Below are 72,089 nucleotides of genomic sequence, written 5' to 3'. Positions count from 1 at the left end.
AGAGTTCGTGGTAAGCAGCCATGGCGATAGTTCACGTAGGAAGCCTCTGATACACAGTCGTGTAAAAACGTTATCTTGGGATCGCCAAAGGCATTGCAGAATTACACTATCTCTATGTTTATCGGTGGCCTAATTCTTATACAATTATTTAATAGCCATCTTTCGCAAAGCTGTAACGAAATCTACACGTTCGCGTGGTATTGTTAATGGTTAACAGCTTAAAGGAAGCAATGGCTTGTCTGTAATGAATGGTGCTACTCACGTAAGTTGCTGTATTATACGAATAATAGCAATGACTATACAGGCCTGAGACTACAGGAGAACGAAATAAATGGATTTGAGTATTTTTATGGCAAGTGCCGTGTTGGACAATGAAAGCGTTCATGGAATATTACTACAAGCAGTTAACTATGGTTCAAATGGCTCTGAGCACTGTGGAACTTAACAGCTATGGTCTTGAGTCCCCTAGAACTTAGAACTACTTAAACCTAACTAACCTAAGGACATCATACAACACCCAGTCATCACGAGGCAGAGAAAATCCCTGACCCCGCCGGGAATCGAACCCGGGAACCCGGGCGCGGGGAGCGAGGAGCGAGAACGCTACCGCACGACCACGAGCTGCGGACAGTTAACTATGTTCCAATTGAAATAAAAACAGCACTCGGTCACTATTTTTTAACAAATTAACAGCGTTTCAACACTGCTAGGAGTGTCTTCCTCAGAATTTCAATCAAAGAATGGTCTATATTCTATAACATGGTCACAGAATTATGGCTAAAAACGTATGCTAGAGAGTAAGTACGGAATCATCGTGAAAGACTGGCAGTACTTATATGCCATTTATAAAATAATAAATATGCCAAAAGGGCATTAGTCACAAAGATATTTAAGACAAAGAAAACTGTGATGGCGAGCCACTAAGGGCTGCTCGTTACTTGCGTGGTGCAGGCTGCAAAACGGACTGAGGTGCCCGCGTTAACAAATGCGGCCAGGTGAACATGGCACAGCAACGAGCGCGCCATCTAGTAGCCGTAGGTACAATTACGCTACTTCACATTTACATATAGCAGAAATGATTATAAACAAACAGTATTTGGTACATAATGGAAAGCAATGTTTGTTTGATAGTAGCGTACAACAGAACATTTTGTCTAAATCGAAGCTTATAACAGTAAGATAAAACATGAAAACATCATTATGAAAATGTAGATAGGACTGAATGACAACTTGTAGAAAGCAATATTGACGTGAAATGCAGCCAAGAAACATTTGATAATTGAAAATTATAGTACTACCTTAGAAGGAAAAAAACATTTCGGCTACCTGCACAAGGAGACCCGAAGTCAGACATCGAGTAAAGGCTTTATACCGTTGAAAAACTTTTTGTTACGTGGCTGTAGCTGTTCGTTAAGGATGAGGCTATCCTTTCAAACAAAATGCTTGAAAATCTGTAATTCTTCTAGAATATCTAGTCTACACCCTTTCTTTTCGGTGTGCAAAATGTTGCTATCGCAGATGGCTTTCGATAGTGAAAGAAATTTTCTCATGAAGATCATTGAATTTGAAAATGAGGCTCGTCAATTAATTTTCCTTGACTTTACTCTTACTACAGAAACAAATAAAATTTCTTTCAATATTTTTGTAAAGTAACGTAATCCTGCATCTTCTACTCATCCACATTCGCATACAAAAGCCTTCTTTCATTCTGCTGTTCACAGAGCCATTTCTATCCCACTTTCTAAAGAAAACTTCAACGACGAAATCAATTTACTTAAAAGAATAGCAGTTAACAACTAGTATAAACCTAACATAGTAGATGACGTCCTTAAAAAGAAAACTGCTAAAAGAATTACTACGCTAGGCACTTCTGTTATCGAGTCTAACTCAAAAAAATATTTCTATCTTCCTTTCGTGGGGCATATCTCTTATCAGATCCAACGCATTCTTCGAAAGAAATATGATTGCAACGTTGCTTTTTCTACTAATAACAATTTGAAGATAAAAAACTTTATGCATAATGTTCATTCTATGCGTTCCCCTTTAGAACATGCTGGTGTCTACAAAATTGTCTGCGATACTTGCTCCTCTTACTATATAGGACAAACAGGACGTGCCTTCACTACCAAAGAACACTTGCCAATAAAAAATGGCACGAGCCGCCAAAATTCGTCTTTTGCCGACCATCTTCTAATTACAGGTCATTCACCTAAAGCCATCTGCGATAGCAACATTTTGCACACCGAAAAGAAAGGGCGTAGACTAGATATTCTAGAAGAATTACAGATTTTCAAGCATTTTGCTCGAAAGGATAGCCTCATCCTTAACGAACAGCTACAGCTACGTAACAAAAATTTTTTCAACGGTATAAAGCCGTTACTCGATATCTGACTTCGGGTCTCCTTGTGCAGGTAGCCGAAATGTTTTTTTCCTTCTAAGGTAGTCCTATAATTTTCAATTATCAAATGTTTCTTGGCTGCATTTCACGTCAATATTGCTTTCTACAAGTTGTCATTCAGTCCTATCTACATTTTCATAATGATGTTTTCATATTTTATCTTACTGTTATAAGCTTCGATTTAGACAAAATGTTCTGTTGTACGCTACTATCAAACAAACATTGCTTTCCATTATGTACCAAATACTGTTTATTTATAATCATTTCTGCTACATGTAAATGTGAAGTAGCGTAATTGTACCTACGGCTACTAGATGGCGCGCTCGTTGCAGTGCCATGTTCACCTGGCCGCATTTGTTAACGCGGGCACCTCAGTCCGTTTTGCAGCCTGCACCACGCAAGTAACGAGCAGCCCTTAGTGGCTCGCCATCACAGTTTTCTTTGTCTTAAATATCTTTGTGACTAATGCCCTTTTGGCATATTTATTATTTTATAAATGGCATATAAGTACTGCCAGTCTTTCACGATGATTCCGTACTTATTCTCTAGCATACATTTTTAGTCATAATTCTGTGACCATGATATAGAATATAGACCATTCTTTGATTGAAATTCTGAGGAAGACACTCCTAGCAGTGTTGAAACGCGGTTAATTTGTTAAAAATAGTGACCGAGTGCTGTTTTTCTTTCAAATGTAACTATTCACGGTCTCTGAACGTGCAGCCATGTACAAAATTTTGCGTTAACTATGATCGACTGTAAAGCCTCTCTCTCCCTCATATGTTTGATACTGATATCAGTAATCATTTACGTAAAACATGCAAATGTAGTTACGTACTGATAGTTCTCAATCATTGAATGAATCCTACTCCACTCTGTTCTACCTCCTGAAGTCTGTCCGCATTTCATTGTTCTACTTGCTAAGGGTTGTAAAAGATAAACTGCAATATTAAGATTCTGGTAACTGCCTTTGATCAATTACGTCCAAAGCCAGATGAACGATGTGCGACTGAATAATACAACAGCTACTACCATTACACGGAACTATTACCGTTAAGAAATACTCAGAATATGACCTGTTGTACAGCTAAGCACGGTATTCTTATCAATTATGTTTGAAGACGAATCATTTAATGTTCAAAACTTACAATTCAATGAATCATTTTACTTAACTTTTCTATCCTACAATAGCTATCATGAAAGTGCTAAGTAAAATAAACTATTAATGAGTTTATATTTTGCTTATTCTTTTACACTGATAACCAGCCACCACACCGTACACTGTACCTTCTGTACATGGTAAATTATTAACGTCATAGAATAACTTACTGTGTTTCGTCCTGTATAATTCCTGTTTCATGGTACGTGATGGATATGCCGATAATCTGTATGAGTGTATTTTGCAGTAAGCAGCGTTATCAAAAATAGCGTCTCCTTCCTATGGGTTTCCTGCTCCCCCTCCTCCCCCCCCCCCCCCCCCGGGTATCTCGTCTTAGGAGTGAGCTTTTTAATGCAACTAGTGTAGTGTTTTCGTGTTTATCCCCCCCCCCCCCACTCCACCACCCGTCCCCCAATAGTGTCTACATACAGATTTTTCATAAGTCTAGGAGTCTTAATACTCTGTACTAGGATAAGATACGTATTACAAGACGGTATTTCAAGCAACTACTACATACGATCACTATCGTTTCGTCCGATGCCTCGCTGTCGAGTCAAGGTAATTTCTAATTGTTATTGTTGTTGTGGTCTTCAGTCCAGAGACTGGTTTGATGCAGCTCTCCATGATACTCTATCCTGTGCAAGCTTCTTCATCTCCCAGTACCTACTGCAACCTACATCCTTCCGAATCTGTTTCGTGTATTCATCTCTTGGTCTCCCCTGCGATTTTTACCCTCCACGCTGCTCTCCAATACTAAATTGGTGATCCCTTGAAGCCTCAGAATATTTCCTACCAACCGATCCCTTCTTCTAGTCAAGTTGTGCCACAAATTTCTCTTCTCCCCTATTCTATTCAATACCTCCTCATTAGTTATGTGATCTACCCATATAATTTTCAGCATTCTTCTGTAGCACCACATTTCGAAAGCTTCTATTCTCTTCTTGTCTAAAGCATTTATCGTCCACGTTTCACTTCCATACATGGCTACACTCCATACAAATTCTTTCAGAAACGACTTCCTGACACTTAAATCTATACTCGATGTTAACAAATTTCTCTTCTTCAGAAACGCTTTCCTTGCCATTGCCAGTCTACATTTTATATCCTATGTACTTCGACCATCAGTTATTTTGCTCTCCAAATAGCAAAACTCATTTACTACTTTAAGCGTCTCATTTCCTAATCTAATTCCCTCAGCATCACCCAATTTAATTCGAATACATTCCATTGTCCTCGTTTTACTTTTGTTGATGTTCATCTTATATCCTCCTTTCGAGACACTGTCCATTACGTTCAGCTGCTCTTCCAGGTCCTTAGCTGTCTCTGACAGAATTACAATGTCATCAGCAAACCTCAAAGTTTTTATTTCTGCTACGTGGATTTAATTCCTACTCCGAAGTTTTCTTTTGTTTCCTTTACTGCTTGCTCATGATACAGATTGAATAACATCGGGGATAGGCTACAACCCTGTCTCACTCCCTTCCCAACCACTGCTTCCCTTTCACGCCACTCGACTATTATAACTGCCATCTAGTTTCTGTACAAATTGTAAATAGCCTTTCGTTCCCTGTATTTTACCCCTGCCACTTTCAGAATTTGAAAGAGAGTATTGCAGTAAACATTGTCAAAAGATTTCTCTAAGTCTACAAATGCTAATTAGGAACTGGTAATATAAGTGAACCGAAGCGCTGGTATCGCAATACGGGCTTCACGTTCAGCATCACCTAAGGCGGGAGTGCCCTCAGAGAGGGCCCCCACAAGGAAGGAGCGCGCCATCGGAGACGCCGGTAATCATGGGGGATACTTTCGCAATGGTCTCCTCATCTTCTACTATGTCAGCTCACAAGCGTAAGTTCAATGAGTCTCAGCCACAGACAGTCCTTCCATCGTTGCCACAGTTCCTTGTTGTTTCTCGGTCTGACGAAGGTCACGTCTTCTCCACGGTCAACCCTTTCATTATTCAGAAAGGTGTCGACGCAATTGCAGGTCCTGTAAAGCCTTGTTCCAGATTACGAAATGGCACCTTGTTGTTAGAAACAGTCAGTGCCCTCCAGGCACAAAAATTGCTGCGTACTTCACTGCTACACACCTTTCCTGTCCGGGTGGAACCGCACCGTACTTTAAATTCATCACGTGGGGTCGTTTATACACGCTCCCTCGACGGATTATCCGACGAGGAAATTCAACACTATCTGTCTGACCAGGGCGTAACGGCTGTTCATAGAGTCATGAAAAGGGTTGACACGAACATCATTCCAACCCGTACTGTCTTCTTGACATTTGACTAAGTTCAACTCCCATCGAAAATCAAAGCAGGCTATGAGATAATTTCCGTTCGCCCTTACATCCCAAACCCTACGCGTTGCTATCGGTGTCAGCGGTTCAATCACACCAGCCAGTCCTGTTCCAATCCGGCCAAATGTGTTACGTGTGGCAAGGATGCCCATGAGGGTGCTTATCCACCTCCATCCCCTCGTTGCATCAACTGTATGGGTGACCACGCTGCTTCCTCTCGAGATTGCCCCATTTTTAAAGACGAAAAGCTCATTCAGGAAATCAGAGTGAAGGAAAAGGTGTCGACCTTTGCTGCTCGAAAATTATTCGCCAGTCGACAGCCCACCGTGCCTCAGACAGGAAAATACAGCACTGTCCTTGCCTCTCCTCGGCCAACAAAGGAGGCGGCCACGCAGACTTGTGATCTCACCTTTAGTGACACGGTCGTCAGATCGGCCAGCGCAAAGATAGCCCGTTAAACCTCCCCACTTTCGCCTGCCCACTCTATGGCTCACCCTTCATCGGGTTCTGCTAAATCTCGAGCCCAAAAGTCAGACACTAAGACTTCGAAAAAAGAGCATACTCGTGAAGATTTTTTACGTACCCAACTTCACAACCATCGGTTCCTCCTTCATCTAAACATCATGTTTCCAAGAAGGCTAGTAAGAAACCCAGTTCATCTCCTTCTCCACCAAGACGTGTCTCATCTACAGCACCACCTGGCGGAAATCGCCCTCGGCCGTCTTCTGTGTCGCCGAGGCGCACTGCTGGCGGCCGATCAACCGGCCGATCGCTGGTGGCACGAGCTGCTCCTGAACAACCTATGGATCAAGATCTGCCTTCGGCTGAATGCCATTCCATGCTGTCGGTCGCAAGCTCTGAGCAGTCGCTGAGTTGACGGCAACCTTGGTCACATTCCTCCATTTTCTGTTCACCCTATGTCCATTATCCACTGGAATATCCGCGGCCTTCGAGCCAATCGGGATGAATTGTCGATCCTCTTACGATCCTACTCGCCGGTCATCTCCTGTCTTCAGGAAACAAAGCTGCGTCCCCACGACCGCTTTTTTCTCCCCCATTTTCAGTCCATCCGATTTGATCTCCCCTCTGTTGAAGGCACTCCAGCACATGGAGGACTCATGATTCTTCTCCATGATACTCTCCATTGTCACCCAATCCCCTTAAACACTTCCTTCCAAGCTGTCACTGTCCGTCTTTCCCTTTCTGGATATACCTTTTCTCTTTGTACTGTATACATTCCATCGTCCACACCAACACGAGCTGATCTCCTTCATCTTCTTGGTCAGCTTCCACCCCCCTATTTGCTGGTTGGGGACTTCAATGCCCACCACCCGCTTTGGGGATCTCCACATCCTTGTCCGCGTGGCTCACTATTGCTAGACGTCTTCCACCAAGCGGATCTAGTTTGCCTCAACACTGGGGACCCTACATTTTTGTCTGCCTCCACGACAAATTTCTCTCATTTGGACCTTTCGGTCGGTACTGTTCCGCTAGCTCGGCGCTTCGAATGGTTCGCCCTTGATGATACACACTCGAGTGACCACTTTCCATGTGTCCTTAGACTACAGCCTCAACAGCCATATATGCGCCCGCGACGCTGGAAGTTTGGCGAAACCGATTGGACACTTTTTTCGTCTCTAGCGACATTCGATGACCGTCACTTTCCTAGCGTCGACGATGAGCTCACACATATTACAGACGTTATTCTTACAGTTGCGGAACGTTCAGTACCACGCACCTCCGCATTGCCCCGGCGCCCCCCAGTTCCTTGGTGGAACGCGGCATGCCGTGACGCAATACGTGAGCGGCGACGTGCTCTTCGCGTTTTCCGCCACCATCCTACTTTGGACAATTGTATCCGCTATAAGCAGTTCCGAGCGCGATGCCGTCGCGTCATCCACGATAGCAAGAAGGAAAGCTGGAAATTCTTTACTAGCTCATTTAACACCTTCACTCCCTCCTCGGAAGTTTGGAGTCTGATTCGACGGTTCTCAGGCGCGCCTAGTTTCTCCCCGGTCTCTGGGCTCACTGTCGCGCATGATACATTAGTGGACCCCGTCGCAATTTCTAACTCATTGGGTCAACACTTTTCTGAGATTTCGAGCTCTTCAAATTACCCGCCAGCGTTTCTCCCGAAGAAACGTGCAGCGGAAGTGCGACCTCTTGCTTTCTCCTCTCAAAATCGCGAAAGCTACAATACTGTTTTCTCCATGCGGGAACTCCAACATGCACTCTCTTCTTCTCGCTCCTCCGCCACAGGACCGGATGGTATCCACATCCAAATGTTGCTGCATTTATCATACCATAGTCTGCGTTACTTCCTTCGCCTTTATAATCGAATTTGGACCGATAGTACTTTTCCCAGACGATGGCGGGAAGCTATCGTCGTTCCTGTTCCGAAACCGGGAAAGGACAAACATCTCCCCTCTAGCTATCGCCCCATTTCTCTCACGAGTAGTGTATGTAAGGTTTTGGAGCGTATGTGAATTGCCGTTTAGCTTGGTGGCTGGAGTCCCGCAGTCTTTTAACACCTGCCCAATGCGATTTCCGAAAGCATCGTTCTGCAGTTGACCATCTTGTTGCTCTCTCCACTTATATCATGAACAATTTTCTCCGGAAACGCCAAACAGTAGCAATATTTTTTGATCTGGAGAGAGCATACGATACCTGTTGGAGGACAGGCATCCTCCGCACACTGTTCTCTTGGGGCTTTCGAGGTCGGCTGCCCATTTTTCTTCGCGAATTTATGGCAGAGCGCACATTTAGAGTGCGGGTGAACACTACTCTCCTCCGTATTTTCTCCCAAGAAAACGGGGTACCCCAGGGCTCCGTGCTGAGTGTTGTACTGTTTGCCATTGCCATAAATCCGATTATGGATTGTCTCCTTCCTAATGTCTCGGGCTCCCTCTTTGTGGACGATTTTGCGATCTACTACAGCTCTCAACGGACCAGCCTTCTTGAACGACGTCTTCAAGGATGTCTCGATCGCCTCCACTCTTGGAGCATAGAAACCGGCTTCCGTTTTTCTCCCAGTAAGACCGTTTGTGTTAATTTTTGGCGACGTAAGGAGTTTCTTCCACCCTCCTTTCATGTAGGACCTGTCAACCTTCCGTTTCCGGACGTCGCTAAATTCTTGGGTCTTATGTTTGACAGAAAACTGTGCTGGTCCTCTCACGTTTCCTATCTTTCGGCTCGCTGTCTGCGATCCCTAACACCCTCCGTGTGCTGAATGGTACCTCCTGGGGAGCGGACCAAGTGGTCCTTCTCCGCCTCTATCGCACCTTAGTGCGCTCGAAATTGGACTATGGAAGCATGGTTTACTCCTCTGCTCGGCCGTCTATTCTTCGGCGTCTCGACTCTATCCACCACCGTGGATTACGTTTAGTGTCTGGAGCTTTTTACACCAGCCCTGTGGAAAGCCTCTATGCTGAGACTGTGAACCTCCGCTGTCCAATCGGCGAGCTGTCCTTCTGAGTCGTTATGCTAGCCATCTGTCTTCCATGCCCGCTAATCCGGCCCATGACATTTTTTTCGACGCCTCCTTGGATGTAGGGTATGCAGGCCGCCCTTCCTCCCTACTACCACCGGGAGTCCGCTTCCGTCAACTGCTCCATTCTCTTTCCTTCCGCTTTCCTAAAACCTTCTTGACAACTTGGGGCACAGCACCGCCTTGGCTCCGTCCCCGGATCTGCCTGCTCCGTGACCTTTGTCAATTCCCTTCACTTGTTTATCGTCGGGCATTTGCTGCTCTATGTGCACAAATGAAGGAAGCCACATTTATTTACACTGAAAACATCGTTAGGTGTAGGGAGTGCCTATATTGTTGGCGACACACCAAATCGATTTCGGCTTCCCGACCAGTGTTCGGTTTATACTACATCCGCCGCCATCAGCGGATACAGTATGTTATCTGTTCAGATTCTCTCAGCTCTCTCCTCAGTCTCCAAACTCTGTACCCTGTCCACACTCTGGTCCACCGGATTCAGGACTGCCTGCGCTTGCTCCATTTGGGGGGGGGGGGGGGGGGGGGCGTCTCTGTGGCGTTCCTCTGGCTCCCAGGACACGTTGGTATCTGTGGAAATGAGGCGGCTGATATAGCGGCCAAGGCTGCAGTCTCTCTTCTTCGGCCAGCTATTCAATCGATTCCCTTCGCCGATCTACGGAGCGTTTTATGTCGTCCTGTTAATCTTTTATGGCACGCACATTGGTCGACACTTCCCCATAATAAATTGCGGGATGTGATAGCTCTTCCCTGTGCTTGGACCTCTTCCTCCCGAACGCGTCGTCGGAAGGAGGTAATTTTAACTAGACTCCGGATAGGGCACTGTCTTTTTAGCCATCGACATCTTTTACGCGACGATCCTCCCCCACTCTGTCCCCACTGCTCTCAGCTGTGGACGGTAAGACACCTTTTAATTGAGTGCCCCTATTTTACTCCGTTACGCGCCCGTCTACAGCTGTCGCCTGATATATCGTCCATTTTAGCAGATGACACGCGCTCGGCCGATCGCGTTCTCGAGTTCATTAGTGCCAGTGATATGACGTCAGTCATTTGAAGCTCTTTTTGGGGACAACCAACTCCTTTCTGTACTGGATTTTTAAGCTTTCCTTCTGCTTTTAGTTTCTCCAATTTTTTGAGTTTCGTTCCCATTGCTGCTGGTTTCCATTTTCGGGTTTTACTGTTTCCTAAGTCACGGACCGGGCGCCAATGACCATAGCAGTTTTGCGCCCTAAAAAAAAAAAAAAAAAAAAAAAAAAACAAAAAGAAACGTTCAGCATCATCCACCTCTGTATAGCCTTTTGTCAAATTTATGGGTCCAATTCACTACTGACGGACGTGATGTAGCATCTGTTCTGTACACGAAGTGCCGCGACACTTCAGCGTGGTGCACCTGGTGCTGTGCACGCCGGAGCACAGCTTTGTTGGCAGTAAACTCGGCTCACGTGCTCTCTTCTGGCAATGCGCCGCTCTTGTTGAGCAAAGATTTTAGTATGGAACGACATATGCGTTTGGTATGCTGTTATTTCTTGTGCAACAATGTAAATAAAAATTTATCTATATGTAATTTTGTTTATGAGGTTTTTTAATGTCTCGTGTTTCGTGTTTTTCATTCAGAGGGATGATCCAGATTGTGTCGTCGAAATATTATTTTTTTCATCTATTTATTGCCAATGGAAAGTCTCCCATACTTTGCCAAGATTTATTAGTGTTGTGTACATAGTTCTACGTAGTCAGCGCATACACAAGTTTCCCATTAGAGCGCGCCCCGCTAAGCACAACAGCGCAGGCGCAGCGCTCGTCCGTCTCTGCACTACGAGATGGCGCTGCCTTAGAGACGGACCAAATTCTGCTTCCGCCGATCCGCATATTAATATGTAACGCAGCCAGTGAGATTGCTGCTAACGTAGAACCTTTTCTCCTCGTGGATCACACTCGCGCAGTGATACCTGAACGCGCGAGGTATTATGAGTGTACAGACCTCCGATTATTCAGTCTGCATTAGTCTGCATTTGTCTGCACCACTCTGTACCAGTCTACATTAGTCTGTACCAGTCAATAGTCAAGTTTGTCTGCGCCTAACAAGATTACCATATTCCTGTACATAGCCATGAAGATAAATGTATAGACACTTTGTCAAGTATCAGAGATATGTCAAGTATCAGAGATATGTCAATCGTAAACAGCATGCACAACCAAGTTATGTAATGATATGCTTTTTATTATTTTAATAAATGTGTGTGAAAATTAATCAAGTTCTGTTTAAAGTTGGTCACTGTCAATCTGCTACTCTAAGCGTGCAAGTGGCATTTCTATCGTTTGACCTAACGGCAGAAGATAAAAGCGCCACGATAAGACCACGAGACATATTGCTGACACTCGCCTACTTCGTTAGAGTGACAAGTCAAATAATCTGATGGTGTGTGTACCGAAGGTCTTAGAGTATGCACACCACAATTAGAAACATACTTCTTAATTTGCAACTACTAATAAACGTACCATTGAAATCTAGTGTGCGGGTTCTTCTCTTGGAAACGGTCCAAGTGAAGGATGCACGAAAATTCCATTCACAGATGAAAAGCTAGAGGAAATACGTAGTATGGCTGTAGACGTTCAACAATTAAAATTTTATCAAACAGCTCACTCGATAAGCGCATTAAAAGGACTGAGATATATTTTGTACGAAGAATTAACTATGAGAAAAGTTTGTGCCAGATAGGCTGACGAAAACGAAATGTGAACAAGAGCTTCTCAGTAATGTGCGTTCCTTTTAATAAGTATTCAACTGATTTTACGTGGAAGTGTGTTACTGTGAATGAGTCGTGCGCAGAGCCGTTGACACCAAACGCTAAACAGCAATCAAAGTTACGGACAGAAAGCGCTAATCTTGCACCAAAGAAGAAGTGGTATCATAGGATCTAAAAGGAATTATTCTTAATCACTTTCTTCGAAAATGTAAAACTGTAAGTGGTGAACACTACCTTAGCCTTCTGGACATTTAGGATGAAAACAGTTGGTATCAAAGGACCTCAATTGGAAGCAAATGTCATCTACATGGTGATCGTGCACCCATACGTCCTTTGGCTAAGATGAGGAATTGAAACTGGAACTGTTGGAACATCCACGCTGTCTGAGAGATTTGTCACCCAGTGTCTTTCACCTGTTCCTACGCTAAGGCCTAAAACTGTTTTGAGTCCAGTGACTAGATTCTGACTCCAATAGATCGGTATTTTGCAAATCTTCCAAAAATGCACTTATTGGATGCAATCTACTCAGTGGAAAATATTGGACGAAGTCCACTGGCCGATGGGGACTTCTCGAAACGCGAGAGCCATTTTGACTAAAGGAATACATTCTTCCACTGACAAGCTACGAACTTTTCAGCTTATCCCCATATTGTCACAACATGGAAACATCAAAGATCATTGCCCCATTTCATCAAATTAGCTGCACACAAGACACAAAATTTAAAAAGTGATGTGAGCATTAATTGTAGTAATTATTGATTCTAGAAAGTAATATACGTCTTGACAGTATGGAGTAGCTCACCTACAAAGTGTCCTAAATCTGATCTAAACCCTAGGAAATTTGATCACTCAACATTAAGTCCATACACAGGAACTTCTTTTATTTACAATGCCATCCTTTAAATCGGGTGTTGAGCACGATACGTCTTTTATGATTCGCATTGTTTTGATGTTCTGTCTTTGGGCCCACAACCATGTATTGAACAAATTAATGCTGTGTTCTTCATATGGATGCCTTTCAGCAAACCCAAAATCGCTTGCTAAAAGTGATTTCAATTGTTAGATACACACACATTGCAGAACTGACGATCAGTACTTCTAAAGATAGTTGAAGGCATGACACGAGAATTGTATTTTCCCCGTGCGACAAATGAAATTCATTAGAGATCTGGATTTGTGAAAACTATATATGACTGAACAGTTGAGAATTTCTCCATTGGTGTTAAAAAATGCGTTTAATGGCTAATGTCGTATACCACGAACGTGTATATATCAACTGCACAGTGCACCCCACATAGTGGAGAAGTTGCTTTCTGTTCGGCGCAATTTTAGCCCTACCGCTCTACTAATTCGTGTAATGCACCTTCATGTTATTTTTGTCCTGTTTCTGAAACCTGTCCATTGTCTTCACGTTTCAAGCATGGCTTACATTTAATTTACTGATGCTATTATCTCGAATTTTGGAAGACAGTGATAATTCAAACACACATATATAGGAGCTCAGTATAAGAAGCTCATGCTACAGCAAATCGCGATTGCCTTGAGTCATTGTTTCCAGCATTTCTCTCACTGATAAATGAGTGCTCAATACTGTTTCCATAAATAACTTCAGACTCTGCAGAAGCGATACGCAGCTCTAAATCAGCACAGCTAGTTTTCTTAGCTTCACACGTTTCTCCTCGAGCTTTCGTGATGACCCGGGGAACATCACATAGGGGACGGTCAACAGGCAATTTTTTGAAGATGATTTTCTCCTGGGTAACTGAAAACTATGAACACTAACTTTCTCTTTTGGCGTTAAACTCGTTTTCTGGAGTCTGCATTCTAGTAATCGTCATTGAATTCATGTACGGTTTGCTCTGAGCAATTCCACGTTTTAATTGTTAGTGTGGTATTTTTCAGTCGAAGATATGGAATCGGCGCGCCATTTGCCTAGATGAGTATCTCATACAAGATTGCAAATGGCCGGTGTACTAAACAAACGGTCGTTAATCCAATGGGTGGATTCGATACGGGTGTCGCTCAAAAACTGCCGAGCATCGGGTTGTGTTGTACAAGTAGGTGAAGTCTCAGAGCCTTGTCATCAATTAGTGTAGTCACGTAAGTAATAATTGAAACAAAAACTGCTTGCTGGCCATGTGCGATGACAGTTTTGAAATTTCATCAATGGCCAATTGCAATATTTTACCACCGTACTACTACTACTATAATCCGTTCATCATAAGAATAAACCTGATCTAAACATTGCACCACGTATTCCTCCGCGTTTGCTGGAACCTTATTGGATTTCCATTTCACGTGGGACTGCAGCCAAGCTGTCTCCAGTACTGTCGAGTACGATAATAAGGGAACGTTTTGTGCTGTGCGTTAGCGCACATTGACTTAGCGATAATACAGAACAATAGCATTACCGGCGCATTGAACTTGGACAGTACTGGCCGGTTAGCTGGAACAGCTAGCCTGCAGTGACGTGGTCAGCTGCAGTTCACACGTAAAAAGAGACGAGCAGAGGACCAATACAACTTAGAATGTCATAAATTTTTAAGCAGAATGAAATAATAAACTGCAAGTCTCCCACAATACGCTCCTTAGACGACTAGCCGAAAACCGCAACACGTTATCGTTTTTAGCTAACCTACTATTGTGATTAAAAACAAGAATGATGAAAATTCCTGACTTGATCACAGGGTAATTTTTCTGCATAAGCTGCGTGTAAAGTAAGAGAGTATTGAAGGATTACACCGTATATTTAAATATTGAAGCCACTGAAGGTATTACTTACAGCCAGTCGTCTGGTAATCTCTCAGCTCATTCCTTATCCGAATCCGAGAAATACATTTGTGTTCTGGAAGTGTAACCTGCTACATTGATAACTAGCCTATCAACAACAGAATCCACGAAGCCAGCCAGGCGCAGTATTTTCTCTTCTTTTATGACGAGCCGTTCTACACTCCTGGAAATTGAAATAAGAACACCGTGAATTCATTGTCTCAGGAAGGGGAAACTTTATTGACACATTCCTGGGGTCAGATACATCACATGATCACACTGACAGAACCACAGGCACATAGACACAGGCAACAGAGCATGCACAATGTCGGCACTAGTACAGTGTATATCCACCTTTCGCAGCAATGCAGGCTGCTATTCTCCCATGGAGACGATCGTAGAGATGCTGGATGTAGTCCTGTGGAACGGCTTGCCATGCCATTTCCACCTGGCGCCTCAGTTGGACCAGCGTTCGTGCTGGACGTGCAGACCGCGTGAGACGACGCTTCATCCAGTCCCAAACATGCTCAGTGGGGGACAGATCCGGAGATCTTGCTGGCCAGGGTAGTTGACTTACACCTTCTAGAGAACGTTGGGTGGCACGGGATACATGCGGACGTGCATTGTCCTGTTGGAACAGCAAGTTCCCTTGCCGGTCTAGGAATGGTAGAACGATGGGTTCGATGACGGTTTGGATGTACCGTGCACTATTCAGTGTCCCCTCGACGATCACCAGTGGTGTACGGCCAGTGTAGGAGATCGCTCCCCACACCATGATGCCGGGTGTTGGCCCTGTGTGCCTCGGTCGTATGCAGTCCTGATTGTGGCGCTCACCTGCACGGCGCCAAACACGCATACGACCATCATTGGCACCAAGGCAGAAGCGACTCTCATCGCTGAAGACGACACGTCTCCATTCGTCCCTCCATTCACGCCTGTCGCGACACCACTGGAGGCGGGCTGCACGATGTTGGGGCGTGAGCGGAAGACGGCCTAACGGTGTGCGGGACCGTAGCCCAGCTTCATGGAGACGGTTGCGAATGGTCCTCGCCGATACCCCAGGAGCAACAGTGTCCCTAATTTGCTGGGAAGTGGCGGTGCGGTCCCCTACGGCACTGCGTAGGATCCTACGGTCTTGGCGTGCATCCGTGCGTCGCTGCGGTCCGGTCCCAGGTCGACGGGCACGTGCACCTTCCGCCGACCACTGGCGACAACATCGATGTACTGTGGAGACCTCACGCCCCACGTGTTGAGCAATTCGGCGGTACGTCCACCCGGCCTCCCGCATGCCCACTATATGCCCTCGCTCAAAGTCCGTCAACTGCACATACGGTTCACGTCCACGCTGTCGCGGCATGCTACCAGTGTTAAAGACTGCGATGGAGCTCCGTATGCCACGGCAAACTGGCTGACACTGACGGCGGCGGTGCACAAATGCTGCGCAGCTAGCGCCATTCGACGGCCAACACCGCGGTTCCTGGTGTGTCCGCTGTGCCGTGCGTGTGATCATTGCTTGTACAGCCCTCTCGCAGTGTCCGGAGCAAGTATGGTGGGTGTGACACAGCGGTGTCAATGTGTTCTTTTTTCCATTTCCAGGAGTGTATATTCCGCCAGCGTTCGGCAGTGACGTGTGAAAAAGCTGCGTGCGTTAGTTTCAGTACGTCTGACAGCTTAACAGTCTTGTTACTTCTCGGGCCAAATCCTGCAGCTTGGCTCCAGATCAGTTCTGTTGGCTTCATATTGTAATGGTACAGTAGCAAATGTAAAAAGGCAGCATCTGTATGATGTGGCTCAAATGGCTCTGAACACCATGCCACTTAACTTCTGAGGTCATCAGTCGGCTAGAACTTAGAGCTAATTAAACCTAACTAACCTAAGGACATCACACACATCCATGCCCGAGGCAGGATTCGAACCTGCGACCGTAACGGTCGCCCGGTTCCAGACTGTAGCGCCCAGAACCGCACGGCCACTCCGGCCGGTTCTGTATGATGTGCCCGATGCTGTGAAAATGATTGTTTTTCATGTTTCTATGATACTTATCTACCTCTGTGGTATTAAACGATGGACGTAGTCCAAATGAAGAGGATCTGGTTTTTCATTTTTGCCTTAAAAATTAAATTATGTTTTCTTAATTTAAAAGACTGTCATGAACAGTCTTTCATAAAACATCGATGATTAAGAATTTGTATTTGAAATGGAAATAGGAATTAAGCGTCCCATATATATATTTAGAAACAACAAGACGTATATTATTCATAAAAAAATGATGAATTTTATAGTTACGAGAAGTAGGTATTTCAAACTAAACGAGAAAATAAAAAACGATAATAGCGAATTCTGAACCAACGCACACTTACTTCACAATCCATTACACTACCGACTTTTTTCAAAAAAAATCTCACTTTGTTCTCTTTTATTTGTTGCATCTGCTCGGGGCGGACGTCGTAAGACAACCTTTTAAGTTCGTTATTGATCGATTAACTCAGTTTTTTTCATTACAGAGGGCACATAACCCTCTGTCCGAGCACGCTGAGCTACCGTGGCGGCATTTGAATTTGTTCGTAGCGAACGTCCAATGACACCCAATGATCCGTTCACTCAGTTTGTTTTAGTACAGAGGGTAGCTAACCCTCTGTCCGAGCACGCTGAGCTACCGTGCCGGCATCTGCGCTACACGTTCACTGTGGCTTCGGGTATCAACTGCAGTATATACATCACTGGAAAAACTTCAAAGCCAATTATCTCCGTAAATTTATGAAAAATATTAAGAACAGTCTATTTCTCGGCACTTTTTAACCTTGTTCCACGCGCGTATTTCACTACGGAACAGAAAGAAGCCTCAGCCATTTTCATACTGCGCATTAATAGCGCGACAATCAGATTACAACGCTGCAGAGGCTGTGACTGTACACGATGTTCGAAATAGTAACTACTTAGCTAAAGCGTGATTAAGAAAAACGTTGATAGCTGTTAATACATTTGAATATCTTCAAGTTTCATTTAACGTAACTTATTAATAATATATCTGATACATAGTATACCTACTTCCAAGTGTGTAACAACACCATTGTACGTGTGCTACAGCTTAAGACCAATCATCGCGTTTGTGTTTGTTTGCATCAGGTTTCTTCTTTTGATGAACGGATTACACTAAGACGACAAGAAAAAGGACTCGGTACACCGGGTGGCAGTCGGTTACAATCCCCGATTTGAGCCTATAGATGTCCCACACCAGAAATGCTAACTACTACACCATGAGGGGCGGAAGGAAGGAAGATTAGGCTTTAAAGTCCCGTCGACAACGAAGTCATTAGAGACGGAGCATAGGCTCTGACCAGACAAGGATGGAGAAGAAAATCGACGGTGCGCTCGCATTAAGTGATTTAGAGAAAGCAAGGAAAGTATAAATCTGGATGGCCGGACAGGGATTTGAACTGTCATCTCCCATATGCTAACCACTGCATAACTTCGCTCGGTAGCTGGCCAATTAGTATATACAGCGTGTTCGAAAATTCTCATTACAAACTTCTAGTGAGTATGTAATATTAGGAGCAGGAACCCCGGAAGCGTGCTGATTCCGTTCTACGACAGTTTAAATTCAGATGTTTTACTCATCCTCTTCAGCTTGAGGAATCTAGTTAGGCGCGACCCATTACAATTTTGAGGTAACAATTCGAAAAGAAAAACTCAACACGTCATTTATCACTTAGGCACATTGTTTGTACTAAAGTTAAACATTACGTGTTTACATTATTCCAAAACAAAAAAGAACCCAGCATATTGTACATACAGATCAGTACTGATGCATTAAAACAGAGGCTGGATGTGGCGACCACCAGCGCTGTTTCGTTGTGTTTTCTTTCGAACTGTTACCTAATAACTGTACTAGGTCTTGTCTGATTGAATCCTTAAGCAGAATTGGATGTGAGCCGTGGCGCGGCTCTCGGGCGCAAGACGCGATCGATTACTCCTCGGGTTGAGGTTGGCACTGTGTGCGATCGCGAGCGCCTCCTGTCGGAGCGGGTCCTAACGGGGGAGTGAGTACGAGTAAAGGAGAGTCTGGGGCGGACAGGAGGAGAGAACGGACATTACGGCCGCACTCAGAGGCGACAAGAGAAGAGTTGTGGTGCATGGCCGAGAAGGGAGCGTTGAGCAAGGCGGCAGTCAGCATAGCTTTCCGGGGAACAGAGAGTTGCGGGAGTCCAGCGAGCAGAGACCAGCTCCGGGAGCAGTGCTCCGGGTTGTGGACGTGACGTGGGTCGTCTTTTGGCGCCGTATAGTTTGCTTGGTACGCATCTGCTGCTCCCTTATGCACACGTGTGTTGTTCTGTCCGTATGTACATTGAAAAGCTTACGCTCCGGCTGTAACAGTGGCTTGTGCTTTACGTTCATGCACCCTGACTCATTTGTTTTGCTGCAGGCAGCTGTAATTTCAAAGATTTTTTTTTTCGTCCTGAACAAGACGGCTAACGTGTGACCTGTTTTGGGTTTTGGAGTCCTGTTTGGGCAACCTAGTTATCATGCACAAAATGTATTGCTGCCGAGTGAGGTTAGCCCTAGTCTTGTGAGACTGAGCTTTCAGTGACTGGCTCGTCTGCAAATTAATTAATTTAACCTTTGTGGTGTGTTTTTTGTTTTCAATGGTGAATTTCTTGTTATTCATTTGTGTATGTTTCGCCGTTAATGATAACTGTAAGATAGCAAGGTCTTGAGGGGCTTGCGTATCGTGACTGTATTTTGGCTACTGTTTAATTTGATTTCTTGTTTATCGGTCTGGTGAAAACTTATACCAAGTTTACTAATTTCCGCCTGTGGTTCGGAAGTTGGTTTGAAGGTATATCCGTGGGTAAATCTTTACTGCGCCTAACTGTTAACTGATCTTGCGTTGAACTAATGCCATTATTAAATCGTTTCTTGTGTGCTATAAATTGTATTACCCTAGACAAGGAGACAGGGCACATTCTTGGTCGAGGGGTAGGAACAGTTGCTGCTTTGCGCATGGCGTCTTGTCGCTCGCTATCATTTCCCGCGTTAGTACGAGCGGCGTGAGATTTGTTTGCTCGCGGTTGTATGGCCGCTAGTCAGCTGTGCCTGCTCCCGCTTCAGGGTGTGCCGCGTTTCGTAAGGCGTACGCCGACTTTGTCACTGTCACCCCTGTGTTGTGTCGGTCGCTTACCGAAACGTTAGTCTGTTTTAGCACGGTGGCCACTGGGCCGTGACGATGTCAGTTGATGACCAGCGATGGGGCGGTCGTCCGCTCTGAGTGGCTTCGGTCGCTTGGACTTACCTTCTGATTAAAGAGATCAAATTTGTTTATTTGCAGTAAATTCCTAAGTAGTTTGTGAGAAAGGTTGTAACTGAGCTTTACATGATTTTACACAATTCAAGCATTTTGGTAAGGCATTTTCCTATTTATGTTTTATTTAAATGAGAATTATTTATTGGGATTATTCACCTGTTGAAGCTTAACATAAAAATTGTAACTTAGCTTTCATGATTTTATTTAATTTAAGCATTCTTGTAAAGCAGTCCTTTATCTACGTTTTATTGATTGGTAATTCTTTATTGGTGCTATTCACTGGTTGAAGGTTAACATATGTTTGTAACCAAGTTTATGTCCTTGCTTAATTGAGATTTGTTAAGAGCCTTTATTGCTGGAAGATCATTAAAGCTTGGGTGCTTGTAATTGTGAATACTGTTGTCTATGTTGTGGGCTACCCTTCCACTTCCACAACCAAGCTGTCCTACCAACCAGTACAGGATGAGTTAAAAATTTTAACTTTACCATTTCCGGACATGGGTTCCTATTCAAAATATTATGTACAGGGGTGTTTGAAAAAAACTCCATAGTTTTAATGTGTCCTAGAATCTGCACAAAGTGACATACACTATTCTAGTTTGTGGTGTTTGATTCATCAGCTCTCCAAGTTTGGCTCCCCTGCACTTGGCAGGTCTGCTTGACTTTGAGACTGCACCAGTGCTTTTTTTCGTCTGTTAGTTCAGTCCAGGTGTCCGTGCAGTGCTGTGCAGAGCAACTCAGCAACAACGTTTTCTCTTTTCTGATGAGGCTACATTTCATGTCAGTGGAACAGTTAATCGTCATAACTGCAGAATTTGGGGGGCCGAGCATCCACATGAAGTTATTCAGCATCAACGTCGTTCTCCCAAAGTTAATGTCTGGTGCGGTTTGATGGAAGATCGTCTGATTGCTCCTTTCTTTTGGGGCCACATAAAAAAATATTGCGTTCAGTGAAAAATCTGAGACAGCAATAATTTACAGGAAAGAATCGTCGCGGCATTTGGGACAGTTACACCTGAAATGTTGGTGAGTAATTGGCGAGAAGTGGAATATCGTCTCGACATGTGCAGGCAACAAATGGATCCCACGTTGACGTCTACTAACACTAAACAAAACTGGAAGGAATTCTCTTTCATGATATGTACTCACTGATGTAATTTTTCATTAATTTTACCATTAAATTTACACTTAAAACTAGGGAGTTCTTTTTCAAGCATCCTGTACTCACTCCCCTCAGTAAGTTGTAGACGTTTGTAATGGGAATTTCCGAACACCCTGTTTGAGTTAAGTACTTAGAAATAGAGTAAATTTGTCCTTATGTCATGTACAACATCGGTTTGTGCTTATCATTTCAGTTATATTTCCAAAGTAAGCATTTTTTTTTCAGTGGATTGTGTTATGCACGCTTGGCACTGCAGAAACTCTAGTTACTTTTTCAGAAATATTGTTATACACTATATGTTTGAAAGAACTTTCCGTTTAGTCTAGGATCGTTATCATTTTCTCATTGTCCTTTGTCCAAGTGTTGCTAGTCCTACAAGCTAGCTGCAATACCTCCTAAAGAGAGAGACAGCAATTCGACTTGAGGCCGAGGGAGAAGATAATGCAATGGATTGGGCCAGGGCGGCGGCTCGTGAAATAGGCTGGGGAACTGACTGAGCAGCAGCGGAAAACCACGGCATCACGTCCCTTTCCGTCTTGTGAGTTTGTCTTCACTCTCCGCGAAGGCTCAAAAAATGTTTCGTATTTTTATTAGTGAAATGAGGTTACTAATAGCTAAGGGCCTCATAACCTACAACAGATTGCTCCAACAACTACGATCAAGATGACGATTAAGTTAAGAATTGAAATATAACTGAATTACCTATCATATTTATTGCTTCTACTGTTGCTCTTGAAAAACACTTTGTAAGTAGGCTGTTTAGGTGTAACTAGGCTGTTTACGTGGAAGAATCCTGGAGATACTAGCAGGTATCAGATAGATTATATAATGGTAAGACAGAGACTTAGGAACCAGGTTTTAAATTGTAAGACATTTCCAGGGGCATATGTGGACTTTGACGACAATCTATTGGATATGAACTGTAGATTAAAACTGAAGAAACTGCAAAAAGGTGGGAATTTAAGGAGATGGGACCTGGATAAACTGACTAAACCAGAGGTTGTACAGAGTACCAGGGAGAGCGTAAGGGAACAATTGACAGGAATGGGGGAAAGAAATACAGAAGAAGAAGAATGGGTAGCTCTGAGGGATGAAGTAGTGAAGGCAGCAGAGGATCAAGTAGGTAAAAAGATGAGGGCTAGTAGAAATCCTTGGGCAACAGAAGAAATATTGAATTTAATTGATGAAAGGAGAAAATATAAAAATGCAGTAAATGAAGCAGGTAAAAGGTAATACAAACGTCTCAAAAATGAGATCGACAGGAAGTGCAAAATGGCTAAGCAGGGTTGGCTAGAGGACAAATGTAAGGATGTAGAGGCTTATCTCACTAGGGGTAAGATAGATACTGCCTACAGGAAAATTAAAGAGACCTTTGGAGAAAAGAGAACCACTTGTGTGAATATCAAGAGCTCAGATGGAAACCCAGTTCTAAGCAATGAAGGGAAAGCAGAAAGGTGGAGGAGTATATAGAGGATCTATACATGGGCGATGTACTTGAGGACAATATTACGGAAATGAAAGAGGATGTAGAAGAAGATGAAATGGGAGATACGATACTGCGTGAAGAGTTTGACATAGCACTGAAAGACCTGAGTCGAAACAAGGCCCCGGGAGTAGACAACATTCCATTAGAACTACTGACGGCCTTGGGAGAGCCAATCCTGACAAAACTCTACCATCAGGCGAAATACCCTCAGACTTCAAGAAGAATATAATAATTCCAATCCCAAAGAAACGTGTTGACAGATGTGAAAATTACCGAACTATCAGTTTAATAAGTCACAGCTGCAAAATACTAACGCGTATTCTTTACAGACGAATGGAAAAACTGGTAGAAGTCGACCTCTGGGAAGATTAGTTTGGATTCCGCAGAAATTTTGGAACACGTGAGGCAATACTGACCCTACGACTTATCTTAAAAAATAGATTAAGCAAAGGCAAACCTACATTCCTAGCATTTGTAGACTTAGAGAAAACTTTTGACAATGTTGACTGGAATACTATCTTTCAAATTCTAAAGGTGGCAGGGGTAAAATATAGAGAGCGAAAGGCTATTTACAATTTGTAGAGAAACCAGACGGCAGTTATAAAAGTCGAGGGGCATGAAAGGGAAGCAGTGGTTGGGAAGGGAGTGAGACAGGGTTGTAGCCTGTCCCCGATGTTATTCAATCTGTATATTGAGCAAGCAGTAAAGGAAACAAAAGAAAAATTCGGAGTAGGTATTAAAGTCCATGGAGAAGAAATAAAAACTTTGAGGTTCGTCGATGACGTTGTAATTCTGTCAGACAGCAAAGGACTTGGAAGAGCAGTTGAACGGAATGGACAGTGTCTTGAAAGGAGGATATAAGACGAACATCAACAAAAGCAAAACGAGGATAATGGAATGTAGTCGAATTAAGTCGGGTGATGCTGAGGGAATTAGATTAGGAAATGACACGCTTAAAGTAGTAAAGGAGTTTTGCTATTTGGCGAGCAAAATAACTGATGGTCGAAGTTGGGAGGATATAAAATGTAGACTGACAATGGCAAGGAAAGCGTTTCTGAAGAAGAGAAATTTGTTAACATCAAGTATAGATTTAAGTGTCAGTAAGTCGTTTCTGAAAGTATTTGTGTGGAGTGTAGCCATGTATGGAAGTGAAACATAGACGATAAATAGTTTGGACAAGAAGAGAATAGAAGCTTTCGAAATGTGGTGCTACAGAAGACTGCTGAAGATTAAATGGGTAGATCACATAACTAATGAGGAGGTATTGAATAGAATTGGGGAGAAGAGGAGTTTGTAGCACAAATTGATAAGAAAAAGGGACCGGTTGGTAGGACATGTTTTGAGGCATCAAGAGATCACAAATTTAGTATTTTAGGGCAGCGTGGAGGGTAAAAATCGTAGAGGGAGACCAAGAGATGAATACACTAAGCAGATTCAGAAGGATGTAGGTTGCAGTAAGTACTGGGAGATGAAGAATCTTGCACAGGATAGAGTAGCATGGAGAGCTGCATCAAACCAGTCTCAGGACTGAAGACAACAACAGGCTGTTTAGGTTTTTTATGTTGGTAACGCCACATTGATGATCTGCTGAACGGAATGAACAGTCTAATGAGTACACAGTATGGTTTGAGAGTAAATCGGAGAAAGACGAAGGTAATGAGAAGTAGTAGAAATGAGAAGAGAGAGAAACTTAACATCAGGATTGATGGTCACGAAGACAATTAAGTTAAGGAATTCTGCTACCTAGGCAGTAAAATAACCAATGACGGACGGAGAAAGGAGGACATCAAAAGCAGACTCGCTATGGCAAAAAAGGCATTTCTGGCCAAGAGAAGTCTACTAATATCAAATACCGACCTTAATTTGAGGAAGAAATTTCTGAGGATGGACGTCTGGAGTACAGCATAGTATGGTAGTGAAACATGGACTGTGGGAAAACCGGAACAGAAGAGAATCGAAGCATTTGACATGTGGTGCTATAGACGAATGTTGAAAATTAGGTGGACTGATAAGGTAAGGAATGAGGAGGTTGTACGCAGAATCGGAGAGGAAAGGAATATGTGGAAAACACTGATAAGGAGAAGGGACAGGATGATAGGACATCTGCTAAGACAAGAGGGAATTACTTCCATGATACTAGAGGGAGCTGTAGAGGGCAAAAACTGTAGAGGAAGACAGAGATTGGAATACGCCATGCAAATAATTGAGGACGTAGGTTGCAAGTGCTACTCTGAGATGAAGAGGTTAGCACAGGAAAGGAATTCGTGGCGGGCCACATCAAACCAGTCAGTAGACTGATGACAAAAAAAAAAAAAAAAAAAAAAAAAAAAACCGCCACGTAGCGCTCTGTATGAAAATCACTCACTGTGCTGTGTGCAGTCAGTGGCTGGTTGGCATTGTTGGAATATTCACTATTGTAGTGTTGGGCAGTTGGATATGAAAAGCGCGTAGCGTTGCGCAGTTGGAGGTGAGCCGCCAGCAGTGGTGGATGTGGGGAGTGAGATGTCGGAGTTTTGAGAGCTGATGATCTGGACTCTGTGTCCATCAGAGAGAGTAAATTAGTAAGACTGGATGTCATGAACTGAGATCATATATATATATATATATATATATATATATATATATATATATATATATATTATGACTTTTGGACACTATTAAGGTAAACTGCCTATTGGCTTCTGTCTCGGGTTCTTCGGCCGACGTTCATCTAATGATTTTTCTGACGTTTCGCCAGCACGAGTGGCTGGCATTGTCAAAGCTTCACCCTCCATTGCCGGTTGGAGCCGAGCTCGCGGGCGCAGACTATATGTACCCGGCGCGCCAACGTCCGAGGGCTTCTCCGCGGTCATTTCCGGTGCGGTTCTCCTCTTGCTACCTGCGACGGTCGTTCGCTGCAGTACGGGAAGCCAGGATCCGTTTACCTTAAGGCTTTCCTATTTCTTGTTCAAGCTGTTCGCGTGTTTTTGTATTTCTACAGCTTCTCTGAACAAGCGCGTGTTTTAGTGCTTCTCTACAGCCAGAACTTCCGTGTCGGCGAATTTTATTACGTGGTCGGTCTCATTCAGTGCGTGTTCTGCCACGGCCGATTTCTCCACCTGCCCCAACCTGCAATGTCGCTTATGCTCTTTGATCCTGGTGTTGATGGATCGTCCAGTCATTCCGACATGGTATACGGTAAGAACAACGTTCCATAAGAACAACGTTCCACTGAGACCGATCGTTAGCGCTCCTGGATCACCGACATATAAACTGGCAAAACACTTGGCCTCTCTGCTCCAGCCACACGTGGGGAAGACCGACACATACATTAAGGACTCAGGACATTTCATTGAGAAGCTGAAGAAACTGAAACTTGCACCAAACGACATCTTGGTCAGCTTTGATGTTGTTTCGTTATTTACGAAAGTGCCACTCAGTGACGCTCTGGAGCACATCGGTTCCATTTTCCCGCAGGACATCAGAAAGCTCTTCCATGCATGTCTCACCACGAGCTATTTCACGTGGAATGGCGATTTCTACGAACAGCTGGAAGGCGTCGCCATGGGTAGTCCTCTCAGTCCAGCGGTGGCCAACTTCTTCATGGAACAATTCGAAGCACGGGCACTGGACTCGGCGACTTGCAAACCTAAGGTGTGGTACAGGTACGTCGATGATTCTTTCGTGGTGTGGAGCCATGGTGAAGAACAGCTCGGTGATTTCCTAAGACACTTGAACAGCCTCCATGCCAACATAACATTCACCATGGAAGTAGAAAAGGACAAGAAACTGCCATTTCTAGATGTTCTGGTCACAAGGGACGGCGAAAACCTGGGACACAGCGTGTATCTAAAACCGACACACACGGACCGATACCTACACTACTGTCAAACCACCACCCGAGCCAGAAAAGAGGCATGATTAGTACGCTCGCAACGAGAGCAGGACGAAAATGTGAGCCGCAACACCTCAAACGAGAAATGCAACACCTGGAAACTGTCCTGAGGAGCAATGGGTACTCCACAAATTATATTAGAAGTGTAACAGAGCCAAACACTCGGCGAAGTAAGGAACCAGAAAAAGAAATGTCGGGTACGGCCTTTCTGCCATACATTCCAAGAGTGACGGACAGAATCGGCCGCATATTGCGCAAACATGGCGTAAAGACGATTTTCAAACCGACAAGGAAGATCAAAGAGTGTCTTAGATCGGCGAAGGAGAAAAGAGACCCACTTGCAATGTCGGGAATATACCGTATACCATGTCGGAATGACTGGACGATCCATCAACACCAGGATCAAAGAGCATAAGCGACATTGCAGGTTGGGGCAGGTGGAGAAATCGGCCGTGGCAGAGCACGCACTGAATGAGACCGACCACGTAATAAAATTCGCCGACACGGAAGTTCTGGCTGTAGAGAAGCACTATCACACGCGCTTGTTCAGAGAAGCTGTTCACACATGGCTCTGAGCACTATGGGACTCAACTGCTGAGGTCATTAGTCCCCTAGAACTTAGAACTAGTTAAACCTAACTAACCTAAGGACATCACAAACATCCATGCCCGAGGCAGGATTCGAACCTGCGACCGTAGCGGTCTTGCGGTTCCAGACTGCAGCGCCTTTAACCGCACGGCCACTTCGGCCGGCAGGGAAGAGAAGCTGTAGAAATCCAAAAACACGCGAACAGTTTCAACAAGAAAGAGGAAAGCCTTAAGGTAAACGGATCCTGGCTTCCCGTACTGCAGCGAACGACCGTCGCAGGTAGCAAGAGGAGAACCGCACCGGAAATGACCGCGGAAAAGCCCTCGGACGTTGGCGCGCCGGGTACATATAGTCTGCGCCCGCGAGCTCGGCTCCAACCGGCAATGGAGGGTGAAGCTTTGACAATGCCAGCCACTCGTGCTGGCGAAACGTCAGAAAAATCATTAGATGAACGTCGGCCGAAGAACCCGAGACAGAAGCCAATAGGCAGTTTGTCAACAAGTGACCGCGAAAGCCTTAACAATTTTGTACTATTAAGGTAAATACATTGTTTGTTCTTTATCAAAATCTTTCATTTGCTAACTATGCCTATCAGTAGTTAGTGACTTCAGTAGTTAGAATCTTTTATTTAGCTGGCAGTATTGGCGCTCGCTGTATTGCAGTAGTTCGAGTAATGAAGATTTTTGTGAGGTAAGTGATTCATGAAAGGTATAGGTTATTGTTAGTCAGGGCCATTCTTTTGTAGGGATTATTAAGTCAGTTTGCGTTGCGCTAAAAATATTGTCAGTTTAGTGATCAGAATAAGTAAAGAGTGAAATGTGTGAGTACGTTCAGTTTTGCTCAGCTGTCTGAAAATCAAATAACGTAAGGGGTTTACCAGCACAGTAATTCATTAATTCTTCTAAGGGGAGGTTTCACCTTCTGTAACATCAATGAATACAGTAAGAAATTCGTAGTTAGCAAATGCGTTCTGTACTACAATCTCCACAAAGGACCACCATAAGAATATATTTGTTATTAAATAATTGTAGAGCAATGCCATGGTAGAACCCTAAAGACAAAGAAAGAAAGGAAATTCTCTGAGATTTTCTAATAATTTGAGGGTACCAACAGCATCTGTCATGGATCCATATCTGCAAGGAAAAAAAAGGAATAAAAATGTCAGATACATAGTTTCTTATCTTAAGGCTGAATGTGTAACGGATATATGGTGTATCTGGAATTAATGTAGAAAATGAGGATGGTAGTGTACTATAATAAGCATACCAACCCACATCCGCCCGAGATAAGCGTACGGCGCTATGAGAGACCTTGTTGAATGGTGTCGCGGGTCGCCAGGAGGGTAGGCACACAATACGCCATCAAAGCCGTCATGGTAGGAGGTCTGCAGGGCGACAGTTTCGAAGTATCTTTGACATCAAGGGTAAATGAGAAGTCGTTGTGAAGTTTTATGCTGTAGTTGACATAGTTGCGGATATGTCGCATGGTATAACACTATGGGTTCTCCGTCTCTTACTGGTTCGTGAACGCGTTACTTTTGTCTGTGCTAGTACCTGTTTGATAGGTGATGGACAGAGGGCAACAGCTGTGCGCACTGTGGTGTCTGGTTCACCCTGCGTCATTTTATCAAAAAATGGGGACACTCTTGTGGCGAATGGAAATGCTCAAGCTGCCCAAGGTTTATACGTTCGGCGGTTTCCGCATCGTCGAGTGCCAGATCTACGCACGTTTACTGCTATCGAGAAGTCCCTACGAGAGACAGTTCACTTGAGGTACGTTGTCCATGCCGCGCTCTCGTAATAGGATATGTGTATTTAAGGCTTACTTCGAAACCCGTCGTATTCATTTCGTGTTACAGGTACGAAGGCCTCATGGACGCGGTCGTCAACCCACAGTGCGTAACAGCAGGGCTTGAAGAGCAAGCCGTAGCACTGCTCGAAAACACATCCTCAACAAACTCGCGGAGTACTGCCTGCGAATAGGGTGTAAACTATACCTCAATTTGGCATGTTTGACAGATCAAGATGATTTGCACTGCTACCGCCTTCAGAAGGTTCACGCTCTCAATTTTTCCACGTTGAATTGAATTCTGCCAGTGGATTTTGCAAATGTGTGCCATTCAACTGAATTTAACTGTTCCTTTTATGGACGAGGCGTCCTTTACACTAGAGGGGATGTTCAACAGCCACAGTCAACATATGTGGGCACGGGAAAATCTGCATGTCGCCTTCGTTTGTGGTCACCAAGATCGCTTCGCTATCAACATTTGGGTTCATGGTAGGCAATAATCTGGTCGGTCCATACATGTTACCCTGGCGACTGAACCAAGCAGATACTTCAGTCATTGGAACATGTTTCACTCATCGTGCGACAGCTAATGTGGTACCTGCACGACGTTGCACCTGCCCACTTCACACATGCAGTGCGAATGTAGTTGGATGAAACCTTTGGCGAGAACTGGAAAGGGCGCGGTGGGCCAGTGGAAAATGGCATGCACATTCCCCCGACATGACGCCCATTGATTTTTGCACCTGGGGCCACCTGAAATTCGTTGACTATGAAACACCCATTGAGCCCGATGAAGAGCTGGTAGCGCGCACTATGGCAGCCTCCGATGCTGTTGCCACTTTGCCAGGAATGTTTGAAAGAGTGAGACAGTCGCTCCAGCGTTTTTGCACGGCATGCGTTCAACCAGGAGGATGTAATTTCGAGTACTTTTGTATTCGTTTTCAAATAAAGGTTATGAAACTTCACGCCGACTTCTCATTGACCTAGATGCTACAAATAAGTTGAAAACGTTTCCCTGCAGACCTGTTACTATGACGGATCGGATGGCATGTGGTCTTCGTACCCTCTAGGTGGCGCGCGTCACTGTTCAAAGACGCCAAGCGCCGTACGCTAAGGGATGTGGACTTGTGTAGCTAAGTGAAATATGCTTCATATGACCCACTCTATTAGCCCTCTCATTTTCTACATTCATTTCAGGTACACCCTACATGTCACTTGAAATCAGCAGCCTAAGATGAAATCGAGGAATTTAATCTTGGACGTTCAGAGGTCTCCTTTGGGAAATATGTACAGCGTGAATTCAAGAGTTCGTGTGCAATTTCAATGCCGTAGCAAATTCCAATCTAGAAATTAAAAAAAATACGTACGAGTACTTTTAGAAATTACTTGTCTTACAGGATATCACGTTCGCCTTCGGCTGAAAAAGCTCTTCATTCATTAAATCCACTATTGCACTTTCGGCCATTTTCTATTACCAAGCGGAGTATTGAAAAAATTTTACCTGAGCACATGTCAAAACATTAAAAAATATTCTTGGACATGTGACCCACCAATGCAACTAAATGGCACGCTACTTTTTTCCATGCAAATTTAGGAAGCAACTTCAGTGGCTCTTAATATGTGTCTGTTTCATATATACTTAACTGCGTAAAATAGTAGTTAAGATATGTTAGTATATTCCAGTTTTTTTGTTACTTTGTCTAAGAAAGAACTTTTTGGAAGCAAATTTCATAAGGTAAAACTGCTACTTGGCTCTGCTTACGATATTGTGATTTCATTATTCTACGTGTCGAGTTCTACTTAGTTGGTCTCCATACAACGGCATATGCGATTTTCGGCGTTTTCGAACACATTTCAACTGAACACTAGACTTTCACTGTTTAATGGGCGTCGCTTGTGTGTGTTTACTATATACAGTGTTGAGAACTACCACGGTGCATTGCGTTCGTCTTTTGTTTCTGTTGTGCTGTCTGTATTTAATATTTGTTGTTACGTGTGTGCGTTTTATTGTCTGTGATGAGGCTTGTTAATAGAAAAATATCCCTTGCAAGTCACTTCTAGACGTAAATATTTTCAAACTGCAGTTTGCCGTTTACTGAAAATTAAATATACTTTGACTAGAGGAAAAAAAGATTTCTCAGTGCATTCAGCGCCACCTAAACATCCGAAAACGAATCAAGCTCAACCTTCCTCCAATTTTCAGTGTGTTATACTCTGTAGGGTGTATGTTTGTGCGTGTGTGTGTGTGTGTGTGTGTGTGTGTGTGTGTGTGTGTGTGTGTGTGTGTATCTATCTAGGGAGGTCGCGAGGGAATATTTTCTCCAAATGTTCGACAAGTTTAAAACACTGAATTGTAAAGCAAAATCATCCTACTCCTTACATTACAATGAAATCATTTATTGTATATGCCATTTGAACTCGACAGATGAATCCCACTAAGAGCATTTGAATAACTGACTTGTAATAGGTGCCTTGCAAAGCCACATTTTTATTCCACACAGCAACCGCAAATCCAGTGAGCAAATATAAGATTTTGAAAGGTATACCCAAACAATTTGATGCATGTACTTCAAGCACAAATATTACACTCCAAAAAAATGAAAACTTTGACAAAAACACTGATTTGAACACTCCAGAACACTTCAAAGAAAAAAAATTCCTTTACGCTAACACTGAATGAAATTCAAAGAATGTTACCTGCACTGTGTAATAACCTAAAATTATTCTCACTATTTCAGAAAATGAACCGCAAGCATGTGATTTCACAAAAGAATTTTTCACTGTGGCAGAAAATTTCAACGAAATCTTAACCATTCCACTAACCCATAAACACTGTAAAGTTCCTGCCAACAATATCCCATGATATTGTAATCCAAAATACTTCACTACACTTCCGGATAAGGTATACACTAATCAGCCAGAACATTTTGACCACCTATCTAACAGCCGGTATGTCCACCTTTGGCACTGATAACAGCGGCGACGCGTCTTGGCATGGAAGCAATGAGACCTTGGCAGGTCGCTGGATGGAGTTGGCGTCACATTTGCACATGTAAGTCACCTGATTACCGTAAATTCCGGGGAGGGGAGCGATGAGTTCTGACGCCACATTGTCACATCGCAGATGTGTTCGATCGGGTTCAGATCTGGTGAGTTGGGAGGCCAACACATCAATTGGAACTCGCCACTGTGTTCCTTGAACCACTCCATCACACTCCTGGCCTTGTGACATGACGCATTATCTGGAAACATGATCGCCATGAAGGGGTATAAGTGGTCGGTAGCCAGTGCACTATACTCCTCGACCGTCATGGTGCCTTGCGCGTGCTCCTTTGGACCGATGGTTGCCCTCACGAATGTTCTCCACAACATAACGGAGCCGCCTCCAGCTTGTCTCTGTCCCGCAGTACACGCGTCAAGGAGCTGTTTCCCTGGAAGATGACAGATTCGCTCCCTCCCATTGGCACGATGAAGAAGGTAACGGGATTTATGAGACGTGCAACGCTCTGCCACTACGCTGACGTCCAGTGCCGATGGTCACGTGCCCATTTCAGTCGTTGTTGCCTACGGCACAAGCATAGGTCGTCAGCTGCGGAGGCCCATGATTTGAAGTGTTCGGTGCACTTTGTTCATATACACTGGTACTCTGCCCAATATTAGTCTGATGTTAGTTTCGCCACAATTCGCTGCCTGTCCGGCTTTACCAGTCTACCCACCGTACGACACCTGCAAAGTGGGGTGGCTGCCCAACACCACGACGTCAGGACGTGGTTTCACCTTGGTTTGACACTAACCACGTCACTCCTCGAATACTCGATAGGTCGTCCAGTTTCCGAAATGGTCGAGCAGACCCTCCGGGCAATCATAATATGTCCACGGTAAAACTCAGATTGCGTGCCTTCCTCATTCTACACACGGACAGCACCCTTACTGAAACTACATGCACCGTGTATGTGTCTGTCTAGCAGTCATTCCTCGCCGGTGATGCTGCTATGGCCTGGACGAGTTTATAATAGGTCTGTGGTCATAATGTTCTGACGGATCAGTGTAAGACACAGTTCTTCCTACAATACCACACAGAAGAAATTCCCTCAAGTTCAACAGAACAAGATATAAAAAGTTCCTTCTAAATAATGTACACATCAACGGGACGTAAAGATCATACTTAATTCAAGGTAACCACTAGAAAGTAAGAAAAGATTTAAATGAAATACAGGTTTCAGTAAAATACTCGCCAGTTCAACTTCAGCAGACCTCACAACATAACAGCAGTACCCTTTCTTCCATAGAATCATACTGTGTTAGAGCGGACGAAATAGCATTCGTCAGTACCTAGAGAAGGCTAAGTTAATACCAAAGCATATAATATATTAGATCTCTGTATCACACGTTGAAAGAGACGAAATACTTTACTAACAGCCCATGTTCACAGGAATGGCAGTTTTTATTACTGCCACTGAATATTGTGTGGCTTGATGCAGACAAAGATACGAGTCTTTTCTCGAAGTGGAACTGACAATGAACATTTATGCAGAGGTCGTCAGCTATATCGCACTGCTGGCTCGGTGGAGAGACGCTGCTGCCATCTTCGGCGATGATTACTGACTGGGATGAACGGCACTGGGCTAACACGCAAGTAAGTGAGCTGATGCGTTGGCGTAAGGGAACTCATCTGGGCGTGTCTACGCCGACTCGCTCATTCATCGTTGCTTCTGGCAGCCCCTGTCCTTGCTTTTCGTTTCGCCATTAGGTTCCAACCTTGTCTTGGTACCTTTCTCCTCGGACGACACAACATAAAATACCGCCATATTTTATGAAATGTGTGTCTTGTGTAATGGTTGTAGCATTCAACACAAGATATAATTATAAATTCAACATATAATTGAAAAAATAGATACATACAAGCGTAGTTCCCACAGTAATGTAATTCTCCAATAGTTAAAAACCTCCACGAAAGAATCTACTTAACAAAACAAAATAATCAAAGGTAATGTTATTGCACTGCAGCCATAAAGATTAATTAACTGTCCACACGCATTCTAGAATTCTCTCCACTCATTATTCAAGTACCCAGAAAAGAAATTCATTAGTTATTCACTCCAAAAACTGAAAATTTTAGAATAATATTGAGTTTTCCTTAATTTAAGTAGCTTCCAATTTATTCATAACAAAAACAATTAATATCGCAGCTTGTAACCCACAATACGTACGATGTAAATTTGTTAAGCACTAACAAAATAAGATATAAACCGAAAGAAATTCCTACTGTAATTAGTAAGGCAATCAAAAGAATGAGAGTTCAGGATTATGGCAGTTGTCGCCAATTTGCAAGCAGTCTATTATTTCGGGAAATTGCACTATCAATGCAAGTAGTACCTCTGAGCCCTGATTTAATGAAACTACGCCCTTTTATAAATAAATTCATGACCAATTTCGCAACGGAATGCGACCTTCAAAAAGAATAAGTAACCATTTCACATCTACAAAAAGTTTCGCAGCTAATAAAAGGCAGACATAGCTTGTATAACTGAACATCAATCACTGTGAAAAATCACATGAAAGATCATTTAGAAATTACAAAAGTATGATAGTGACCATTTTATAGTTGAACAGTGTGCAGTGGGGATTTTGGCCCCTCTTTGTAAACGCTGTACTTAGATAATTATGAAAATGACTAATTGCTGATAATACTTCTGCAAGTTATTTGATGAATGGAGTGGTTTCAAAGAGGAGACGGATCGCAGGCTCGAATTACGAAACGATGGGGAAGGAAATTGGCCGTGTCCTTTTCAAAGGAACTATCCGGGCTTTGTCTTTAGCGAATAAGGAAATGGTGAGAGCCTAAATCTGGACGGTGGGATGAGGATTTGACCTGTCGGTCTCCCGAATGCGAATCCAGGATGCAAACTACTGAACCACTTCGAATGATACCATAACCCGAGAACAGATTCAAATTATGTGCACAACCTCCAGCAAAATACAGAATGATGTAAACTATAGGAGAGAATGATGAAATTGAATACATAATGCTTCGGCCTGAATGACCGGAGCATATTTCTGTAACAAGGTTCAAGCTTGCGAGAAGCAAAAGCAAAAGACTAACGAAAAACTCTCAGGATCTACTTGACCCCTGAATATTATAGTCACTAACATACACCTGAGTTAGAAGCGGCAATGGCTTCTGCTCAGATAGAAATGATAGAAACGTTAACTCTGGGCTGTTAAATTTGTTTCAGAAGAAGAATGAACTGGTCTGACCCAAAACGCTTTCATTAATAACCAGTTAAAGTCTTGTAAGAGGTCCGTGACTAAGGAATTTATTGCTAGCGCACTCAAGCAGATGGAATTTCGATGGATTGCTCACGCACTGCCCGCGATATGTAAGCTATAAGAGAATCTCAGACGAGAGAGCAGTGTCGACTGCAGTAAGAGCAGTGTCTGTAGCAGTAGGAGTAAGTAGTAGCTAGGAGTCTGGTGTATCGAGTTGGCTGGGCCGGTCGTGGGGAGCGATGGCGGTGCCTGAGCATTGTAGTATAAGGTAAAAGCAGCCTCGCGCATATGTACTATTGTTATATCAAGTCCCATGTAAATGTTTTCTTATAAATCATCATCTCAATTTCTAGAATTTACTAATTTCTCCAATCCATGGTTATCCAGATTATTGCAAAGAAAAATCTGTTGTTTCTTTTTATACATGACAAATCTATCGGCCAGCATTGCACTGGGCTGTGCCAGAAAAATTTCTTATTTTTATCCGGCGACCTTATTGAGGTAAGAGTTTTCAGTTTATTCAGAATGATCTTTCAGAGCCATGACGCAGCACTGCTGACGTCCAAATTTACCAGTTTAGATTCACAGTCAGTTAATTATTGAAAGGTTATAAGTGAGCCACAATTTTATTGAGAGGTTAGTCAACTTATTATTGTGAGGTTACGGAATAATAAACTGTTGGTAGGTTACGAAGTTTATCTGTTGGGAGGTTACACTAAAAATGTGAATGTTATATATACATAATATATTGTTACTGTTGGGATGTTATACATATTATTTTTTTACTGTTGGTTACATTGAATGTGAATGATATAATTAATTTTTACTGTTGGGAGGTTACAGTCTGACAGAATTAGCAAGCTTCAAAAAAAGTTTAAAAAGATCTTTCTTGACAACTCGTATTAGAGCGGGGTTAATTACTGGCTGAAAATAGGTTGTGTGTCCAGGTGTTACTTCATTGTAGTTGAATTGATAACTTCCACACTGCTCATTTGTACATTTTTCGATACGTATTCTGGCTCACATGGATGTTTTTCTTCCCATATTCTTTCTTTGTATTCTCTTATACTCTACATCAATTTGTTTTTCAATGACTTGTTGTAATTATAATTAATGTAAGAGTTAGCGCTCTTGTACCTTCGGTAAAGAGTGGTCACCCATTCTGTGCCTTTAGAGAATGGTCATGTGTAAGCTTACATTGTTATTGAAATCTCCATTGTTTTTACTAGTTTTGGTTCAATATAGATTTAATAGAAATTGTTCTCGCTGTTTTTACACAAGCTCCACACAATCATCCGTAATATTTCACTTAAATTTTTATTATGCTACGTCAACTAATGTTGCTGATTATATACAGTGAAGTGCCAAAATGGTTCAAATGGCTCTGAGCACTATGGGACTTAACATCTATGGTCATCAGTCCCCTAGAACTTAGAACTACTTAAACCTAACTAACCTAAGGACATCACACACATCCATGCCCGAGGCAGGATTCGAACCTGCGACTGTAGCAGTCGCGCGGCTCCGGACTAAGCGCCTAGAACCGTTAGACCACCGCGGCCAGTGAAGTGCCAAAAAAACTCGTATAGGCAAGAGTATTCAAATACAGAGATATTTAAACAGGCAGAATACGGCTCTGCGGTCGGCAACGCCTTTATAAGACAAGTGTCTGGCACAGTTGTTAGATCGCTTACAGCTGCTACAATAGCGGGTTACCAAGATTTACGTGAGTTTCAACGTGGTGTTATAGTTGGCGTACGAGCGATGAGACACAGTAGCTCCGAGGTAGCGAAGAAGTAGGACATTTTCCGTACGACCATTTTACGAGTGTATCGTGAATATCAGGACTCCGATAAAACATCAAATCTCCGACATCGCTGCGCCGGAAAAAGATCCTGCAAGAACGGGACCAACGACGACTGAAGAGAATCGTTCAACGTGACAGAAATGCAACCCTTCCGCAAATAACTGCAGATTTCAGTTCTGGGCAATCAGCAAGTGCCAGCGTGCGAACCGTTCAACGAAACATCAACGATATGGGCTTTCGGAGCCGAAGGCCCACTCTTGTAACCTTGACGTCTGCACGACAAAAAGCTTTCGTCTCGCCTGGCCCCCTCACACTGACATTGGACTATTTATGACTGAAAATACGTTTTCTGGTCGGACGAGTATTGTTTCAAATTGTATCGAGCGGAAAGACATGTATGGGTATGGAGAGAACTTAATGCATCCATGGACCCTGCAAGTAGCAGGGGACTGCTCAAGCTGCTGGAGACACTGTAATGGTGTAGGACGGATGCAGTTGGAGTGATATGGGACCCCTGATACGTCTAGATACGGCTCTGAAAGATGACACGTATGTAAGCATCCTGTCTGATCACCTGCGTCCATTCATGTCCATCGTGCATTCCGACAGACTTGGACAATTACAGCAGAATAATGCGACACCCCACACGTCCAGAATTACTGCAGAGTGGCTCCAGGAACACTCGTCTGAGTTTAAACACTTTCGCTGGGTACCACACTCCCCCAGACATGAACATTATTGAGCGTATCTGGAATGTCTTGCAATGTACTGTTCAGAAGAGATCTCCACACCCTCGTACTCTTACGGATTTGTAGGCAGCCCTGCAGGATTCATGGTGTCAGTTCCCTCCAACATGACTTCAGACGTTAGTCTAGTTCATGCCACGTAGTATTGCGGCACGGCACTTCTGCGTGCTCGCGGGAACCATACACGATATTAGGCAGGTGTACCAGTTTCTTCCCCCCACCACCCCACCCCTCCCCCACCCCCACCCCCGTGAATCATGGATCTTGCTGTTGGTGTGTTGGTGGAGAGGCATGCGTGCCTCATCGATACAGAAGCTGTGCCGTAGGTGCAACCACAACGGAGGGGTATCTGTTGAGAAGCCAGACAAACGTGTGGTTCCTGAAGAGGGGCAGCAGCCTTTTCAGTAGTTGCAGGGGCAACAGTCTGGATGATTGACTGATCTGGCCTTGTAACACTAACCAAAACAGCCTCGCTGTGCTGGTACTGCGAACGGCTGAAAGCAAGGGGAAACTACAGTCGTAATTTTTCCCGAGGACATGCAGCTTTACTGTATGGTTAAATGATGATGGCGTCCGCTTGGGTAAAATATTCCGGAGGTAAAATGGTGCCCCTTTCGGATCTCTGGGCGGGGACTACTCAAGACGATGTCGTTATCAGGAGAAAGAAAACTGGCGTTCTACGGATCGGAGCGTGGAATGTCAGATCCATTAATCGGGCAGGTAGGTTAGAAAATTTAAAAACGGAAATGGATAGGTTAAAGTTACATATAGTGAGAATTAGTGAAGTTCGGTGGCAGGAGGAACAAGACTTCTGGTCAGGTGACTACAGGGTTATAAACACAAAATCAAATAGGGGTAATGCAGGAGTAGGTTTAATAATGAATAGGAAAATAGGAATGCGGGTAAGCTACTACAAACAGCATAGTGAACGCATTTTGTGGCCAAGATAGATACGAAGCACACGCCTACCACAGTAGTACAAGTTTATATGCCAACTAGCTCTGCAGAGGATGAAGAAATTGAGGAAATGTATGATGAAATAAAATAAATTATTCGGATAGTGAAGGGAGGCGAAAATTTAAAAGTCATGGGTGACTGGAATTCGGCAGTAGGAAAAGGGAGAGAAGGAAACGTAGCAGGTGGATATGGATTGGGGGTAAGAAATGAAAGAGGAAGCCGTCTGGTAGAATTTTGCACAGAGCACAACTTAATCATAGCTAACACTTGGTTCAAGAGTCATAAAAGAAGGTTGTATACATGGAAGAAGCTTGGAGATGCTGACAGGTTTCAGATAGATTAGATAATGGTAAGACGGAGATTTAGGAACCAGGTTTTAAATTGTAAGACATTTCCAGGGGCAGATGTGGACTCTGACCACAATCTATTGGTTATGAACTGTAGATTAAAACTGAAGAAACTACAAAAAGGTGGGGAGCTGATCATCTGCTTGACTCTAATTTTGAATTTCAGTTTGAGATTTACAAAGTATGTAAGCCTATGCCATGTTCTGTCACATACCAATAGTTAATTAGTTACTTAGTTAGTTGGTTTCATGTTCCATCTATCATTTTCACGATATATCGTAATGATGTGGAACGAGTCATTATATGTTGGCATTATTTTTTTTGTAAATATGCCTCCATGCTGATTATTTGCTAATTTTCTACGTTTTCTAATTAAAGAAAGGAAGCTGTTAGTAATTGCTAATCATCAACATGATGATCTTCTGTGGAAGAGGACGGGTTATCAAAGACAAAATTATCAAAACTTTTGGTTGCAGCATTGTGATCCCCTGTTTGTGCTACAGTCAACCACCTTAATGTGGCTAATGAATGTCATTTTATGCTTCTGGTATTAAATGTATGTACAGCATTGTTCATGTTGAAGTACAGTGGATTATTTACAACAAACTTCATGAGGAAATAACTACAATGCGAAACGAATAGATTGCTACTCGTATGACGATCAGCAGGCAGGCACAACGAAAAGAGTGTTCACATAAGTTTTCAGCCAAAGCCTTCTGCAGAGAGACAGCAATGTACTGCGGGCTTTCAAATAAAAAAATGTGGCCCTCAACTACATACCCTCAGACTCAGAGTTGAAATATTAAAAGTTTTGGCTGATTTCGTTGTCTAGGGGCTGGGATATGTAGTTGCCGCATTACATGCCAGAATACTGCTGAGTCTACAGTATACGATATGAGTAGACACGTGAATCGAATGGTCGAAGTTTCCTATCACTGGGCAATTGCGAATTTTGAATGTAACATAGAAATTTATAAATGAAAGGTTGCAATTAAAATCTGCAGGTCCTATTTAACGACTTTAAATGACGAGTACGATGGCAGAAATACTTTTAAGAATGCCGTTTATTTCTGCAAAACACTTACTGGTGTCTATGGTCCAGCAGTTAAACAAAATATAAGTTGAATAACAGGGAAACAATAGATTCCTACTTCACGTAATTAGTTATGAACAACAACAAAGCTCGCGAGATATCCACTTCTAAACGCATATTACGTCTTCACTGCAGAAGCCACAGAAATCTCACAAGTGTACAAGTCGGCACTACGAAATATTTCTATCTCCCGCGACCATGCGAAAACTGCTCAACACACTCCAAGTACTTCTTGCGACCGTTCGTCGTGCCTTCCCGTCCAGCACTCCCCAGTGTCCTGTGCGACCCGATGCTCCTCCCCCACTTCCATACAGTCTGTATATTGACTTCCATAGTCGCCTACCATAGTAACGAGCGCTGTGTTTGGTTAGAGCGCTCCCGACAAGTCTCGAAGCCAACGCACACTCACAAACATATTGAAACACATACGAAATATTGGATTAACGTTTAAATAACTTGAAATTAAATAAATATTCCTATAGCTGAACCATAAACACGCTCTAACACACATTATTAAACACATAAACAAATTAAATAAACATATATGAAGAGAATAGAAGCAAAAGTAGACCAGTAGCCTAATGTCTCTGTGCTTTCTAAAACACAATAAATATTTGACCAATTTCTTCATGACTAGTATATATCAGATATAAACAAAGACATAGATGAATAAATATATTTATAAGCATGCTGCTACAGTTTATTCGTGTGACTGTGGAGAGCTTATGGCCTGACGCGGTCAATAGTAATCGGCCACTTTGACCTCCAATAACCCAGGTACTATTCAAGTTACATGCCTGTGATTCATACCAGTTTAAGTTTCTAAAGAAATGTCGATCGACAAAATCGGATGAACCGTTTATATTTTGGAAATTCGTTGCTGGGTGTTACTTGTATAATTTAGTCAGATATTAAACTTTAAATTTATAAATATATTGAAAATATGATTACACCATCAGAATCGTCGTTAAAATGATGGTAATATACATGTTTCTTTTTAAGTTATCATGATTCCTCTGACTATTAATTTCTACATGAACTGTGAAATGTCTGCCATTAAGGTTTCACAAAGTCCGTCGTCTTTGGCACTCCCGGCATACAAATCTCCTTCATCGACACAAAGCACAGTCCTCGACACAGCGTCAACATGGAATTCCCAGCCACACTGTCGGCCTGGACCATGTACTGGCGCTACCCCTCTTGCTCCGGCTAATGTTTAGCACCACACGGTTGCTGACGAGCACCGGCTTGCCGAGCGGCCCGTGCGCCCACGCCAACTCCGAACTTAGAATATTTTCAGGGCGCCACAACTCGCCCGTTACCTCACAGCACACATGAACATTCATACAATCGCACACAGAAAACTCAGATATACATGACCGCTGTTCTAGCCAGAATCTTTCAAAAGGGGGGAAAATGTGAACACTGAATAATTATCAGCGGGAGGAATTTAGTGTATGAGGTACTGCCCTAACAATCAGAGTGTGTTGTGCGGGGACGAGACCGTTGATACAGTGTGGCTCGGATGTCGGAGCGTTTTCTGTGTGGAAGGCAATGAAAAACACAAGAAAGAAGAGAAAGAACGGACACGTGGATACTGAGTAAAGCAAGGCAAATCTAATGTCAAATGACAGAAACAAAACCACTACGATAAAAGTAAACAGTGCAACCATAATTCATGTATACAAAAGAAAATATTGCTTGAACGGCTCCACTTACGAGCGAAATGTGATTTCTCTAACGTTTAGACTACTATGGAATTGATTAGTACAGCCATAAACAACGTAAGCTGGCATTTCTGATGAAAAACACGTCTCCACACAGTCACAGCACCCAACACGGTCGAATCTAGGTTTGGCAGGTCGTATTGACGTCACGAGGAAGTTAACCATGGTGGTATGAATGCGGTGAACCAAATGTTTTGGGCTACTTAAGATGGCGGACATCGGCTTCAAGTTTGTGACGTAATGACAACAGCATTCCTTTTTAACATCCATAGTTGCCATATGTAATCTGCTGTGCCTTTCACCATAGTCATAGATATCTTTTATTTTTTCCTTTGAGTCGAGATGTAATCACATTGATGTTGTGTTCAATATGATACCTGTTAACGAAATCTTCACGTACAGCGGTTATCACCCTGTATAAGTACATTATTTGTACACTTCAGTAACTTGATTGTCTTTTTATTTCTTTGAGTCGCACGGAACTTTGTGCTGAATCGACATCCAAAATAGGTTATGCAAGCAACTACATAGCTTGTGGCAGAGTACACATTGTGCATCAGAATAAATTTTTATTTTCATTCTTGTGGAGGGGAACTTAGGCCAATGCTGCAATTGTGTAGAATGATTTACTCGCGATGTTCGCCTTTTAACGTTTTAGCTCATGTGGCCTTTCTATTTTTGGTGAGCAGTGAGGTTTTGATCGAGTGTGGGCTCTACCTCTTTTAATGTTTCAGTTAATTGAACTGGGAGTATGTGGATTATTATAGGTGTTTGGGACGTAATACGTGTATTACAGTAGTTTGATTTTTGCAGAGTCGATGAAGACGCGCTATATTCTTCACTTTTTCTGGTACTCTTAGATTACTAGATGTAATTTCAGATTTTGTTAATCCCTACATGCCTAAGCAAAACGAAATTTGTAAATAATAGATTCCAGCTATCAGTCGTCCATTCTAAATTTTATTTGCAGATCTGTGAATTGTTAAATTACCTCGGATCTACAGGAGACAAAGTATGACCTTGTCCGTATTGCATTCAGTTCCACTGCTGATTTCGCGAGCTGTGCAATATACTGCAGTAGTCGCCAGCGAGGTCTGCTACACAGACATTCATTTGTCTATCCAGAGGACGCAGCGACCCGTTATGCAGACGGTGACTTTATGAGACGTAATTGCATTTCTGGCTCTGATGAAATTAGTCTCTAGTAACTTACAATTTGTCCTCAGCCTTAGAGGAAAACTAACAAAAGGCGACCCGCTGGACTGTACACAATTTCACATCCGCATTCCCGCATTCGGGAACCACGAGGCGGCTTTCCGTTCAGAATGCGTACGTAGCGGATTTGCTGATTATCTCTCGTTCACGCATGTGTGTCAGGAAATGATCTAGCATTGGAAACGTCATAGTGTCGGAAAAATAGGTTGTGGGTAAATGCGCAATTACGAGTACAACCACAAATAATTGCCTGCTTTCTTGAACCCTTTAACAGCCATTAGAGAACAATCAAGTATCGTTAACGTGCCTTTTAGGACTAATTGTATTTTTAGTGATGTTTGCGTTGGATAGGCTCTACTGCAAATTCTGTTCTGTTGGTCCATAACTTCGTCAATAGATGGCAGTTTTTATCACTTTTTGATGCGCTTAATCGTTTCCTAATAATATGTGAAGACATTGAAAATTCTCCATTACAGTGATATCGGGAACCCCAATGGCCGTGCTGTTGAACTGTAGGAGCTGACAGAATCTTGGTACGAATGTTCTGAAGTGTGAACTTAAAGTAGGTATCTGAAATAAAGGTATGTGAAACAAGGCCAAAGTAGAAAGTAAATCTGACACCCACTGTACAGTGTAGCCCAACCTAGAGAACAAGATCACCACGCAAATTTTCCGCAGGAAGCGTGTTCAGAAAAACAGAAATTGACGTTGAGTTCGATCGTTTACAACGTCCACTCTCAAAAAGGTACGAATTTTATTGCGCTTGTCTGCGGACAGTAGAGCGTCGTCTGGTTGTAATTTAATAAATGGTGCAAGATTGAGAAAGCTGGACATTGAAATTTCGTGAAAAGATTTCGCTGTAACAAAAACATTTTAATCACTCCCATTCCAACTCGCATACTATATCCCTTCCTTTTTTCACGATAATACAAAACGAACTGCCCTTCTTGTACTTTTCCGATGACTTCCATCAATCTTATGTGGTAAGGATCCCATCCAGTACAAAAAAAACCGCTATCTTTGAATCTCCGACTCTACATTATTATCTTTGTGATCGTTCCCAAATTAATTCTTCGTAATTATTACTTCTATGTATATTTGTGTAATGTATCGTGTAACTGAAATTTCTTTTAGTATTCATGCAGATGACCACGCACTTTCCATTTTTTTAATGTGAAATGTCACTTTCCGCACCACACAGATGTCTTGTCTAAATCATTCTGCAATTGGTTTTGATCTGCTGACTTTACTAGGTGGTAAATGACAGAATTATCTGCGAATAATCTAAGATGGCTGCTCAGATTGTTTCATAAATCGTTTATATATTAGGTTCATGCGTAAGTTCATAGCGTTTTTGTTTTGCGTGTTGGTGTTCCAGTTACTACGAGTTTATTTACCGACTGTCATTTTTTTGTAGTTCACTGTTACTATTTGAGATTATATTTTGTCATTTGGAGATAGTGGATTGAGCTGTGGACACTAGAAAAATGAGAGCCAAGTAGAGATTGGAACGTTGCCGACACATTTTTCTGCTTGAATTCAGTAGAGGGGCGACTGCTGCGGAGACAGCCAGAAACATTTGCGTCGTATATGGAAATAATGCCGTTGAACAGCTCACCCCAAGAAAATTGTTTTCTCGTTTTAAGAAAGATTGTTTTGACATTAGTGAATCTCCATGCTCAGAAAGATCTTCGGGCTTCGACGAGGATCGTGCAAACGCATTAATCCACAATGATCCACGTCATTGTACTCGAGAACTAGCAAATGTGAAGAACTCTAATCATTCCACCACCGTGCGACATTTGCATGCAACGGTGAATGTTACAAAATCTGGTTAGTGGGCACCGCATGCACTAAACCAAAATCACAGAAATCAACGGTTGGTCCATATGTGCGTCACTGCTTGCTCGACATCAAATGGCTAGTGAACATCACCGACCATTGCTGTCCTGTATCGTTACTGGCGACGAGAAATGGTGCCTTTATGCTAACGTAAAGCAAAGAAAGGAACGCCTGAGCCCAAACAAAGCAGCAACTACCCGCAGAGGAGCTGCGTGCACCCACAAAATATAACGTGTGTTGTGGTGTACTGCGAATTGCTTCACTGAGGTGTAACCATCGCTGCTGACATTTATTATCAACAACTGAGACGTCTTGCAGACGCCATCCAAGAACAACAACCAGGAAGACAGCACGAAATGGTACTGGTCCACGATAACGTCCGCCCGTATTCCTCTAGACTGACAAGAAGTTGGGTTGGAAGTCTTTCCGCACCCACCTTGTAAGGTGTCACGCAAATCCGACACCTTCCATGAAAACCCTGACATGATAAGCAAATCCAGTAGTATGTCACATAGCTCCGAATAAATCGTGACATTAAATTAACCAAAGTAATACGAGTAACGAGTGAGCAAGTGGAATACCACAGACTAACGCAAGAATGCCTAAATGCATGTCATACCTTCCCACCGTGAGACAGACGCAGCTCCGAGGGGAGAAACGAGAAGAGAAGCCGAGAGCAGAACCGTGTTAAGCTAGAAGGCCCTACGATAAGGGACGGACACCCACGTCGCCAGATAACCGCTAGGACCACCCCCCACCCCATGTTAAAAGCTAGAGCCCTGAATTTTCAAAATATGGGTTCTGTAATAATTCGTACTTCACTCTGTTCTGTGCTTCGCTGGACCAATATCGTGAGAGAAACTTCTCTCTGAAATCTTCCTACGATCGGCATGTCGCTGCAACATTCTGCACGTTTTCTGCGACATGTGTGCACATATAAAGTCTAATTTGTGTGCTAGCGTCCAGTGTTCTGGTAATCCTACTCGGAATTGATCAATAAAAGTTCGTGGATGTAATGAGTTTCCTTCTCGAAAGTGTTGAAATTTTCTGACTGTGAGGAAATGATCGTTGTCGTACTTCGGCATAGTTCCATATGAAATTAGCGATTCTTCGCCACTTTTGTTTCTGATCATTTCTCCCGTCGTTCTTTCCGGTTGTGGTAGATCCGTTGGATATTGTCCACTGTAACTTTCGTCTACCCTTGTGTAGTATCATTGGAATGGTACGCAATAATTTTCTTCCATCGGTTCTGAACGTGTAGCTGAATGCATTGCACTGTACTCTTCGCGACCTGGCTTTCCATTGTCAGATATTGGTTCGGTATCTTGTCTGGCTAACCTTGCTGCTTCATTGCACGATCCAAACTGTCTTGAAACATACATTTGTGGTTCTGCACATGTGTTTGTGGTGCCGTTTGTTCATCAAGAATTTCGAAACGTGTTTGTTGCGGTGCAGGCTGTCTGATTTCACGTATGTTATTTTCCCCCTGTGATTGGAATCGAAAATGCATGATATCTTCGTTAATTGCTTGTTTTTCCGGTGATTTTACACATACGGATGTGGTTGCAGACTCAGTGCTTGTTCGATTCTGTTCACTACGCTCTTCAATGGTTTGCAACAACTCTGTTCGCAATTTCTGAAATTGTCGCTTCGTTTGCGCTTCTATTTTGACTATGGGTTATCATATCTTTTCAGCGCTGCTTTTGTGATACGTTTGTGTAACACACTGTTTTCAACAATTTCACGCGCTGTACCTGCTGCTTGTCTAGTAATTACGTTTATCTGTTTCTCTAGTTTCTTGACTTCTCCCTGGGTGTTGTTACGTAATGTTTTGATCTCGTCCTGAATGTCATTACGCAATGTTTGTACGTCCGCTTGTAACTTGTCAATGTCTGTTCTCAATTGATTGTGACCTGTTCTTAAGTTTCCTATCACTTCTCGAGATTCTTTTTCCTCGTCTTCAATATGACTTAGGTGTAACTGAATTTTTTTTTGTTTTGTTCTTTAATCTCACGCATTTGTCTCGTGGTTTCTGCATTCTGAATTTGAATTTGGTTCGCTATTTCTTTATTTTGCCTTGTCATGGTTTCCGTAATTTGTTGTAATAATTCTGCCAGATTGGTGGGTCCTATTGCGTTTTCTTCCGACGTCCTACGCTCTGTGTTTTCGCCCAAGTGTTGGTTCGCAACCGATTGCATTGAACTGTGCTGTGACACGTTTATGCTCGCATTCCTTGTACTCTGTGGTGAGGGAGCTCTGATTACTTGTACTATGGGTTCTACATATTCAAGACGCAAGTTTGAATCCTCATCGGCTGTCTCTCTACTTTCCTGCTCCTCTGTCCTATGGTGATTTACGTTTTCTATGCCTTGACGTACATTAATTATCCTCGTTAGGGTGCGTTATATGTCCTATTTCTCGCGGTACTGCATTGACTGTTGTACTGTCCTCTATTCTCTGTCCATTTTCATGCTGGGTCTCTACCTCAATTCGGTCAAGGTCTCGATCTGCCATTGTTAATCTTCCCGAATCCCTTATTTTCTGTTTTAAAAGCAATTCACGCGCCCTACTTCGCATCAACATGCGCTCATACGATCTCACGCGTTTCGTAAACTTTTTGCACACACGACTTGACAATCAATTCACTTACTTGTTGGGTCACAACCAACTTGTCAACGATGTATCCGCCACCTGTGCGCTTGCATTGGAGAGAAAACTTAATTCTAACAATTTTTAAAATTCATAACTTAATTATGCTATTGTCTCTGCTAGAATGTCTCACATTCTATTGAATACTTTCTTACTATCTATCGCTGCAGCTACTGCAGCTATTTATGCCTTTCAAAAAAAAATTTTAACAGGATATTTTTCTGACCTAGTTAGGCATGTGGTCGGCCTTCAATCATGGTATTTTACCATCCTGGCAGGGTCGCCATTCTCTAACATTCTGCGCGGTGTCAGAATGTTAGAACCTTATTCACCCAATCTCGCGCCCTCAGATATTCATTTTTCCCGCTTTCTCTCGAACAGTCTTAAAGGAACCGCCTTTACGGCTGAAAATATTCTCCGAACATGGCTCGACGAGTTCTTTGCCTCAAAACCACGTGATTTCTACAGTCACGGAATCTAAAAGTTATCCCAGTATTTGCAGATTGTTCTAAATAGTGAAGGAGAATATATTATTTGTGATTAAAAACTCTGTTACATGTAACCGCTACGAACATATGCACCATCCTTATATATTCAGAACGAGAGGGTCTACAATACTTCCTTGGAGCACGCCAAATATCACTTCTGCTTTTCTCGATGTCTGTCCGTCAGTTACTATGGACTGCATCTTTCTAACAGAAAATTCCGAATCCAGTCGCACATCTGACAAGGGAACATTTCCAGATGTGATTAAGCAATCTTGATGAAACCTTTCGGTAGTTTAGAGGGGGCAAAATAATGCTACATGTATTTTTTTGTTTGTACCCAGTTTCACTTTTAACGGGTAAAATACACCCCGAAAGGTAATTTGACGTATCAGTTTTGGAAGGAATATCTTCGGAATGGTGATACATAAAACTGTTTCTCATATAAAAGCTGATACGTAATTAACGTTCTTGAAAACGTTATAAATTGAAATTCAGCAAAATACCCTACCACCATTAATCAATTTTGAAAAATGAAAACTTTTGTTACAAAGTAAATTGAAGAGGCTTTCAGGCAACTTACATCAGAATGTAACAAAGCTGATTTCCGAAATACCATTTTTGGAAAATGAGCTGTACACAATGTGCTATCAGAGTATTTTCAGCATACCTAATTAAAATACCTAAACATTCATTATTAGTCTAGTTCTTTATTTTGCTTATATTTATTTATGTTTTAAATTGTTATTTTACGTTTCACAGTCTTTTTTTGTTTTTTAGTTTGCAGTTCATGTACATGTATTTTGTTAAATGAAAACAAGAAGTAGCTCATTATTGTGATACATAATAATTACAATAACGATAATCTGTAAACAATGCTTAAAACATAACGTTTTCTTGCGCCATGCCCATAAAATAAATGAAATTTCATCTTATAATATACACGATAGAGAAAACAATATAAAACAAAATTCAGCAGGCTTTAAAATAGTCGCTTGTGATCCTTTAATTATCCTGATTTGTATGAGGCATATTTCAGTACATTGGTAAGCCTTGGCGAATAGAACTGATAATGTACCAGTGTCTGCAGCTTTTAATTATATTTTTTCTCAAGTGGAGACTGGTATCAAAATCATTCAACAGACTAGATCTCAAAATCTTCTCATAAGGTTCCTCGAACATCGAAAGCCTTGTACGTTCCACATCTATACCTGTACCGTCGAGTCCTTTGGGATCACCAGATGTACAAGTTTTTGTCCTCGGGTATATTGCTCAAACCGGATTTTTCACTCTGACCACCCGCCTTTTCGTCATTTTAAAAGACACTGAAGGTGTGTTTGGAACGAGAATTCGCGAATCTCTCTTTGAAGAACCAAATGACCTTCTGACAGCATAGAATTCTGGTAAAAATAAGTCTGACAAGGGAAAAAATATTTTGAAGATATTTTATTTCCCAGCGAAGGAGGAAAATCTGTGTTATTGTTAGAGTCTTGGTGCTGTCACTCTGAGGGAATCGCATAGAGCATTGCACCTGAGGACAAGGAACATGTACAAAGGGCGTTCAAAAAGTTTTACAGAGTCGTCTATTTTTTATTTTTTGCAGGAGGAGAATGAAATTTATTGTGAACATACTTGGAACATTTATCTATAAGTTGGTGTGGTATATAAAAGTATTTTCTTTTATTTGCAGGTGAGCCATAATGGACCATGAAGTTGATGTCAGATTGCGACAACGGTCGGTGATGGAGTTCCTCTTCAAGACCGGCGATGACTCTGCCACATCGATTCACAGGAAGTTGCTCCCTGTTTTCGGGGAGGACGCAGTGGATCGCAGCAGTATCCAGTGGTGGTTTCAGAGGTTTAAAGAAGGTGATTTCTCTCTACTATACAACCCACGATGCGGTAGACCATCGACATCAGTGATTGATGTGAATAGGGAGACCATTGATCAAATCATCCAAAATGACAGATGTGTGATGACACGACAGCATGCTGAAATGAATCTTTTGTCATTGGGTAGTGTGATATCACTGGTACAGTCATTAGGGTACAGAAAAATCTGTGCCCTTTGGGTACCTAGATTACTGACAAGAGAAATGAAAACGATGAGGAAGAATGTGTGCGAGGGTTTCATGAAGACCTTTACTGAAGAGTGGAAACAGTGTTTTGACGGCATCATTACCCAGGATGAAACATGGTTGTTTTTGTCCGAACCTGAGAGCAAAACCCAGTCCATGGAGTGGCGTCATCCGGGTTCCCCCCGGAAGAAGACACCAAGACTTTCACGAACAGCAGACCGAAAGGTAATGGCCTCCTTCTTCTGGGATCAGTGTGGTGTCATTTTCATTGACTTTTTGGAACCTGGGTCCACAATTAACCGGGACTGTCGCTGTTTGTCATTGGACAAGCTGCGGCGTGCCACAAGACCCACAGACCGCAGCTTCAGGGTCAGCTCATCAGACTACACCAGGACAATGCCAAATCCTATACAGCCATTGTGACGCAGGAGAAAATCAAGAAAATGGGTTGGAAAATCGTTCCTCGTCCTCTCTACAGTCCGGACTTGGCTCCGTCTGATTTTTACCTCTTTGGTCGTCTGAAGGCCAACATGCGCTGTAAAACATTTGATAGTGAGAAAGACCTTATTTCCGGTGTCAAGAGATAGTGAAAAAGTCAATCCCCAGAATTTTACCAAAGTGCATTTACATCATGGAAAGAACGTTGGGCCAGATGCGTCACAGCTGATGGAGGCTACAGTGAGTAGGCTCAATGTATAGCTAAATGTTCCAAGTATGTTCACAAAAAAATTCATTCCTCTCCTGCAAAAAATAAAAAAATTAGAAACGCCTGTGCAAAAGTTCTAGAACGCCCTTTGTACATCTTGTGATCTCAAAGGACTCGACGGCATAGGTACAGTCGTGAGATATATAGGACTTTCGATGTCAGGAGAACTTTGCGAGAAGATTTTCAGATATAGTTCTATTGCATGGTTATCATGTATCTACACTTGAGAAACAATATAATCGAGCTGCGGTCACACGTACATAATCAATTCTCTTCGCCAAGGCTTATCAATGTACTGAAATATGCCTGATGCAAATCAGGATATTTAGAGGGTCACCTGCCACTATTTGAAATGCTGCTGAATTCTGGAAATGCAGAAACATGGAATCAGTCTCAGATCTGGTGTCGATAGCACTCATTACCTCGTGAGAACAAAGAGCTAATTGTTCTGCTCAAGAACGATATTTTCCGAAACCGTGCTGACTAGGTGTCAATAGATCATTTCATTCGAGATAATTCATAAGGTTTGAACATAGTATACGTTCCAGAATCCCACAGAAAATCAATGTCATTGATATGAGCCTGTAATTCAACGGATTACTCCTATTTCGTTCCTTGAGTATTGGTGTAACCTGTGCAACTATCCAGTCTTCAGGCACGGATCTCAACGTCGAGCGAGCAGTTTATGTGACTGCTAAGTATGGACCTATTATATCAGCGTATTCTGCAAGAAATCTAGTTGGTATACAATCTGGGACGGAATACATGCCTTTATTAACTGATTTGCGTTGCTTTGCTGCGTCGTGGATATTTACTTCTAAATTACTCTTGTTGGCAGCAGTTCGTAATTAGAATTCTGGAATATTTATTCGTCTTCTTTGGTGAGGGCATTTCGGGGAACCGTATTTAGTAACATCCTGTTAGTGGCACTGTCATCGGTAACATTACCATCGCTACCATGCAGTTAATGTGTCTTGCTGATGGTTTGCTTTACGTACGACCGGAATATTTTTCGGTTTTCTGCCACATGTCGCGTCAGAGTTTCGTCGTGTAAACTATTGAACATCTCGCACTGAAATCCCCGCTCAACTTCGAGCTTCTGTAAAACTTCACCTGTCTTGGAGATTTTGCTTTCTTTTAAGTTTGGCACGCTTATTTAGATGCTTCTGCAACAGCATTCTCACATGTTTTGTATACCGTGGGAGGTCTTTTTAATTTATTTGGTATAAATCTGTCAATTTCTGTCGAAACTATTTCTTTGAACTTAAGTCTACGCTTAAATAGTTAGAAAAGAATATCTTTAGAAGAAAAGGTAACCCTCCTACAAGCTCGCATGTCAGTGTAGACTGGTTGACAAGAAATAAATCCATGACAAAGCCAGATTTGAGTGACGTTCTTCATTTGATGAATTCGTCTTTGAAATACGTAGACATGGAGAATTATTTCGAAGTTACAGTCCAACTGCATGTTAGGTTCCTCTTTACGTCTGGGAAACATTTCACTATGATTGTCATAATTTTTGATGTCCACAAATTTGTTTACATGGGGCTAACACAGAAGTTAGAGAACGCTAAATCAGATGCAAAGGCTACATTTTCAATAACTTGTGGTTCAGATTCGTCCGTTACCAAAACTCTGGTTTGGGTGAGCGCATCGTTCCGTTTTGCTTTGCAGTGCACGGAGCTAATATTTTATCACGCATTTGGTTCAGACGTCATATATAGTACTCACTGCACTTTTCAGGGCTATTAGTTCGGGAACTCGTGTTACATCTCAGATAACAATGGTCGTAAAGATGCCGACTGATGATATCGAAATTATTTTTTATAGGAAAATAGACTAGCACTCACTGTTTTGAATGATGTTTCTTTCCTGGAATAGGATCCATTTCCCTTGCACAGTAAAAAAGTCAATTAAATAATTTTTAAAGTTGTACAAACTTTTCGGATTTTCTTTCGGTCATCATTCACCAATGTGACGTCTGGTTTATCTTGAAGAAAATTGGGGCAACCACTCATTTCTGTTTCTGTACCCACCTCTTTAAGTGTGGCATGACTGAACAGACTCGTTGTGTACTGTAAACTCATTTTACCGAAAAGCTATTAGAATTTACAAAGTTTAGGCGTCGGACGATTACTTGATAGAGAAAGACCAAGAAAATATTAAATTGTTTCAACCTAACAATTTCCTGTGCGCTATACGAACACTGAAATTGTAGAAATCTCAGAAAAAAGCATTGGAAATTTCGGAATGAGAAAATTTTGTAGGTTAAATTTCATCTTTTGAATTTATTCTTTGAAACATAGCTCAGTACTTCCAATAACTTGAAGCGACACTTTCGGTTCGGAAATCATCTCTTTGTCTTTCGGAGCAATTAGTTCGGTAATAGATATGAATACTTGGCTGTTCGTACGAAATAATTAGAATAAAATTTTAGTCCTCGAAATAATTAGGTCACATCTAAAATGTTAGCAGATTTTCTAACTATGCTCAGTAATCAAATCTATTACCATTACGTATACATGCTTTAACGGAATCTCTCGTAAACCTAATAAACGTCTCTCACCACAATGAATCATCATACTTTGTACTTTTCAGTACAAAAAAAACCTCAGCAGAAAACAGAATGTTCATCTGCGCTGACAGAAACGAAGTGAGCGCACACTGCAATCTTTCTCCAACGACTATATGGAAACTATTCAGTAAAAATATTTCATTTTTACCTTGCTTGTAGCCTTGTATGTCAACTTCGTGACGAAGTGCCCATCATTTCGCTAATCGTTATACTTATTGTGGTATACACATTTTAGTAAGGCACTACGCAAAATTCGAAAAGTCTGCAATGAAAAATAGGGGCCGCTATGATTTTGCACTTGGTGCGTGTTACACCATATGTTATACTGCGTATGAAATTTAGCTATCATGTTGAATTTTTCTTTAGACTTGGAAGGAGATCTATATCTGATCCGATCTAGATAGATTCTATGTAGCGCGTTCACTCCCGATCTCACGTCCGCGAGAATGAAATATTCACCACATCTTTCATACAGGGTGTTTCAAAAATGACCGGTATATTTGAAACGGCAATAAAAACTAAACGAGCAGCGATAGAAATACACCGTTTGTTGCAATATGCTTGGGACAACAGTACATTTTCAGGCAGAGAAACTTTCGAAATTACAGTAGTTACAATTTTCAACAACAGATGGCGCTGCGGTCTGGGAAACTCTATAGTACGATATTTTCCACATATCCACCATGCGTAGCAATAATATGGCGTAGTCTCTGAATGAAATTACCCGAAACCTTTGACAACGTGTCTGGCGGAATGGCTTCACATGCAGATGAGATGTACTGCGTCAGCTGTCCAATTGTTTCTGGATTCTGGCGGTACACCTGGTCTTTCAAGTGTCCCCACAGAAAGAAGTCACAGGGGTTCATGTCTGGCGAATAGGGAGGCCAATCCACGCCGCCTCCTGTATGTTTCGGATAGCCCAAAGCAATCACACGATCATCGAAATATTCATTCAGGAAATTAAAGACGTCGGCCGTGCGATGTGGCCGGGCACCATCTTGCATAAACCACGAGGTGTTCGCAGTGTCGTCTAAGGCAGTTTGTACCGCCACAAATTCACGAAGAATGTCCAGATAGCGTGATGCAGTAATCGTTTCGGATCTGAAAAATGGGCCAATGATTCCTTTGGAAGAAATGGCGGCCCAGACCAGTACTTTTTGAGGATGCAGGGACGATGGGACTGCAACATGGGGCTTTTCGGTTCCCCATATGCGCCAGTTCTGTTTATTGACGAAGCCGTCCAGGTAAAAACAAGCTTCGTCAGTAAACCACATGCTGCCCACATGCATATCGCCGTCATCAATCCTGTGCACTATATCGTTAGCGAATGTCTCTCGTGCAGCAATGGTAGCGGTGCTGAGGGGTTGCCGCGTTTGTATTTTGTATGGATAGAGGTGTAAACTCTGGCGCATGAGACGATACGTGGACGTTGGCGTCATTTGGACCGCAGCTGCAACACGGCGAACGGAAACCCGAGGCCGCTGTTGGATCACCTGCTGCACTAGCTGCGCGTTGCCCTCTGTGGTTGCCGTACACGGTCGCCCTACCTTTCCAGCACGTTCATCCGTCACGTTCCCAGTCCGTTGAAATTTTTCAAACAGATTCTTTATTGTATCGCTTTTCGGTCCTTTGGTTACATTAAACCTCCGTTGAAAACTTCGTCTTGTTGCAACAACACTGTGTTCTAGGCGGTGGAATTCCAACACCAGAAAAATCCTCTGTTCTAAGGAATAAACCATGTTGTGTACTGTTGAGTGCTACTTAAGTAAATAAATTAGTGAAATCTAAGTGAACTAGAAATTAGAATATAAATGAAAAACTTGGTTTAGTTTAGAGAGTTACATACTCGCAAACAGCGGGCCGAACGGCGGAACAGAGGACACAATGACCGTGAAGTCAGCAACTTCCACATAAGCGGGCGCTGTCGATTCAGCCGTCAGGGCATCGCCCGACCGGCTCACGTGTTTCTCAGTTGTCGTATGTGAGCAAAGGCCCTCGCCTACATCCCAAGAGCCAATGACCGACGTAAAGAAGATTCTTCGAGAAGCCATTCAACGTGACAGAAGAGGCAATGACCGGCTCACGTGTTTCTCAGTCGTCACATGGGATCAAAAGCCCTCACCTACATTCCAAGAGCCAACGACCGACGTTAAGAAGATTCTTCGAGAAGCTTTTCAACGTGACAGACGAGGCAATGACCGTGATGTCGTTCACCTCCAGTAAACTGAAGTGAATAAATACGCGAGACGCAGTGGGCCAGGCAGAGGCAGATGAAGTCAGATGAAGACGGAGACGGAGGCGGAGACGAAGACGAAGACGAGAGACGAAGGAAGAAAAGAAGAGTAGCAGTAGTTTTCAGTCAGTTTCGGTGCTGAAGACCGTCATGTAAGAAGAGGAATAGCAAGCAGTAGCCGCAGCGCCAGAAGACAGAAGTTAAAAGGTATTTGAAGTCTGATTTTTACGTATCCGAGTGACTCGTGAGGACGGGAAGGAGACGGCCTCACGTCAGTAGTCACCTGTGAGCTGGGATGAAGACCTGACAGCCGAAGACTGGCAAGCAGGAGTCCGTGGTTCGAGTCCGCCACACTGGCCTTCCCCCGCCGCGCCGCTCCGCTGGCCGACGCAGAACACACGCGGCCGCTTAGAGAAGAGAAACACTGGGACGCGACACCCAAGGTATCATCCGATGCACGATTTCGCTCGCAATAATTAAACGGGCCACCTCGCGCTGCGCTTCTCCAGTCAACTGAGCGAGACAGCGACACGAGATACACACCGCTACGCGTAATCAGACGCCGCCGCCGCCGCCGCCGCTGCCGCTGCCGCAGCAGGACTTCACAAACGACACAGCTGCCGCTCTCCGAACCAGAACATTCCGTAAGATACAGTTGTAGAAATCTTCAATAAAAATTATCTTATGTAAAAATGATGTTTCATTCGACCTCATACCCGAGCCAAGGAAGAACCCACCCTGCCCACATGTTGTTAAGAGAGAAAAGTTAATTTATTTAATATTTTCACCCTGACAGAATGCTTTAGAATGCTCATCCTGACAATTGACTTGCATCAAAAGAGAAAACCCAGATACATTTAGTGACAGAAGTGTCATATTTAGTAACACAACTGCTACATTTGGTATCAGAAGCCGTTATAGTCGTTACATTTGGTGTCAGAGAAAAAACCCTTGGCTCAACATGAGGTGTGAATGACAGTCACTAAAGGTCTACAGTTAGTATTGTTTAATGTGTGAAAGGATAGAAGTTTGCATAGCAGTCGTAATATTTTCTTTATTTAGAAGTGTATTTTCTCTCATGATTTTAAGGGTTTGTCGAAAATATTTAAACATTTTTTTATTCAGTGTGGTAAGATTGTGTAACTAATAGTTTGCAAAATGATGGCACGAAATCGTACAAAGTCAGAGTCAGCACCACAAGCGGTTTCTACTGATGAAGCTATTCAGAGCTTAGTTAATCAAATAGCACAGCTTAAAAGTGATAATAATGCATTATTTAAACAGTTGAGTGAGGTTAGGCAAGCCAGTTCAATCCCTCCCACCCTAGATTCCTCAGCAGCAGCCTTAGTAACTCCTTTTTCAGGTAAACCAGGCGAAGACATAACAGCCTTTTTTGATGATTTAGTAGCAGCTGCAAAGTTAGGATCATGGTCAGATGAACAGCTCTTACAAATGACAAAGTTAAGATTGCTAGGAGAGGCTAAAGCACACGTATTATACCATGAAGAATTACGGAATGCCCCAACATTTGAAGAATTGAAGAAAGGATTGCTTAAACGTTTTCAAAAACAGAACAGTTGTAGATTTTATAGGGAAAAATTAAACACTATCACTCAGAGGCAAAACGAGTCGTTAGAAAGCTTTGTAGATAGGATTAGAAAAGTTAATATTAACACCTATCAGTTGACAAGTAGTGATGAAGCAAATAAAGTTATTTTACAAGAGGCAGAAAATAGAGCTCTGGATACATTTTTACGTGGGTTGCCTCCTGAAACGTCCCGTCGTGTCAGGGCAGAGTTTCCAAAAAATTTAGCAGAAGCTGTATCTGTGGCGACGGCTTTTGAAGAAATTGACATTGCAACCAGATACAAGGAGAAGCGAAATGTATTTTCAGCAAGAGTACGATGTTTTAGGTGCGATCGACAGGGACATATAGCAAAAAACTGCAGACAACCTCAATGCACTAATTGTCAAAGAATAGGTCACACATTCAAGGAATGCAGGTCTAAGAAAGTGTTTGGAAATAGAAATCAGTTAAACTCCAAAGGGAATGTCGGAGCCGCCGCCAGGCGTTCCCAATAAAATTTCATGCCATTAAGGCGAATGTGAAGGCGGAATGCTGGTTATCTGCTACCATACAGGATAAAGAGGCAAGGATACTAGTGGATACAGGCGCAAACGTATCAATAGTGAGTAATAAATGTATTGGAGAATAGAAATATGACCCTCCACGGTATAGATTGAGTGGAGTAGGAGGAGGTACGGTGAAGTCATTAGGATGTACATCACTGATTTTCTATATTCACGGTGTACAATTTCAGGAAGATGTAGAAGTGGTAACAAAGGTAACTGACGGGTACGACGCGATCCTAGGACTGGATTTCCTGAATAAACATCACGCTAAAATCGTCCTCAGACAGCAAACTGTAGAACTTAGCGGAATAGTGTTTCAGCTAGGTGACACCGCTGCAAAGGGCCCTCTGCCGCAAGATTTCCCTAACCGGAAGGCGAAATCAACTACACTGCGTGCAACGTCCTTGAAGGTTGATTCGCGGGATCAGATACCATCTGGCTCAGGAAAACTTTTCTGGATGACCGTTGACCCCGAAGTACCTACAGATACAGTGTGTCTAATAGAGCCTTTAGAGGAAAATGAGGAATTAGATGTATCACATTGTTTTGTACGTAGAAGTGTTGTACGGGTTCAAGACGTTGAGGGAGAAAGAAAAGTACCGGTACATATTGACAATTTCGGAGTGGAGGACAAAGAGTTGCATAAGGGAATATTAGTAGCTACAGTCAGTACTTTTGAAGAAGAAGATTTCATTTGGTCAGATATTAACGATGGTCAGAAACCAGACGCCTATAAAACCGCATTACGCCAGAAGATTGAGCATTTGAAAGGAAATGATAGAGACACGATAGAAGCAGTTTTAGTTGAGTTTCAAGATTTATTTAATGCAGAAGGTCCACTGCCAGCAACAGATATCACACAGCATAGGATCCCAACAGGAAATAGCCCCCCAGTTTATAGGAAGCCTTATAGAGTTGCGCATCACTTACAGCCAGTACTGGATGAATTTATAGAACAGCATCTAAAAGATGGAATTATAGAATATTCTGATTCGCCTTATAATTCAAATATCGTAATTATTCCAAAGAAGTCTCCCGACGGTACGAAACGATATAGATTTTGTTGTGACTACAGACACCTTAACAAACAAACTATCTCAGATGTTTATCCTCTTCCAAACATTACAGATATCATTGACAGTTTGGGTAACAGTAAATACTTTTCAACAATCGATCTACGTAGCGGATATCATCAATTGGAAGTTGCTCCTGAAGATAGGCATAAAACAGCATTTTCTACCCCTGGAGGCCATTGGCAATTTAAAAGAATGCCTTTCGGTTTGAAAAATGCACCAGCAACTTTTCAGAGACTACTCGATGGAGTATTGCGAGGTCTCAAAACTCAGCAATGTTGTGTATATCTAGACGATATTATTGTATTCTCCAAAGACATTAATGAACATGCTGTGCGTCTGCGTAATGTTTTTCAGAGACTTAGAAAAGCTAAATTAACATTAAATATGGAAAAATGTACTTTTGCATTGACAGAGGTTACATACCTAGGGCATGTCATTAGTGAAAAAGGAATTAAAACGGATCCTCGATTAATTTCGGCAGTTAAGGACTTCCCAACACCACAACGCGTTAAGGAAGTGCAAAGTTTCATTGGTCTCGCATCGTATTACCGAAAATATGTTAAAAATTTTGCTGAAATTGCCCGACCCTTAACCCAATTATTGAAAAAGGGTGCAAAATTTCATTGGTCTGAAGATTGTGAATCAGCATTTCAAACCCTTAAAGATAAGTTAACATACAGTCCAGTATTAGCCTACCCAGATTATAATAAAGAATTTATTTTATCCTGTGACGCAAGTGGTCATTCAGTAGGAGTTGTTTTGAGTCAGAATATTAATGGCGCGGAACACCCCATAGCCTACGCTTCGAGACAACTAACAACGGCAGAAAGAAATTATTCCACAACGGAGAAAGAATTGTTAAGTGTTATTTATGGTATCAAATACTTTAAATGCTACTTGTATGGTAGGAAATTCAAGGTCATTACAGACCACGCAGCTTTAAAATGGTTGCTTGGATTAAAGGATCCATCTAGTCGTCTCACGCGTTGGGCCCTATGTCTTTCCGAAATGGATTTCGAAGTTATCCATAAACCAGGCAAAAAACACACAAATGCAGATTGTCTAAGTCGGAAAATAGCACTTTTGGAAGCAACAGGCCGAGATACTGAGGACTGGAGAAAGGCACAAGATGAGGATACAGAATGCAAAAAATACGCAACTCAAAAACAATTTTGCTTTGAAGATGGTGTATTATGCCGTAAAACAAAACTTGGACCGCGAATTGTTGTTCCCCAACACCTTAGACAAGAAATAATGGCAGAGGCCCACGATCATATCCTTGCAGGACACGGTGGACAGCGGACAACCGAAAGACGTGTAGCAGAGCGATTTTGGTGGCAAACCAGAAAGCAGGATGTTGCGCAGTACGTTCGTAATTGCATTGCGTGCGCACAACGAGCTGAACTTTCTCGTTCAAAAATACCCTTACAGAGGCTCCCCGAGGCTTCAAGTCCATTTCAAATCTGTGGACTAGATCTCTACGGGCCATATCATAGAACACCGGCTGGTAATAAGTATGTCCTTACAATTATAGATCACTTTTCACGCTATCTAGCTATGGTGAGTCTCCCAGATCAGCAAGCAAATACAGTTGCCCAAGCTTTAGTTAACAACTGGATACTTAAATTTGGCGTACCTGAAGCTATTATCACAGATCAGGGATCTAATTTTATGTCTGAACTAATGAAACAGCTTTGCCACTTACTAAAAATACGTAAATTACGCACAACTCCGTTACACCCTCAGTGCAACGGGCGCACAGAAAGAGTTCATCGGACAATTGGCAAGATGCTTAGTTATTATATTAACGAACAACATTCCAATTGGGATACGTATTTACCAATAATCGTGTCGGTATACAACGCTAAAACGCATGAAGCAACTGGCATGTCACCTTATGAAGTGGTCTATGGGAGAAAAATGCCGTCCCCTTTTGATGTAATCAGGCAGAAAAACGGAAAAGTCGGAGAAACAGTAAGAGATTTCAGTCGAATGATGAAGGATGTATGGAAAAAGGTTCAAAAATCTAATACAAAGGCTTTGGAACGACAGGAAAGATTAGGTAATACCCAAGCTAAATATCCAAATTACAAAATCGGTCAGTGGGTTATGCTTTCAACACCTTATATTGCGAGAGGAAAAACGAAGAAATTTGTAACAAACTACAGAGGTCCCTATCAAATTATTGAGATCACGTCACCAGTCAACGTTAAATTGCAACTGCCCACCCGAACTACCATTGTCCATGCAAGTCGTTTAAAACCTTTCAAGGGCGCTCCAGATGTAATTCCTTCAACAATAGTGTCTGCTTTTCCGAAGGGTGGAGGAAGTCCCCGTAAAGGAAAAAGAGTGGCCACGCCAGCACAACATACAGACATGGCACCATACAATCTTCGACCAAGAGTGCGAATGTCCTAGTGGAATCTCAGTAGACAGTGGATAGTATAAAAATGTAAATAATTAATAAATTATAATGGTTTATTTTTTAAGAAAGAAAATTTGAACGTAGAAACATGAAGATCTTGTAGTTAACAATGTATTCCTTCTTTTCTTTGTTTTCGTTTTTACTAGGTTGGTAGGTTCATAACCATGTTGTTTGCTTTTTTCAGAAAACGCCATGCAAGCATTTCCTACACAAAACCTGTCCTACCTCAATGACTCCCTTGACAGTTCCCTTCTGAAGTCATTAGATATGTTCATAAACTCACAGCAAGGCAAAATTGATGCCAATGTTATGATGCAACATGTTTTAAAATTAAAAGGTGAACACAAAACTAAAATTATAATGCTAGGAACGGGTATATCTGGAACCTTTGTGTTGGTGTTTCTACTTTGTACAGTTTTCTTTTATTTAAGACGAAAAAATAAGCCAAATAATAATATACCACTTCATCAAATCCCTGTTAACTGGATGCCACACTCTTAACTGGTGTACTTCAGTAGTTACTTTTGGGCATTAGTGTATTAATTTTGTTTATTGTACTTCATTCTTTACTAAAAAGTCTTATGTTAAAGTAAACAATACTGTAGAATAAATATTCTTGCATTCATATAGGGTTGATTAAACAGGTGTTGCTATGTTACTTTCTAAGTGAATAATCTATTTTTGTTCATTCATTGTCATAAGGATTTGTTACACTTATTACAACCATTTATGTGTGAACTATGTGATTTATGAGCGTACAGTGCTTTTGTAAAGTGATAAAGTGTTTATCAACATATTTAATGTGAAGCGTGTGTAATCTTCTAAGTCGAGAGTTTTCATTGCTTATGTTAGTGCTTTTGCCGTGTGAAGGGTGGAGGAATGTTGAGTGGTAAATTCGAGGGCGAATTTCTCCGAAGGGTGGAGGAATGTTGAGTGCTACTTAAGTAAATAAATTAGTGAAATCTAAGTGAACTAGAAATTAGAATATAAATGAAAAACTTGGTTTAGTTTAGAGAGTTACATACTCGCAAACAGCGGGCCGAACGGCGGAACAGAGGACACAATGACCGTGAAGTCAGCAACTTCCACATAAGCGGGCGCTGTCGATTCAGCCGTCAGGGCATCGCCCGACCGGCTCACGTGTTTCTCAGTTGTCGTATGTGAGCAAAGGCCCTCGCCTACATCCCAAGAGCCAATGACCGACGTAAAGAAGATTCTTCGAGAAGCCATTCAACGTGACAGAAGAGGCAATGACCGGCTCACGTGTTTCTCAGTCGTCACATGGGATCAAAAGCCCTCACCTACATTCCAAGAGCCAACGACCGACGTTAAGAAGATTCTTCGAGAAGCTTTTCAACGTGACAGACGAGGCAATGACCGTGATGTCGTTCACCTCCAGTAAACTGAAGTGAATAAATACGCGAGACGCAGTGGGCCAGGCAGAGGCAGATGAAGTCAGATGAAGACGGAGACGGAGGCGGAGACGAAGACGAAGACGAGAGACGAAGGAAGAAAAGAAGAGTAGCAGTAGTTTTCAGTCAGTTTCGGTGCTGAAGACCGTCATGTAAGAAGAGGAATAGCAAGCAGTAGCCGCAGCGCCAGAAGACAGAAGTTAAAAGGTATTTGAAGTCTGATTTTTACGTACCCGGGTGACTCGTGAGGACGGGAAGGAGACGGCCTCACGTCAGTAGTCACCTGTGAGCTGGGATGAAGACCTGACAGCCGAAGACTGGCAAGCAGGAGTCCGTGGTTCGAGTCCGCCACACTGGCCTTCCCCCGCCGCGCCGCTCCGCTGGCCGACGCAGAACACACGCGGCCGCTTAGAGAAGAGAAACACTGGGACGCGACACCCAAGGTATCATCCGATGCACGATTTCGCTCGCAATAATTAAACGGGCCACCTCGCGCTGCGCTTCTCCAGTCAACTGAGCGAGACAGCGACACGAGATACACACCGCTACGCGTAATCAGACGCCGCCGCCGCCGCCGCCGCTGCCGCTGCCGCAGCAGGACTTCACAAACGACACAGCTGCCGCTCTCCGAACCAGAACATTCCGTAAGATACAGTTGTAGAAATCTTCAATAAAAATTATCTTATGTAAAAATGATGTTTCATTCGACCTCATACCCGAGCCAAGGAAGAACCCACCCTGCCCACATGTTGTTAAGAGAGAAAAGTTAATTTATTTAATATTTTCACCCTGACAGAATGCTTTAGAATGCTCATCCTGACAATTGACTTGCATCAAAAGAGAAAACCCAGATACATTTAGTGACAGAAGTGTCATATTTAGTAACACAACTGCTACATTTGGTATCAGAAGCCGTTATAGTCGTTACAGTACAGCACACTTGCACGTTGTGAACAGCACACGCTTACAGCAGAAAGACGACGTACAGAATGGCGCACCCACACACTGCGTTGTCTTCTATATCTTTCACATCACTTGCAGCGCCATCTGTTGTTGAAAATTGTAACTACTGTAATTTCGAAAGTTTGTCCGCCTGAAAATGTACTGTTGTCCCAAGCATATTGCAACAAACGGTGTATTTCTATCGCTGCTCGTTTAGTTTTCATTGCCGTTTCAAATATACCGGTCATTTTTGAAACACCCTGTATATACTAAACCGCTCGAGACATCGAAAAGAGATTTTGGCGAATGATAGCACACAAGGAGGAGAGTATTTTGCCGATTCGTAAACACACGGAACTTTCTTGTGTATGGCGATATATCAGTAGTTATATTTCCTTTTTTATTTTTTTCACCCCAGTGACTGTAATTTTATAAGAGATAGGAACAGCTAGTGAAACAAGAGTTTGCTAGTATGAAAATAAACATAAAATTTCTTCTCTTGTGTTACCGCCCACTGACACTATGAGGTTTTTCGTAAGCTATTGAACTCTGTGATTGCCAATTACTTGCTTAATGAGGCACTGTGGCTGGCCGAAGTGGCCGCGCGGTTCTGGCGCTGCAGTCTGGAACCGCGAGACCGCTACGGTCGCAGGTTCGAATCCTGCCTCGGGCATGGATGTGTGTGATGTCCTTAGGTTAGTTAGGTTTAACTAGTTCTAAGTTCTAGGGGACTAATGACCTCAGCAGTTGAGTCCCATAGTGCTCAGAGCCATTTTTGAGGCACTGTGTTCCAGAATTCTATCTCAATATCTGTTGTGAGATGAGTTTGTGCAAAATACACTGTGTTTTGGCAAAGGACGTGCAATTAAACCTGTCAACTAGAGAAATGTGACCTTTACTCATTAATGGTGATGCTTCGTCGAATGACAAAAGGTTAACAATTCACACAAAATAAATTGCCAATTCTGTTGGAATTTTTGTTGAATCCCCGTAACTCATCATATTTTTAACACTGAGTGACTGGCATGTAGCCAGCCGGTGTGGCCGAGCGGTTGTAGGCGCTTCAGTCTGGAACCGCGCGACGCTACGGTCGCGCGTTCGAATCCTGCCGCGGGCGTGGATGTGTGTGATGTCCTTAGGCTAGTTAGGTTTAAGTAGTTCTAAGTTCTAGGGGACTGATGACCTCAGATGTTAAGTCCCATAGTGCTCAGAGCCGTTTGAATTTTGAGAAAAATAAACAATTGATCTATCGCACAACAATACATTTCAACAAATTAAATATATGTAATCACCACACTCCTTGGTTTTTAGTGCTGATAATGTGTATGCAACCATTGAAATACTTTTTCTCGTCAAGGCGAACAAATTAAAACATTGTTATTTGTGAGGGCTTTTCGACATTTCTAGCTTGCAGTGGGAAAGTGATATCCACATATACACTCCTGGAAATGGAAAAAAGAACACATTGACACCGGTGTGTCAGACCCACCATACTTGCTCCGGACACTGCGAGAGGGCTGTACAAGCAATGATCACACGCACGGCACAGCAGACACACCAGGAACCGCGGTGTTGGCCGTCGAATGGCGCTAGCTGCGCAGCATTTGTGCACCGCCGCCGTCAGTGTCAGCCAGTTTGCCGTGGCATACGGAGCTCCATCGCAGTCTTTAACACTGGTAGCATGCCGCGACAGCGTGGACGTGGACCGTATGTGCAGTTGACGGACTTTGAGCGAGGCCGTATAGTGGGCATGCGGGAGACCGGGTGGACGTACCACCGAATTGCTCAACACGTGGGGCGTGAGGTCTCCACAGTACATCGATGTTGTCGCCAGTGGTCGGCGGAAGGTGCACGTGCCCGTCGACCTGGGACCGGACCGCAGCGACGCACGGATGCACGCCAAGACCGTAGGATCCTACGCAGTGCCGTAGGGGACCGCACCGCCACTTCCCAGCAAATTAGGGACACTGTTGCTCCTGGGGTATCGGCGAGGACCATTCGCAACCGTCTCCATGAAGCTGGGCTACGGTCCCGCACACCGTTAGGCCGTCTTCCGCTCACGCCCCAACATCGTGCAGCCCGCCTCCAGTGGTGTCGCGACAGGCGTGAATGGAGGGACGAATGGAGACGTGTCGTCTTCGGCGATGAGAGTCGCTTCTGCCTTGGTGCCAATGATGGTCGTATGCGTGTTTGGCGCCGTGCAGGTGAGCGCCACAATCAGGACTGCATACGACCGAGGCACACAGGGCCAACACCCGGCATCATGGTGTGGGGAGCGATCTCCTACACTGGCCGTACACCACTGGTGATCGTCGAGGGGACACTGAATAGTGCACGGTACATGCAAACCGTCATCGAACCCATCGTTCTACCATTCCTAGACCGGCAAGGGAACTTGCTGTTCCAACAGGACAATGCACGTCCGCATGTATCCCGTGCCACCCAACGTGCTCTAGAAGGTGTAAGTCAACTACCCTGGCCAGCAAGATCTCCGGATCTGTCCCCCATTGAGCATGTTTGGGACTGGATGAAGCGTCGTCTCACGCTGTCTGCACGTCCAGCACGAACGCTGGTCCAACTGAGGCGCCAGGTGGAAATGGCATGGCAAGCCGTTCCACAGGACTACATCCAGCATCTCTACGATCGTCTCCATGGGAGAATAGCAGCCTGCATTGCTGCGAAAGGTGGATATACACTGTACTAGTGCCGACATTGTGCATGCTCTGTTGCCTGTGTCTATGTGTCTGTGGTTTTGTCAGTGTGATCATGTGATGTATCTGACCCCAGGAATGTGTCAATAAAGTTTCCCCTTCCTGGGACAATGAATCCACGGTGTTCTCATTTCAATTTCCAGGAGTGTACATCCATATCCAAGTAACGATAGTGAAACTTATGTACTTCATATTTTGGTCGCTTTTTACCAGTTATTGAACAGTGCATTGTTCCTGACAAAAGAATAAACAAAACAAAAAAGTATAGAGATACATGTAACTGAAAGCTATTATGGACTAACGAACAGATATGGATCGCTTAAACGGTGAAAAACGGAACACTAATTAGTGATAATAAAACTCAGTATACCGTAAGGCTGATTATTCGGATGGGCAGTACTTCCGCTGCCCATATGCGCCATGCCGAAGTGAGTGTATGGCGGGACTGCATTCCCGCTCCCACCTCACCCCTTCCTCTTTGCTCGCGGGACGCGAGGCGCGAGTAACTGTGCCGCAACTGGAACGCCACGCGACCTAGCACAGGAAGCGTGTCGCGTCCCAGTCGCGTCGCGTTGCATCTTGCGCTTTCCCATTTGAACCTGTGAAAGTTATCAAAACGCGCGCTGCGCCGCGCCAGACGCGCTATACGCGTCTCAATTTGCACGTAGCCTTTATTGTGAGACCTGCAAGCCTTACGAGTAATGTGGACGGAGGTAGGATCCCAGGGCTCGCTGCGAAACAGGCTTGCGAGCCGCCCGAGCATATGGCTTGTCTGGCTCAGGCTCTTGTCGGTACATCAAACGGATGCGCGAATGGTGTGGACGGCAACAAGGATTGACCATTTGGCTCGCTGCACTCGTTCAGTTTGGTCTTGGAATTATTCTTTTTCTGTATTGTGAACATCGGTTTTTCTTTTAAAATGGAGTGGACTGACGATTTTGCCATTGCACTCATAAATACTTAGGAACAATATCCTGTGCTGTCGGATGGAACAAACTCCCAATATAAACAGGCTTGTGAGCCGCCCCAGCATTTGGCTTGTCTGGCTCAGGCTCTTGTCGGTACATCAAAGGGATGCGCGAGTGGTGTGGACGGCAACAAGCATTGACCAGTTGGCTTGCTGCAGTCGTTCAGTTTGGTCTTGGTATTATTCTTTTTCTGTGTTGTGGACATCGGTTTTTTTTTAAATGGAGTCGATTGACGATTTTGCCATTGCACTCATAAATACTTAGGAACAATATCCTGTGCTGTCGGATGGAACAAACTCCTAATATAAAGTAAAATTAAAAAAAGTGAAGCGTGGGAGTCCATCGCGACAGTACTCCGTGTGGATGGGGCCGAATTAAAAAAAAATACCAGCTTATTAGCCACTTACAGAAAAGTCCACCAGAAGAAAAATGAGCCTGGAAGTCCGGTGCTGGGGTTGAGGAAGTGAAGGCTCCAAACTGGTTCGCTTTTAAAGCGTTTAAATTTCTGCGCTGCAAATATCAGCCACGGAAGACAATCAACACAGATGTAAGTAAAAAATATTTATTTTTGGAAATGTATAAAAAACCTATTAACAAACTTAATGGGATTCGGTCCCTTTTGGGTTCTGTCTCCAGGGCTACTTAACTTTTTGTCTTTCTCAGCTTACATTTCGGTCCGTGCTCATTTGTTATTTTTAAATTTTGTTGTGTTCTTCCCTTATATACTATTAATCGTATCATATCTTATCTTAAGATTTTTTCATATTTATTTTAGCTTACTATCATTCTAGATAACAGGACGCAGCATGTCATTCTCAATGGAGAGAAGTCTTCCGAAGTAAGAGTGATTTCAGGTGTGCCGCAGGGGAGTGTCATAGGACCGTTGCTATTCACAATATACATAAATGACCTGGTGGATGACATCGGAAGTTCACTGAGGCTTTTTGCAGATGATGCTGTGGTGTATCGAGTGGTTGTAACAATGGAAAATTGTACTGAAATGCAGCAGGATCTGCAGCGAATTGACGCATGGTGCAGGGAATGGCAATTGAATCTCAATGTAGACAAGTGTAATGTGCTGCGAATACACAGAGAGATAGATCCTTTATCATTTAGCTACAAAATAGCAGGTCAGCAACTGGATGCAGTTAATACCATAAATTATCTGGGAGTACGCATTAGGAGTGATTGAAAATGGAATGATCATATAATGTTGATCATCGGTAAAGCAGATGCCAGACTGAGATTCATTGGAAGAATCCTAAGGAAATGCAATTCGAAAACAAAGGAAGTAGGTTACAGTACGCTTGTTCGCCCACTGCTTGAATACTGCTCAGCAGTGTGGGATCCGTACCAGATAGGGTTGATAGAATATATAGAGAAGATCCAACGGAGAGCAGCGCGCTTCGTTACAGGATCATTTAGTAATCGCGAAAGCGTTACGGAGATGATAGATAAACTCCAGTGGAAGACTCTGCAGGAGAGACGCTCAGTAGCTCGGTACGGGCTTTTGTCAAAGTTTCGAGAACATACCTTCACCGAAGAGTCAAGCAGTATATTGCTCCCTCCTACGTATATCTCGCGAAGAGACCATGAGGATAAAATCAGAGAGATTAGAGCCCACACAGAGGCATACCGACTATCCTTCTTTCCACGAACAATACGAGACTGGAATAGTAGAGAGAACCGATAGAGGTACTCAAGGTACCCTCCGCCACACACCATCAGGTGGCTTGCGGAGTATGTATGTAGATGTAGATGTAGATGTTGTGTTAGGAATACACCCAGTAATTGCTTATAGTTTTCAAATTTAAAAATTGTGATAAAATTATAGGGTTTGTGGCAAAATGAGCTCTGAACGTCACAGAGGGGAAAGGAGGAAATGGACTAACAGGAATGGAATACATACCGGGGTAACGCTGGGTACTCAGCTATTAATGACTAAATAATAATGAATAACATTTATTTTTCTAACACAGTATATTTCTGCATATGTAAATTTATATGTATTTTATCTGTATATTATATTATTTGAGGAAAAAAAATAATAAAATAGGAATTCATGAAGGTAAAACTTCACATATATAGGTAGCTGAAATGTGTGCAGTCAGACAGTCACTAGTACGTATGTAGCTAGTAGCTGAGAAAAATTCTTTAATAAGTTATTGGTAATCATCTTGCCATGGCAATCTGCCCTACTCGGAAATGAAATAAGCAGCGAATTCATCTCTAATGTCTTGGGCAGTTTGCGTTGAACGCCGTGGAATGTTCGCTATTTGTGTAAACATTGTAGCAGGAGTGATCTCATTCCTCCAAGTTCCTGGCTTTAAATGCCAGTTCTCCTCATGATCCACTGCTTCTACAGGCGTATTAATTTGTCTGGAAGCAGACCTTTTTCTCAAGAAATGATGGAGGTATGTACAAATCATAACAACACTTTGGGCTTTCTCAGGCTGTAGTAATATTGGCTTTTTTATTATCCGGAATACGGAAGAAAGTATTCCGAACGCATTCTCCACAGTCCGCCGTGCTCTTGAAGGTCTTTGGTTAAAAATTCTTTTCATTAACCTCCGAGGTTGTTATCCACTATACGGCTTCATGATATGATTGTTGATGGGGAAACGCCTTATCTGCGACAATAACATAGGATACTGTTTTCTATCTACCTGGGAGGGTACGATCGTCCGGAAAAACGATGACGCCATTACTCATATTCTTGAAGACAGATGTATTTCGAAAAATAGCACCGTCTGAAATTTGACCTTGGCAGCCGACATCATCATACAAAAAACAATAGGCAGCATCTACTAGACCAAAATGAACAATACTGAAAAGCGTCTTATAATTGAAAAAAATCGCTTCCAAAATTAACTGGGCTTTGGAAAGCGCAATGTTTGCCATCCTTTGCATCGAGGCAATGAGGAAAGTTCCATTTTCTCTCATATTCCTCTGCTACAAGCAACACCTCTTGTGTCTGTGGCATCTGCAAAAAAGTAAATAGAAACTAATAACTCCTAAATATAAGTAATTATTAAAAGCATTGGCAATCATGGACATTCTAACAATCATGACAAAAATAATAATTGAAATCAATAATATAGCGTAATAAATGGTAGATAATCATTATAACGAATATTTTCCATTTCACTTATCCACTTGACATGTTCCCAATTTTTTACGATTATTATCGTATATCCCCCTATTGCTACATCCATTTTTATATTTTTTTATTTTACTTGCTTTTTGTTTATATCAATCTATTGTCGTCGTTTTGTTTTAGGAGAAATTTAAGGAGGATTTGGAAGAACAGAGGGTTGCGGGCATGTTTACAAACGAAGATACAGCGAGCACTTGCGAATAAATTAGTATTCAAGATGACTATCCTCAAACAACGCAAGGCAACAAACTACCACCCACACCAAACAAACGCACGAAGGTATTTGCTTCACCTAGAAAAAATCAGAGAAAATGAGACGAAGATCCTCTTATAGGAGAGGCAAATAATGCACTACAATCTGCTTTATCTAAAACTAGACAAGAGTCTGACGCCTATGGAGAGTACATAGCGAACGTTCTACGGTCCATCGACAAAAGAACGCTTGCTTTTGTTAAAAACGAATTTTCCTACACGATTTTCAGAGTAGCAAGCGGCTGTTTCGAACATTCTAGACCAAGTTCAACGAACAGCTACTATAGTTGCTCGTCGTAATTACCGATTCCTTCATCTCAACATGTTCATGCCCGTGAACAGACGCAAAGCAACTACCAATAGATATCTATTTCTACTTCTACTTCTGACAACACCGAACAAGGCTCTTCACATTTTCTGGATCACTTGATTTATGATAGTTAAAAGTAATAATCTTTACATTTAATTGTGTCTCATTCTTTAAATCTAAATGTTTTTATTACTTTTGCTTATTAACTGATAAACGCATTAAAAACAAAATTTGTATAATCTATTAACTTACCTTTACAAATTCCTTGAAGCTGCTCGTAAGAGATGCACGTACTTCAGGAACAATGTCTGATATCACTTGCTTGGAGATTTCAAATAAAAAACTGAGGCTGTTGTAGGGATTTTCAGTTGCTAGGTATCTGATCGTAAATGCGAACCGCTCAGTAACTGGTACAGCTTTCCGAAATTTGCTGTCAGCCTTTGATATTTTCGATTCCAACAAAATTTATCAGACATTGAAGACCTGACGCGGACATACGACAAAATGTCTTGAAATGTATGTTTTCAACATCCAAGTCATCCATCAAATCATTCCCACTATATCTTTTCTGCTTCTGAAAATTGTGGTCATCCACCACTTGCGTTTTCTTGGGTCTTTGTAGGGTATTCTTCTATCTTCTTCTTCAGCTAAAAGGCGCATCACAAAGAAGCTGGCACTTGCTATACCACTTCGTTCATTTTGAAATTAGGAAACTGGCACTGGTCACGACTGCTAGTACGATGCGGATCCTCACGAGCCAAAGGCTGGCAAGCAATTGGACTTGTGTGGACAAAGACAGAAGCGGCACGAGCGCCAGTCAGACAAGTTTGACAAGTCTCCTGACAGACGAGTATGACGAGCACAAGTCTGGCGAGCACGAGTAGTGTGGACGCACCTTAACACATA

The 72,089-nt window shown here is 42.8% G+C and overlaps 1 pseudogene; it reads left to right on the top strand.

The window, feature by feature from the left end:
• Positions 1–29,787: 29,787 nt before the first annotated feature.
• Positions 29,788–71,173, top strand: LOC126203240 (uncharacterized; annotated as a pseudogene).
• Positions 71,174–72,089: the final 916 nt, after the last annotated feature.

This window comes from Schistocerca nitens, chromosome 1 (genome assembly GCF_023898315.1).
Source record: "Schistocerca nitens isolate TAMUIC-IGC-003100 chromosome 1, iqSchNite1.1, whole genome shotgun sequence".
NCBI lineage: Eukaryota > Metazoa > Arthropoda > Insecta > Orthoptera > Acrididae > Schistocerca > Schistocerca nitens.
Note: the sequence above shows the minus strand (reverse complement) of the source record. Positions and strands in the feature narration are given on the sequence as shown.